Source organism: Besnoitia besnoiti, chromosome IV (genome assembly GCF_002563875.1).
Source record: "Besnoitia besnoiti strain Bb-Ger1 chromosome IV, whole genome shotgun sequence".
In the NCBI taxonomy this organism is placed as follows: Eukaryota; Apicomplexa; class Conoidasida; order Eucoccidiorida; family Sarcocystidae; genus Besnoitia; species Besnoitia besnoiti.
The window spans coordinates 3,163,529-3,230,915 of NC_042359.1; the positions used below are offsets into that span (position 1 = coordinate 3,163,529).

Here is a 67,387-nt window from a genome sequence, read left to right on the forward strand (position 1 = left end):
ACGCCGTGGCGTCGCCGCTGGTGAATCCCGGTGCGGCAACGGTGCGCAGTGACCGCGCGCACGGCCTCCTGTGGACTCGGTGCTTCCGGCGTTCAATTGTTAATTGTCTATGAGGCTTTTCTCAACGGCAGACGAGAGTCGCCGCTCTTCAGCGGGCACGTCGTGGGTCTAGCGGCCCGCCCACGGCTCGACTTGCTTTTTCTGCCTCAGGTCCCTTAGCACTCTTCTTGCCCCCCTCATTCTTGATCCACTGTTGAGCCTCCATAGGGCTCGTTAGACGTATTCTCGAGAATTGCTGGTACTCAGTTGCTTCTTTCCCTCCGTCATGAACCAAGAGTATCACGCCGAACGCGTCCCTTTCCAGGGCGCCATGGGGCACGCCGCCGGCGGGGGCCTGGATGACGCGCGTGAAGCGATTTCTGAACTGCACTCCACCGAAACGTCTCGACGCAGCCAGATGTCCAGCAGCGGCCCCGAAAGGCTTTTTTTCCAGTCTGCTGCCACTCGGGCCGTCTTTTCCGCAGCCGCCGAGCCCGCAGCCCAGTATTCTGAAGCCTCCCCGTCTCTTGCGCAAGACTCCTCTGCATTTTATGCTGTTCAGCGTTGCAGTCTGGGAGGAACGTCGTCGCTGTCTGGTCAGGCGCTGCTGCGAGCCTCAGGAGAGCGTGGCGACGCGGCAGCTGGTGCAAATGCCTCTGCACGGGCTGCCCTCAAGGACGCTTCATCGCTAGAGCGCCACTGCCTCTCAGGGCGTGGGCCGCATGCGTCCCCGTTGAGGCCCGCGAGCGAAGGGCTTGCCTCTGTGGGGACGGCGTCCTCGGGCGCCGCTGCATCCGCTCTCTTGTCTCCCTCCTTTGCGCGTCGCGTGCGCGCTGAACAGCGACGTCAGCAGCAACGCCAGCTGTCTCTGGGTGAAGTCTACGCCCACCTCTACACGCCGGGCGCGTCCCCCAGTTTCGATCGCGGGTCGCCTGCGCCGCGCGCGGCGCCTATCCGTCCGGTTGATCTTCTGTCTCCGGCTTCAGGGCCTTCGTCGGCTGGGCACGGTCAAAACGAGGGATCGTGGAGCGCGCAGTGCATTCGTGGGCGTCGCAGCACCCCGAGCATCGGCCTTGCGTGGGAGGAGGGCGCGGGCCGCCACCTGGGGCCGTCTCTCGGCTCGACAACGAGTTCGCTTCCTTCTGTCGCTTCCCGACGTCTGACGCCGTTGTCGGTCTCTTCAGTGCAGGGAGTGCCTTCCGCCTCTGCCACGGGCGGCGGTCGCCCTCGTCCGTATCGGCGCCTGCTTACGGCTGCGGGTGCTTCGGGGAACGTGGAGGCTGTCGGCGCCCGGGGCGGACGGGAGGGGCAACGCCGCGACGGGTTGACGCTGGTGGCGTCTTCGCTGCGTGCGCAGAGTCGGGCGCCCATCTCTCGGTTCGTGAAGGCGGATCTTCTGCAGGGGGCTGGCGCAGCCTCCCCAGGAATGACTTCGTGGAACGGCACTGAGGCGAGCGCAGGCCACCGCCCGGTGGGGGGGGGCGAGAAGGAGGAGGACGAAGACGGGGCTTCCTTGGGGCCCGCGGGGGCCGGCGGTCAGATTTGGGGCGGCAGAATCTCCGACACGTCGAGCGTTGCGCCTGCTGCCAACAACGAAGTCCGAGACCAACCGGAGGGCGCCTCCTGGGGTGCACGGACGCCTGAGGAGAGCTCAGAGGAAGCCGCCGCCGCAGGCCCGCTTGCGGTCGCCAGTCGGTGGCTGAAGACCTTGGTGCAGGGCAAGAGACGAGAAGACGATTCCTCTGCGATTCGAGGCGGTCACACGGCGGGGTCTTATGCCTACTCTTCAGAAGGCGCTAGCCCGACATCAGGTGAAGTGGCTGAATCCTCTGCGCCACCCTTCCGTCTCGGCTTTTCTTCTAGGAGCGACGGCAGAGGAGATGAACTTGACGACGACCTGAGCGAGCGCAGTGAGCGTGCCGAAGGCCAGCCAGGGGGGGGAAAAAGAGGCTTCTGGCCACCTCAGTCACCCGCTGCGAAGAGGTTCCTCGCTGCGAGTGTAGAGGAAAGGGGCGTGGATGCCAGCTATTCGGCCAACGACGCAGAGCCGCGCGACGCTTGGCTCCTGCAGGGCGCTCCTCTTGCATCCGACCTGGAGGGATTTGTTAAACAAAGGTACATTTCGAGTCTCGTGGACGCGGACTACGGTCTCGATCCGCGAATCAGGAACCCAGGAGTCGGTGACCGCGCCTTGGCTCGCGCTGCAGAGGAGCGTATGGACGCTGCGGGCGCGATGCGCGCTGTGGGAGTCGTTGAAGCCCTGGAGATTCAGCAAAGCGAAGTCCTTTTGTCACCGTTCTTCTTCCGCCGATTCATCCTCGCGGAAGTGACGCGATCTCTCGACGAACTGGTAAAAATCTACGCGGACGAGAGTGAGGTCTCCTCAGAAGCCAAGAGTGAAGGGACAGGCAGAGACAAGGTGGCGCGCGAAGGCGAGGCTAGAGCGAATCCGGGGGACAACAGCACCGGGGCGTCGTCGCCTCCGATGTCTGCGCCTGCCGAGAGGGCTGTCGTTACGCCTCACTCTGGCCTGCTCTCAAACGCCGCCAGCGCCGCGGATTCCGAGTGCCGCGGCGCGTCTGAACCTGAATCCTCGTCGCCGACCGGTTCGGGGGAGGCGCACTCGACGGATTCCCGACCGGTGGCGGACAGGGCTTCCAGTGGAGCCCTGGGCGCCGACATGAGTCTCCGAAAGAGCCAAGAGGAGCTGGCAAACGGAGGCAAGGATCTTGGCGGCGGAAAGCATAGCGGAAGAAGCAACCTTTCTGGAGGTTTTGAAGAGGTGGATGCGGAAGGGGCGAGCGGCGGCGACACTCGTGCGGAGGCGTGCGAGAGACGGACGTCCGCGGGCCTCATGCGGACTGAGCGTGGAGGCCTTCTCTTTGCGTTCAACGCCTGTGTGCTGGATCACCGGGAAAAACTCGAGAGCTTCGCGTTCATGTTAAACACCTTGAGACACCTCCAGTGCGTCATCGCCTCGTCCCGCGCAACAGCGTGGGGCCCGGACTCAGGGCTCCTCTCGTTCGCAGACACACCGGCCTGCGGCTCTTCGCTCGCGGCGCTGCGCTTCTACGTGAAAGGCGGACGCGCGGAAGGAGGCGAAGGAACGCCCGCCCCCGAGACGTGGCGCGAGCGGAGACAGCTGAGTGCAAGTTCTCTGCTGGAAGCGCAGATCGGCGCGGGGTGGCTGGACGCCTGGCGTCTCCTTCCGCAGGAGGCCCGCCTCGCCCTCGGCCGCGCCGTCGAACGGGCGCGGCGTCTAGACAGCAGGACGCGCGAGCTCGTGCGCGCCTGCCTTCGTATCGCGAGCCCGTTTAATTGTTCGCTTCCTCCTGCCGCAGAGAGCCGAGCGCCCCCCGCGAAGGCCGCCGCGGGCGGCGCAGGGGAGGACGAGTCTTTGCTGGAGAGCCGCGAGGAGAGCGGGAAAGCGCCGCGTGTGGAGAGAGAATTCATTCGCGTCAGGACTCTCGGCGACGGAACCGAGCTCTGGAGGGTAGTCGAGCGAACGCCAGTAGACGCCGCGGCCGCGGATCTCGCAGACGCGGCGAACCGCCAGGCGCAGGCCGGTGTTGGCTTCTGGGTCTCGCTTCTGGGCGAGGCAGTCTATGAGGCAGAGGAACTCAAGGGTTGGAAGCTTGCGCTGCAAGCACTGTGTGGTGAGGCAGCCGACTCAGCGGCGAAGGCGCCGCCCCGCCGCGCCAGCGCTGCCGGAGCCGCGAAGCCCAGGACGGTCGAGCTCGTGGAAGAAGTCGAGAGGGAGCTCGGCGGCGCCCTGGTTTCTCGGCGTTCGATGCTCTCTGAAGCGTTTCTGAAGACGCTGGCGTCCCTTTTTCCGGGTCAGACGCCGCGGATCGAGGTGAGCCTCAGGGGAGAAGCGAGCAGGCAGACGGGCAGTGGGGCAAGACATGCGAAGCCAATCGGCAGGTCGCTTCGCGCCCTCGCAGGCTTCTTCTTTCGAGCTCGAGGGCGAGCTCGAGAGAAGCTTTTTGTTTACCGGATCCAGACTCAACGCGACCGCCGTGAAAAGCACAAGAGAACTTGGATCCGGTAAACAAATACCTTCAAGATCTAAACGCACAGGTGGCTGGTGTGAGCCCTGCGAGTCGCGTGGAGGGGGGCGAGACTCCAGGCAGCCTTCGTGGCCTGTCGCACGGTGTCGCGCGACCACACACTCCCACCTCTCCAGACACTCCTCGCCGGTGTGGCGCGGCCGTAGTCTCCGCGTGGAGAGGGCCACTGGAGGCCCGGGTGTTGCGTCGCTGGGCGGGGGGTCGGGGGCCGTTGTGACTTGCAGTTACTGCCTTTGTAAACAATTCACACAGTGCTTGGAATTCCACAGCAAGTTGTCTGGGAACAATTGTGAACGACTTGCGGCACTCTCCCGTTCTGTCGTCTCTGTGTGGTGTGCGGCTGCAGTGTATAGACATGCTGGCGGCGACACTCAACACGATGGATTTTCTCGCGGTCCAGAGTTCAAAGGAGCCCTCTCCGCGCCGCGCCTCGCAGTCTCGCAGGCTTTCGGCGGCGGAGATCGAGGCGGCGCGCCGTCCAGCGATCGGGCAGGTCCGTTAACGTGCGAAGCGTCGTGAGGCATTGCCTCGGGTGATCAGACAGTTCCCGTCAGCAAGCAGATCCAAATGCGGCATTTTGCTTCCTCGTTTCAAGCCAAACACGTCGGAGGTGTGCAGTGTTTTATGCTCGGAATTGTGAGCCGCCAGCTGGGTTTGTCGGAGTCCTTCTTTGCGATGGATTCTTTGCTCTGCAGCCGCTTGTTCACTGCCTGGATGCGGTCAATGTGCCCGACGGAATCGTGGATCCGCAGTCTCCTCGCATGCAGACAGTGGTCCTGCAGCTCGTTCAAGACGTTGTAAGTTTCTTGTGTTTACACCTCGCTGTCTGTCGAGAATGTTCAATTTCGATTTGCAGTCTTCTTTAGCCTGTTTCCACCGGGAGAGCGGGGTCGCAACGCCCTACATGGCGCGCCTTACCCCACGTGTAGACCGGCGACCTTCTTGCGCCGGTCTGTGGGGAGGAAATGTCCTAGTCTCGGGTCGCGTAGAAGGTTATGAGAGACTCAAAGCAAGTAGACCATGAGTTTCTTCCCTTGCGTGAGTGCGTACCGTGCTTCAGACGCGCGCGCTGCGTGTCTTGTTTGCTGGCGTGTTCAGGGGATACATTTTCAGCGCCTGTGGAACCGCCTGACGGCGTCGGCAGTGGAGAGTGCGCCAGGGGATGCGGAGACGGAGGCGCACCTACTGATCCCTCTCTACGGGCCGTTCACTGCGTGAGTCTTCAGCTGAAAGATGTCGACTGATGCGGAGGTTATCGTGGAGGGGTCGGGATGTATTTGCGCACACTGGGCGATCGCTGACGATCTGAGGAGGGTTCAGAAGGCTCATCTCACTCTCTTTCGTTGTGCCACTTTGTCTGCCTCGCTGCAGCTACCTCATCGTCTTCAAGCTGGAAAGGGTCTGCGGGTCACAGCCGTCTGCGAAGCGTCAAAGTGCTTGCAGCGAACGAGGGGGCGACGCCTGCCGATGCACATACCAAGTCCTAGACTGCGTGGCGGCGGCCGCCGGCACAGACGAGGAGACTCGCGGGCGTCGAGCCGCCGACGTCGACGCGCTTGCCTCTATGCTCTCGACGATGCTGTGGACCAAGGGAAGTCTGCGGTTCCTCAAGAAGGTGAGGCCGCGCCCGGGGTTGGGGGGGGAAGGGTGGGGGGGGTGGATGGGCGTGGCTACGGAGATTTGCTTCCTGTGAGGAGCGCCGTTTCCTTGAAAGGGTTGCGCCAGGAGCTGGACCAAAGAGGCGGTGTGCCGGGGTCGGACGGAAGGGGACACAGATCGGTTGGTGAACACGTGTATCTTTGTGTGAGTTCAGACCCCGACGATGGGGGCTCTGGGCGAGAAGGTGATGATGAGTGTCTTGCCCTCGAGGCGGTCGTGGCCCTGTATCCCTGCGCCGCTGACCGGAGGAGGTGGAGCGCAGGATTGCGCGAACGCTGAATTAGGAGACGCTAATCCAGATTCTGTCGCAAAGCTCGCGCTTCTGGCGGAATCTGGCGAGTTCACGCCTGACTGCTGCGGGATTATTCTCATGTTCAGCATCGAGGCGTTCTACAGGTGAGTTGATTTAGAGGAAAAAGTGAATTCCATTCTGGAGCTCGCCCGTCCAACGTTCTCAAATAGTGGCGTCTCACCCGTCTGCATATGGCTGACTCTTCTCTGGTGTAGTGGACGACAACGATTCCGCATGTCAATGCAGGAAGTTAGTTGTGCTCTCCGGTGCTGTCTTTTTGCAGCGGGCATCGTGCGGGTCTCCTAACACCGGCTGCGGTAACGGCTCTTCGCTTTTTGTACGCAAGAAGAATCTTCGAGGTCTTTGTTCTGCGAAAGTCTTTGTTGCATTCTTGTGCTTTACCCATGTTCCGCGCTGTTCAACGGCCATGCGCTGCTGGGGAGTCGCCCACGTATCTGGCGCCCGACTGTCCGTCTGCAACTGGGCAACCCACCCTTTGCTTGGGGGCAAGTGTATGAGTGACATTGTCTGAATCGTCTTTTTGGCACTGCGCTCATCTTGGCGGAACAGAAATGTCAGTGACTGTTTTGATTTGAGATATGTATTTGGCATTTGCTCACCAACTCTAAGCGACCGCACCCGTGCCCTCAAACTCTTTACCGTCAAGGGTGAAATAGTTGAGAAAAATGTATCTCCGGCGGAACTGTGTTTGACAGCGGTACTGTCGTAATCCAGATCCGATGATCGCCTCAGTGGCTGTTGCAAGCCCCATTGAACTGCCGGCTGTGCGGCGGTGTGCAGGAACCAGCAGTTCCGGACCAACGCCAACACTGTCTAGGAAACCACACACGTAGCGCACAAGGGCACCGACCGCTGGCTGGGAGGGACCTGCCTACTAACACAACGGACATTCAGTCTAATGCGCCCCCGGTCTCCCTCGCTGGAGATGCTGTCTGGATTCCAGGACTTGCCGGGGTTTCCCTTCCGCACACCTTGGGAATTATATTTACATCTCGGCTATCAGCGTCACTGCTCTAATGTTAATGTCCACTCGACGTATTCTTAGTTATGATCCTTCGTGATCTAATTCGACGTAGGACAGCACAGGCGAGGGCACGCAACAAAGTCCCCAACAGTCCGCCCCCTTCTGGAAGGGGCAATGTCGCTGTGGAGTAGCCACTCTTGTCGCGGTGCAAGAAGTCGGTTGTACACGAAAGCGTTACAGCAGAAGCGGACAGCAGTGTGGTCACCTGCTGACGTTTTGGTTTGTAGATTTCATCGGCAAATATGGACTGAAGGGCTGACGCGCTACAGTGGAAATTCGAGCGGCATCTGTGACTCATTTGAGCCAGTCTGGCGTTTGCATGGTAACTTGCCTGACCTCTCAAGATTAACACCGGCGCCCGGCGACAAAGGAAATGCAGTCACGGCACTTCTCGCCATCTGTCGCGCCCGGCGCATTCTTTTCCTCTTGTCGGCTTCTCGCAGTCGTGGCAGCTTCATCCTCGACTTCCTCCGTGTGCAGTTTCTGCGCTCTATACTGCGCCGAGATTAACAGCAGCGTAAAAGCGCCCCGAGGGGGGCAGCAGTGCCACCGGTCGCGTGGTCCCGCACGCCCCGCGCGAGAGCAGCCGGCCTTCAGTTGTTGCATTGAACATATCACAAGCTTCTCTGATTTTCGACAAGCAAGAGTTATAGCTAATCTCGCCACTGCATCATACAGCTGTGACTGATGCAGACCACCGCAGGTTGACTGCTGTTAGATCATCCTGCTGTCTTGCGTGTGTCCACTTTGTTTCGTGCTTTCCTCTGTATCCTTCGGCTTCTGCTTCACGATTTTCCGTTGGAACACTAGACGTTTTCGTCGTCTAGTGCTACTGTCACCACGTGGCATACCGAGGAACGAAACAGCTTATCGATGCAAGTAGAGTTGCATAGCTCCATAGCAAGCGTCCTCACAAGGCTAGCTGCCCGTGTCACCGTGTTGCTGCCGCATGCTGTTGGCAAACCTTGGCTTGAAATGGCATCAATGACACGACTGCGGAGAAGCTCGAACTTCCAATCTCAGTCTGGTCAGCGTCTCGGCGTCCGCGCACTTAGAGGCGTGCTTCAGTAATCCTTGAAGTCACGGAAATCATGCGTCCAACTGAAATTGGTGTTCTCGTGCCACAAAGACCGCAGGGTTATTTGGGAACTAAACAAACCTGGAAAATGACAGTGTTCCCTCCGACTACAGATTCAAACTGCTGAGAACGTTACAGAGGGGCCCTTGCCCACAATGGTAAAATTCTGACTCACCCTGTTGAGATACGTGACCATCTTCTGCTTAGTGTAAAACTCTGAGCTTCCGAACCTCGCAGGCTCCCGCAGTAGCTGCTCAATGGAGTTGCCAAGAGGCACAGGCCCCTGGAATGATGACGCAGGAATGACTTCCGGAGCAGTGGGCTCCAGTGGATTCACTTCTGCCGAGTGGAAATATGGAACATGCGCTAATCTTAGCCGGTCCCTAGATGGACCTGGTTACCGGCGGGTCCGAAGTCGTTAGGAAGCACATCTGTCATTACGCAGAAATCTTGTACAACGGCCGAAAGTCCTTGGAAGGGTCTCTCTCACCGACAACCTCCATATGCTGCGGTGTGTACTTTTCGAGTGCTTGCGGAATGGACGCAGTTACCGCAGTAACGCACCAGCCGCAAGAAACGGCTGCAAGAACGGCTTTAAAACCCATCTATAACGGTTGCGAGCACGATGCACTGTCTATAGTTGGAGTCGAAACCTTCTGTGTAGCAGGTGTGAATCCACTGCCGCCGCAAAAAAGAGCGGTACGGTTCTAGCTTGTCTGTACACTCGCCGCAGTCACCCACAAGCGTGCGCCGGCGGTGGCAGTTGACGGTTAGAGGGATCCTTTCGCTGTGCCCCATCTCGTAGAGTATAGTGTGCTGGGCATTAAGTACTATCATAGGGCACGCCGTCTGCAAGCACACATTTCAACGTGTTCTTTGGGCCGAAGCGTGCGCGGGCGTGGCACCATGTGCGCTGAACACACCCCGAACAGGGGATAGCGGCAAATGCGACAGTTGGCGTCTCAACTATCTCCGTCGTTCAATCTCGGGCAGCCTCTCTCTCAGGCCGAAGAGAGATGAGGTCATGAGGAGTGGCATGAAGGCCGTGCCTTCGGGGTAGTGGTTCGTGAGTCAATCATCAGGGGGGTGGCAACAGAGCTTAGCGCGCGGATGCGGCCACGATCGACAAGTTCGGAGTGGTTTGCGTGCTATCTGGGTTTTCGACATTCAACGCCTTTCGATCCGTGTACCAGAACAAGAAGCGGATAAGTCGTCCTCTTCGGATCCAATGTCGTCATCACTGGTCTGCTGTCCCAGACTCACGCATTTGCCCGCCGCACTGGACTGGAGAGTCAAGGGATCAAGGAAGGCATCGCAAAATCCGGCCAACAAAGCGGCAAAATGTCCTCAAAACGTAAACGCATTTTGCCCTCACATCGCACCTAGACTGCGAATTCTTTCCGCTGCTGCTGTGCCAGGCTTCCAGCCCTCTACGCATGCCACTGCTCGCCCCCCTGTCTTGCGGACGACTGAATGCCACACCGGCAAGCGATCACCGCGGAGCTAGCGTGGACATTTGGGGATGTAACACGTTGAGGCTTGCACACCGCTGAATTTTTTCGAGACATGAGCTTTACACAAAGGTTTTCAATTTGCTTAGATGCCGCGTGCACCCCCCACCGCGAGCCATCCGACCTGTACCGCTGTTGCCTTCTGCCGCTGAACAGTTGAACTCGCCCTCCGGCGCGCGCTGCCCGCCAACTGTTCCACATCGTCTCCCTTAGAAGCTGCTGCCGCCTTCCTGGTTCCGTACGTTCATTTCCTGTGCCTCTATAACTGAGGATTCCCCTCAAAGCCATGTATTAATATGTCCTTTTGTCGACCTTAGTTTTCAATTTTCTTCAGTCATGCGTGTGCTCGGGGGCTCTTATGTGGCGGTACCGTGACCCACCGCGCGCGAGTCCGGCGTCGCGGGCAGCTATGAATGCTTGCATGAGTACTCGCTGTTTTTCATTCCTGCGTTGACTCGCTCTCTGCCTCCAGCCCTACTTCGTTCAACTGCCAAATTTCCGTCTTCTCAAGCGACCCTCTGACTTAGATAAGGGACTTAAGGCTGCCGCTAATTACTGCCGTATCTCGTTTCCAGTTTCCTAATTGTTCCTGTCTTGTCGGGTCTCCCCGATTCCCCCTGGCAACCTTGCGCATACTGCTGTCTCCTGTCCTTAAAAAAAAGCCAACATCGAAACAGTTTTTCCCTTCCGTGGCACTCGTGAGACACTGCCACACTCTGCACGGCTATGCTTTTTCTGTTTGCACATCCCCGCCCCCCCCCCCCCCCTTTGGGAATGTCGATGCTGAAAGGGCGTATTCCGTTTCACTCCGTTTTTTTCTCTGTCTTCTTGCCATAGCGTCACCCTTTTGTTTTGAATTTTGGGGAAAACGTTACACGCATGCCGCTTCTCTTGCCTTCGACTAAAAAGCTCCTGCGGTGTCAACCACGGGTCTCACGCGGCCCAGGACTGACGTCTTGTAACTCTGTCCCGCAAGCCCAAGCCCAGGGAGTGTCTTATCAGAAACTGTTCTCATAAGAAGTCACTCCAGTGGTACAGGAACACGGCTAGGATCCTATTCGATCTGCGGCAAGAGAGATATGGGTTTATCTTTGTCGACATTCCTTATAGGCGTCGCCTCTCTGATGTCGCGGCTCAACATCACTGTGGATCTCCTGCCTCTGCGCTGATGCGATAGTGCACAGCTCGGCAGTGAAGAAGTTCTCCCCATCTCTTCTGAATTCTTGTCTTTTCTCGTATCCTCCCAACTTGTATACTCGCTTGCTCATCGCTTTTCTAACTGAAAGCGGCGTTCAAATGCGGCTCGCGTAGCTTCCGCGTTGTAGCCAACGTTGCTGCGCTTCCGCTTCGTGTCGGGCGCTTTACTTGGAGGCAGTGGCCCCGGACGGGGCTCGGAGGCCACCTACAAGGGTCTCAAGATGCAGATGTTTTTTCACGTGCTGCCACGGCAAACCGTCGAATACAGGCCCAGACTGACTCAAGCATTCAATTGTCTCTTCACCTGTCTTACCCTTTCCTCCGATGACGACTGTATTGCCTGCTTATCGGTGAGAAATCTCCGGCGAGGGAAACCTGTACGCCAAGTTGCTGCCGCGATTTGACCCCGGCATGCCTTTGCTGCGCCACTGTCGTGCGTATTGACATTTGCTGGTAACGGCTTGCGAAAACGCGGGGAAGGCAACAAAGTATATACACGCGTAGAAACGACTTTCACGTTGCTCTGTGCGTCTGGAACTATTTTATTCTAGGGGGCTGGGGCGAGTGTTTGCGGATGACCACATCTTGGGTCTCTGTCTCCGATCACCGTCAGATGCCCTGGACTGCCCGCGTTTCTGTTGCGGTGTTGAGCAGACGAGGAGAGAGGGCGGTTTCAGAGTCTCCCATCCCCATGAAGGGGTCAGGCGCTGCGCAGCCCGGGACAGAAGAGCGCCGAGAAAAGCTGCCGCCCGGGAGCAGCTCGGCGTCCTCGGTCCGGGCTTCAGCGTTGTTGATGGACGATGACTTCCGTGCCAAATATCCTGCCCTAGCCAAGGCGCTACAGGAAACTGTCTGTGGCGCTCCAGCCCCCGCTGCTGCCTCTTCCACGGCTGCTGTTCCCTCTTCATTGCCTCTCGCTCCTCTCTCCGCCGTTGCTGCGGGCGATCCCGGCGCGTCACCCGAAGCGCCTCCCTCTCCGCTTCATCGGCTGGACAAGCCGGGCGCGCCATCCGTCTCTCTTGCCGACCCCCCGCCCGTCTCCGCGCCGCCGGTGTCGCCTCCCGGCCCTTGTAGTTCCTATGCGCCCACGCCGAGCGCATCGGCGCCGGCTCTCTCGCCGTCGTCCTGCTTTTCGTTTGCCTCGGGCTCTCTCCAGGTTGACCTCGGCCGCGGTAGAGGGGCGCCGGCCTTCGTGCCGTCGCCGACTGTCGGTACAAATCCGCCGTCTGTTCAGACCACTCACCACGCGGGGCTGGCCTCGCCCCAGTGTCCTGGCTTCCGCGCGCCGTCCGCCGCCTCCTCTGCGGAGCGACCGTCCGCTCCCTCCGCCGTCGCTGGGAGGACTCCCGAGGCGCCCGCGGCTGCCCTCGGCGCGGGTGTGGCGGGCGCCGCGACGCAGTCACCGGCTAGGGCGCGCGAGTTTCCAGCGCCCGTCGCAGAGGGGCGAGGCGCTGCGGCACAGGGCGACACGCAGCCTGGCGGCGCACCTGCCTCGGCGGGGGCGAGGTCACCGTCTTCCGGTCTTCCCCATTCTCTTCAGCGCGGGGCGCTGACCGGCGAATACTTGTCCGCAGAGAAAGAGGCCATGACTGCAGAGAGACGGACGTTCCCCGGGCACGCAGCGGCCGCCTCTGGGGTCGAAGTCCAGCCGCCGGCTTCGAGATATATTCCCGCGGATCTCCGCTACCGGGAAGAACTGTGGTCGCCGCCCTCTGAGCCAGCCACAGAAAAACACAGAGAGCGGGCAGACCAAGACAGGCCCGAAGAAGCTCAGCCCCCTGGTACGGAGGCCGCGCCGTCTCCGCCCTTCGCGGCGGCAGCGGCAGCGGGCCCCCCTTACCACTTTCTGAACAGGTAATTGAAGCACGTCTGTGGCTGCTGAGAGATGGGCTTGAGAGGTGAATCCGTGTTTGGTCCGGTTTTGAGGCGCAACCGTATTCGTCCTTTTCGCGGGTTGCCTCCGCTTTGCTCGTTTTCGCTCCATGCGGCTTTGTTTCCTCGCGTTTGCGGAGTGCCTGTTCGTTTCCTCGTGACCAGGTTAATACCTGTTGCCTCCCCCCCTTCGTTGGGTTGTTTGACCGAAGGGAGCTTGAGGGCAGCCAGCGGCCCAAATTTGTTCTGCCGTCGTGTGGGTGCCTCTCTGCTTAGGCTGGAACAGCTTCAGCGTCAGTACGCAGGCGTGGTGAACGCGCGGAACGCCGTGGAGTATCAGTATCAGCTCTTCCGTTCTCTGGATCGACCGCCGATCCTGCTGTCCCCTCCGCCGCGCCCCGGCTTTGCACCGGCGACCCCGAGTCCGGGCGCCTACGCCAAGCTCCCGGCTCAACTGCCGAAGCCGCTGCAGAATCTCCAACAGCTGTATCAGCACCGTCACGCCATGACGCAGGGGGGGCTGCCTCTGCGACCTGGCGAGCCCGGCGCTGCGATTCCAGGCTTTCCGCCGGCAGCTGGGGCCGTCGCCCCCGGTGGCCCGCTGCTGCCCTGGCAGACGACGGCGCCGCCCCCGTTCTGCCCCGCGGCGTTGGGCTCCAAGGGCCCGGGCACGGTCTGGGGCCCCGTGGGGGGCCGCCCCGCGGCCGCGTACTCGAAAGCCCCGCCGGCGACCGTCGCGGGCGCAGCGGCAGTCCCCCTGCCTCCACGGCTCGCTCAGGGGCAGCGAGTGGCGCAGATGGACTGGAACGGGCTAGGGCCCATTGAGAAGGAGCGAACAGTCAACCCAGCCATCGTTTTCGCTAAGGAGACGATGGACGGGGTCCTGCAGCAGCTTCAGTCCGAGGCGGTCGCTTTGAAGAAGGGTAGTCGGGAGATGGGCAGAAAGCTGATGGAGTCGAAAGAGAAATCCGAAGTCGAGCAGTGGAGAAACATGGGCGTCGACGAGCTTCTCTGCGAACTTACAGCCGAGCAACAGGCGTTCATCAAGGAGCAACTCAGGGCCATCGACGAGGTACGAGGAAGACAGCTGGCGCGCTTGAAAGGCAGAGAAGACACACTCACAGCGGCATTCGACAGAGTTGCAAAGAACAGCCAGAGGCGAGAGAGGCGCGCACGATGGCGTGCGGCGACCCCAAGACCCTTATCGACGCCTGACACTTTCGTTTGCAAGAAGGCGCCATGCACGCGACCCCCGAGCAGCCTCTCAGTTTCCTGTTTCTGCAAGCTGTGTTTCCGTGCTGTGCCCCTCTGTGCGCGTTTCCCAACACCAGGCCAAGGAGAACCTCCAGACGATGAAGAGCGAGGCTGAGCGGATCGGGCATCAGACGCGGGACGCCTTCTATCGGTCCCTCTACACTGCAGGGTAGGGGCAGATTTCCAATTCGGTCGTCGCGTACTCTGATTTTAAGACTCACTTGTGTCAGTTTCAGTACGGGCATGTTCATAATTATACAGTGCCCTTTTTTTCACCAAAATATGTAGTATTGAGCAAAAAATTAGTTGTCTCGGTTGCCCGTCAGCCTTTGATCTCAGGAAACGAGGAAGTCTGCACGTAGCAAGTGTTGGGTCACTCCTCTGTCGTTCACTCTGCCCAGCCACCAGTCCCGGGGAGAACTCCTCCGCCAAGAGTCCTTGCGGCTCGTAGCGTCGCTCTTGCCGTCCCTCCTTAAGTCCGCAACCGGCTCAACTAGCCATCTGCAGCTTCCGCGCCCCTCCGCCGCGCCCTCCACGGCGCCGCGTGTGTCTTCGGCCCCGCCGTTGTGTCTACACTCGCCTCGCGCGTTTCCGCTTTAGTTTTTGGCCATGACGGCAGATGCACTTTCCACTGTGTGTCCGCAGCCAAGAGGACGAACAAGTCCAGGCGCAGCGGGAGCAGGTGAAGAAGCTGGAGGGGCTGCGGCACCAGCTGCCTCCCGAGTCAGCGGCCGACGCCACGGTCGCCAGCTACGTCGCGCAGGCTGGACCCGATCCCCTCGAAAAACTTGAGCAACTCAACCTCGCACACAATTTGGTAAACATGCGCGCGCGTCAGCGCGCCCCTCAAGCTAGCGAAAGTCTTCTCTCTCTGCTGCATGTGTGTATTAATTCTGTACGTGGAGGCTCAAATGAAACATGCGTGTGTGAATATATATATGCATATATATATGCATATTAATACAGATAAGCGAGGGAGCAGCTGAATCTCCAGTCCGCACATACATGCCGAGGCAGCTGCCCTGTTAATAAAGCTAATAAAAAATTGTCTACAGTAGAGTTCAAAACACTTTTCAAATGTCATTTCTTTTGTGTTTACAAAAAACGCTCCATCCCGCTTAATGTCGAATTAATTTCAGATCTAGACTGCACGGAGCTCCTCTCGAGGGTAACTCAGCCCTCGGGAAGCATATGTGTAGACAGCGTCGTTGTCCGTCGACCCAGTCATCCTCCTGCCCCCCCTGCCTGCCCCCATCTGGTCTACTCTGAACTTGCGACTGTTTCTTTCTTCGTCGGCGCTTGCCCTTGGCTCTTCTTCAACACTTCCTTTCTTCTGTCGATTGCGTCGCTTCCGAAGGAGCAGATGCATCCGCAAAAGTGCAAACACGCGGTCGTCTCGCTGCTTCGCCAGATGGGCTACCGGCATTCCTCCAAGCCCGTCCCGGTTCGCCGCAACGGATATCCTGCGCAGTACTACTCAAAGTGAGGCAGACGCGGAGGACGCCGCGAGACTATGCTTATAATGCGCTCAAGAAAGCCTAGAGCACACATGCGCTTGTGGGCAAATGCTTTCATGTCCATGTGTCCTCCTCGAAACCCCCTGATATATCGTATACGTATCTATCTGGTTCTATCCCTCTGCTTATCTATTTGTATACTTGTCAGTGTGTATCTATGGCCTATTCCGGTGTGTAGACACCCGTGCGTGGTGAAGTCGACCGTGTCCAGCGGCGCCACGTCACCCCATGTTTCCAGGAGCTAATCCGCCAATTAAGATATAAGCCGCTTGCGGAGTAGCACTACCAATACTAATCCACCTGCCTCTGCAAGCGCACCCATCTGTCTCTGCATTTCCCAAGGTGACTCAGGCGTCAACGGAGGGGCGGCTGGGTGTGCCCAGCTGCCGTCGCCGAGCGATGCGGTCCCATGCGTCTTACTGCGACTCTTGCACATCTGCCTGTTGCCGTTTAGGTTTCCTGAGCTCTACCCGTATCCTGAATACGGGACTGGGCTTCCTTTGTCTCAGCAGGCGATTCAGGAACGCACGCGGGAGCTTCAAGAAAGTAAGGCGGATCTTCGGGCGAATCGAGGATGCTTCAGCGTGTGTTCAGTGTCTGCGTGTCTCGCGTCTTGATTCTCTCGATGGCTGCGCGTGCCTTTGCGTGCGTGAATTGGCGGAACCTGCACGGTCGCCCGTCTTCTTTTTTTGCGAACCTGGGGCCGTTTTCTCCTCCCTTTCTGTCTTCTTTGCTTCGTTCGACGTGTGGGGGGACTGCTGTTCCGTGACACTGTGTCGTTTTCTTGCTGTCTGTCCATGCACGCCGCATCGCCTTTCCTGGTTTCTCTTCTCGGGTGATGTGCCTCTCCCTCGAATCACGCCCCTGCCCCTTTGCCGCGATTTCCCGTAATAAATATAAAGTGAGATTTTACGAGTTGAGCGCAGTTGCCGCACCAAGGCGCTGAATAATGCCTCCATGGGGCCAGGCCGCAGCATACTCTACCGGTTCAACGGTCGCGCCGCGTGCGCCTCGAAACGTGGAATGGAGCGAGTCGCACGGCTCTCCTTGCGGTTCGTCTCTGTCTGTCTGCAAGCGCCCACGCAGCAGCCCTCTTGGCATGTCTTTTCCACGACTTCTCTCTCGCGTGCGCACCGTTTGGTTGGTGTTTGCAGAGGGCGAGGTTCCTTCGTTTGCGTCTCTGCTGGACCCGGGGCAGGCTGCGGGCGGCGCCGGCGCGGGTCCCGAGATGCTTTCTTTCCTGCTGAAGGAGGAGCGGCAGCTGATGGAGGCGCAGAAGAAGAAGCAGACGGAAGAGATGGACTGGGAAGAGTATTTTCGCTCGAAGCGCGAGGCGCGGGAGCGCGCACTTGAGGAAGAACGCGCGCGGCAGGCGCGGGAAGAGGCGCTTCGCGCCGCGGAGGAAGCCCGCCAGGCAGTCGAGCTTCTGGCGCAGCGCCAGAAGATCGTCGAGGAGGAGACGCGGTGTGCCGAGCGGAAGGCGCGCGCCGAGCGCGAGATGGCGCAGGCCCAAGAGGACAAGGCGCGTGCCCTCCAGGAGGCGCAGCTGAACGCGCTTGCCGCGCGCCACGAGGCGATGAGACTTGAGCAGCGCGAACGTGAGCTGGCCGCGAAGGAGCGCGAAGTGAAGAGCACGCTGGAGGACTTGAAGCGCCAGTTGGAAGGCGGGTTGGACGAGAGCGCGCCTCTGCGGCGTGTGGATGCAGACCTCGACCGCAGCGGCACGAGGGCAGGAGGGGAAGGGGGGGGAGCGGAGGACGCGAAAGCGTCGCAGGAGGGCGCCGCGCGCCTCGGCAGTCGGAAGCCTACTCGGCAGAAGAGCGGCCTTGCACGCGCCTTCTCGCAGCGCGGCAGGCAGACGACCTTGACAGTCGAGGCTGCGGAGACGCTTGCCAACCAGATGAAGAGGGACTCGCTGCTGAAGCGGCGGAGCCTCGCGAGTCCGCGAGAGGCGGCGCGCGGCCGCGGAGATGAGGAGGACAAGACGCTGTTGGTGATGCCCACTGTCGGCGTGCAGCGGACTCTCACCATGTACAAGACGCCCCTGTCTCGCACGCTTTCTTCGTCGCAGCAAGCCGCAGCGGACGGCGCAAAGACTGGAGACGCGCAGCGGCTATACCTGGATAAACCTGAAGCGACGCTAGACGACAAAAGGGAGTTGGAGACTGTCCAACTCCCCGAAAAACTCCTCGCTGCAGGGCTCGTGGTGCAGCCAGTGGAAACTCGAAAGAAGGCCGAACTCACCAACAACAGTAAGCCCCAATACGAGGAACCGAGAAAAACGTGACTGACTATTGGTTTCTCCCAAGTCTGTCTATATATAGGCCCACCTGTTGACCACTGCTCACCGTAGCCCTCCCTGCGCGGGGGTGCGTACGGATACATGTGTGTCAAGATATGAATATGTATATATACGCAGATATGTGTATTACTTGTCGTGGATAGATCTAGGCACGCGAGTCTTCAGTGTGTGTAGACATAGGCGCCGCAGCGAGGCGACCCCCTACGTTTTGTGTCTTGCGTGGCGACGTCAAGAGAGAAGCACCCCGCTTCGCTCCTTTTCTGTTCCATGCATTAAAGTTCACTGGAGACGAGAGCATCTCGGCTGACTGCTTCCAGCCAGACAGCTGCAAGAGAGGCGACGACCTGCTGACAGCCGCGGTCAGCGACTGCGGCTGTCAGCAGGTCTGAACCCTGTCTGGCGGACTGAAATCTTGTGTTTTGGCGCGGGTCTCTGTTTCGATGTCTGCAGCGCTGGCCAAACGGCTGCCGCCGCAGAAATGCGAGACGTTCGTGCATCTGAGTCCGCCGCGCGAGCCGCGAGACGCCACCGAAGTCTACGCGCGCTACAAATGCGTGAAGGAGCTGCTCGCGACAGGCCAGGTACGCTTCAGTCTGCTGCGTGTGCTCCCACGTCGCGTCTCTGCAGTTCTCGTTTCGGTCCTCCTGCCGCGGTTCTCTCTGCTGCTGTTTGTCGTCTTTTCTCTCGTGGGCCTGTGTGCCTTCTTCGTGTTGCGGTAGTCGCTGTGCCTGGGAACTTCCCATTTCTGCGTCGCTAGGCCTTTTACCGCATGTGCCTCCTGGGAGCCGGCTCTGCGAACTAACGGCTCATGGGCCTGTGACTGAACACTTCGACAGCCTCTCAGCGGGAGGGGGTAGGTGGCAGCTGTCGACGCACCGCCTGCTTGTTGTGTCGAGGCAAGTCTCGCGCTGACTCGGAAAGGTTTCGTGCTTGTCTCTCTCTCAGCTCGGCTTGAGAGAAAAGGCGCAGGACGTCTACGACTTCGCCTTTGCGTGCTGCAAGAAGATCGTGCGAGAGGACGCCCACGCTCAGGTAACTCGACGCACTCGACGCCGTGTCTCTCGACACGCCTTCAGCTTTGACAGCTCTTTCGACTGATTGGAGACTGCGCGGCCGTTTTTTACCCCAAGGCCCCTCTGGTGGAACGCTGTTTCATGTCTGTTCCTCTAGACCGAGCAAAGTGTCGCTGCCTTAAGTTCGCAGCGCCTGCCGAGGTCGGCGGCGCCTTCCGGCTGCCCCCTGCGTTCATTTGCGGTGTGGAGCAGTCTCTCTGTCTCTCCCGAGCGCCTCAGTTTTTATCCCTTCTTTCCTGCGTGTCGCATATTGCTCTGTGGCGCCTGGGCGGAGTTTCTTTTCACCGCTTCTCTGCAGAGCCGCAAATGCACTTCAGAGTTTGCGTCTGGAGGTTTGGTCATTCGCGGGCGATTTGGGCGTCCATGCTGCCTCCGGTCGGTCGTCGTGTGTGCGGCCGCGTCTGCGCTCTGCCGTGTGATTCACCCTTTTCGTTTTGCGCCGTCACTTCGCGTGTGCTTTTCTGCTCTCCCTCACTCTTCAGCAATACGCAAATGTACTGGTCGAGGCGGTTCCTTACTATCCGTACCAGATCGACATCCAGCGGGCGGGCGTCATTGCCTTCCTCAACATCTTTGAGCGTAAGTCCTCGAGCCACGTTTTGTCTCTCTCTGCGAGGATCCTAAACTCTTCCTCGGAGCCCTGCTGGCGCCTCTTCGCACCCCTCGCTTCGGGACCGGTGGCCGCGGCGGAGTGTGGCGTCCTGCTGCCTTGCGATAGGCTGAAAACGACTCACCGTTCACTACAGGGATCTACGCGGGGTGGAGATGCCTTTAGGACATATGTGCATGCATGGGGGTGGCCCTGTAAGGAGACGCTTCTCTCTTCACGCCGCCCCCGCCTCGGGTTTCGGGTAGCGAGAAGGTGTGCCATCTACAGTACGAGTTTGTATTTGCGACGTGACAAGCGGTGTGTTTAGGACTAGTCCTCATGCAACTTCTTCCATTACTTAGCTATTGCACGGAATTCGACTGTGCTCGCGGCAGGTTGCTCAGGCGCGCGGTTCCGCTCTCACGAGTCGAATGTGCTTCGCCCCTCTTGTGTGCCTCCATGTGGGCGGCCGTCGCGGTGGCGGTGCGCTGCGTTTTCTCGCGCGTTCGCTGTGTTGAAGGCTCTACGCCGCTGACGGGTGTGAGCTGCCTGCAGACTGCAAGTACCAGGAGCAGCTCTGCGTGCCTCTGTTTGACTGCCTGACGACGTTGATGGCGATTGAGGACGTCGATCTCCGCGGCGACATCGTGGCTGTCATGGCCGCAGTTATTCGCCCGCAGGTGGTGATCAACTCCGATTTAGTTGACCTGCTGCTCACCTTCATCGACCGCGCCACCGACGCCCAGCTCTGTAGCTACGGCCTCCACATTCTTCTCGTCGCCCGCTCGCCTCACAGAAAGGACGCGCAGTACGCGCTCTTCGTGCGGCTCCTCGGCAAGTGGAAATTCGAGTCGACTGTCCCCACCAGGTACACAAGAAGACAAAAACTCCGTCGACGCAGAGACACGCGGAGCTGGCCTCAAGCGGCAAACTGACGCGCCGTCCCGCACTTTCCGTATATCTACTTATATATACATATGTATACATATATATACATATGTACATATATATATGCATATGTATGTGTATGTAGATGCATCAGTCGATCTGTCTAGGTGTGGGTTTTGCGAAGGTGCATTCGAGTGCGCATGCACATGTTGTCTTGCACGAAGCGCATGCATACCATGCAGAGGGGCTGGTGGTGTGCAGGGTTCCAACTTGTCTGTTTTCTGCGTTTTTTCTGCCTAGATTGACACCAGATCGCTGCGGAAAGGGGGGGGGCCGGCACCGCACGTGGGTGTACGCGTCTCGTTCATGGTTTCGCGACCTTTTTGGCATGGCTTCCGGGGTGGTTTGTTCACTTTGGTGTCGCTTTCTGGGCATTTTGCTAACCTCTCCCACGTCGTTGCGACTGGAATGTGCGCAGAGCTTGTCTGGCGATCGACGCGTTCGCCAAGCGCGCGCGGCTCGAGGAGTTGGCGGCGCATGAGCGCCGGAAGCACAAGCAGGAGGGGAGTGCTGAGATTTCCGAGGGCCTCGAGAAATTCCGCAGAGGCCTGTCGTACTCAGAAGTGAACCAGTTGATGGACAACCCGCAGCCGCCTTCCTGGATGGGGCGCGACACAAACGACATCGAGCAGGTGAGCGACTCAACGCACCGTCCGCGCGTTCCACACCCTCATCCATATATATATATATATATATATATATACCTCTATAAATATGTGTATTTAATGATTATATGTTAATATATATAAGTGTATATATCTTTTATATGTTGTTGATAGGCGAGGCTGTCGCATGCACGCGTAGCCTAGGCTCTTGCAAGAGATATCACAGCCCCCCCGCGAGCGGCGATATCTTGAGGTTGACTGAAAGCGCGCAGCCACCGATTTGTGGGTGTTTTATTTCAGATCGTGATGATCATGGATCGCCACTCTCAAGTTCGGCGCCTGCAGGGCGCGGCCTGTCAAGCGCTGTCTTCGCTGTGCGGCGTGTCGCTGCTTCACTGCGAGCGCGTGGGACGCGAGGGCCTCGCGCGCATGTACGCGGCGACGCTGAGCCACAAGGAGAGTCAGACGATTGCTCTGTCGCTCTGCGCGGTGATTTCGCTCCTCGCTTCGGTGCCTAAGTGCCGCAGCTGCCTCCAGCCCAAGATGCGCGAACTCGTGAAGCAGTTCATCGCCCGCCACCGCACAGTCCCCGAGGTGGTCGCCGCGGCCTGTGGGGCGCTCGCGAAGCTCGACGTGTTCTTCCCTCTGACGAACGAGGTGCGGCAGGAACGGGACTGTGTCTGCGGCAACAAACAGAAAAAACAGAAACTAGAGAAGCCTGAGGCACCGCAGAGGCCGGCAGGACGGTGCTGGAGGCGGGGCAGCCGTGGGCGCATGGCGGGTGCACGCTGACGAGGCTTTGCGTGGCCTCGCTGTGAGTGTGCATGCAGGCAGAAAGAGAGATGCATATTTTTGTGGAGCAAGATATATAGACATTTTCCATGCCCGTCTGTGTGAGAGTCGGCGCTGGAGACGTGCAGGTCGGCGCCGACGTCTTCGGGACGAAGCCCCAGCTCTGAACAGGCAATGGCTCTCGACAGCCAGGGCACACTCGAGCTGCATTCGTGGATGTACCTGTGTGTGCGTGCATGCGAATTAGAGCATGGAGAGGCTGACTCTGGCGATTATCGTGAACAATTTGAAGAACTCCTCAGACCAGCCGCAGGTGGTCATTCCCATTGAGGACCTCATTCAGCGCATCGCTGGAAAAGTCAGCGAACTGGTAGGCGTTGCGTGCATTCAACTGGCTCAGGTCAAAGAGAGGGAGTTGATGTTTAGGGTTTACGGTTCAAACGTCGCTTGCGTGAGCCAGTCCCTGCACTCCATGTCCGCTCGCTCTGTTTCACCTACTGAAAAAAACAGAGAGTGGCCGCAGCTGGCGCCGCGGTAGAGTCCAGGGGGCGCCTCGTGAGCTCGCGCGCTTCACTGGTTCGGTCTGGCTGCCTTAACGCAGAATTCCCAGCCGTGGCTGCGTGCTTGTTTGTGGGGGTGGCGTCGTTCCCTCGCTCGCTGCGCATCCTTTAAGGTCGCCCTCTTGTTATTCTTGCTTTTTTTACGTTTCTCCTGGTTTCTTTCGTTGTCAGGGCGAAGTTCGGCAGCGCCTTATCGAGCTCGACGCCGTGGAGGCCCTCATTAAGTCCATCACGGGCTGCAACGCAGACCTGCAGGTACGCTGCGCCGCCCGCTGGTAGGGATCTGTGTTTTTTTAATTTACACAAAATTCTTTTGTAAAAGAATACTCGAAACGAATTGTCCATCGAACGTGCGATTCTGGGGGCTCAGGCGTACTTCTGCGTCTGGAACGTGCGCTCTCATAGGTTCGCTTTCCTTCATCTCGCAGCACATATTAGATGAAATCGAGCTTTGCAGCTTGCATCTTAGCTAAAAAAGTCGTGTTCGCCTCGGTACAGTGATCTGTGCGTGAACTTCTGTATGCGAAGACGCGCTTGGCGGGTGCTGCAGAAAGCCGGGCGCCAACTTGGCTGTTTCGCCAGATAGCCGGCCTGCGGCCCTGAATATCGAGGGGGAAGGGGATCGCTTTTGTCCCCCCAGCACCCGCATAACTGTTTTTCTACGAAAATGCGTTCCTACGCGTCTTTTCGCTTGCCCTCAGGCCTGTCAGCTCGGCTGTCGCGCGGTGTCGCGGCTGCTGTACCAACAGCCGGAGTCCTCCCGGATCTACGCAGATCTTGTGCGCCTGCGCGTAATGACGGCGCTTCTCTTCGTCCTCCTCAAGCACCACAAGAGCGCGGATTACTGCCGTGACGCACTCTGCTGTATTGCGAACTGCGCCTCGTACCAGCCGTGCGCTGAAGCCGTCATGGAGCGAGGCATGAACGTGATTTCCAAGGTAAAAAAGGCGAAAAAAGCAGGAACAAGACACCCTGGAACGCACATCCAGATACAGCGGGCGTCCACACTTATATATATATATATATATATATATATATATGTAATCAGCAATGAGAGGGCGGGGGGGAGGGGGGGTGCGTCCCCTTTCGATATGCGTAGTCGGCATATTCGTGTTGTAGTTGCCAGGCAGGTCTGGCTGAGCTCTCGGCGGCTCTTTGCTCCCTCTTCTTTTTGTCGAAACGCAGCTCGAGTGTCGCTCTCATCCACCCCCCTTCGCCTCCCCCCTCAAATCTCACGTGTTTTTCGTTTCTTGTTCAGGCAATGGACGCGAACATCACCGACATTGAAGTCGTGGCTCAGGGGTGCCGTTGCCTCGGGCTGCTGGCGGCGGAGGCGTCGCTGCGGGCGCCGGCGGACAGCCGCGCCAAGTCGATTATTTCCTACGCGGCTGAGCGGTTCTCGACCAAGGCCGAGACGCGCCGCCTCTTGAGCGAGTTCCTCACCGACATTTTCCAGCAGAAGGGGGTCGCGAAGCAGCTTATCGAGCCGCTGTGGAATCCCTCGCAGCCGTTTCAAACGCCGCGGCACTCTAGCTCCCTCCAGAGCACGCGGAGCCGAGACAGACACGACACAAACGAGGAAGGCTACGCCGCGGCCCGCGGTCGAGACGGCAGCCGCGACCCCCGACAGCGTTCGCCCCGAGATCCCCGCGCGCTGGAGAGGCTCTCCTCGCGCCGCACTGTGCGCTCGCCCTCCCTCTCTCCCCTGCCGTCCTTCAGAGATCTGAATTACTGAGAAAAAGTGGAATACAAACCAAGACCTGGGCGCACACCCGCGAGCAGGCCTCGCGCCATCCGTTTTAGAACCCGAGAGACTCGGGGTCCGGTCAGGATACGGGGGAAAAGTTTTTCAAGAAGAGCGAGATCTCTGTTCAGTTGCTGTGTATGGAGCGCGAATCACCTGCTGCCCGTCCACTGCCGGCGCTTTCAGACCTTCCTTTTTAACTTGTCAAGAACCTTTTCGGGTATCAGTGGGCCTCCGTAATGCCCTAGGCACCCCGGCTCCGGCAGACGCCTGCGCGATCTTGCTTTCCGCGGACCAGAAGCTTGCAGAGAAAGATAACTGCCCATACACATAAATACGCAGACATACGTGACCTCGAGGAGAGGCTAGCCCAGATAACTAGAGACACTCGCCGCGATAAGTTGTGAACCAGTTCATCGGCGGTCACACGTCATAGGTTAGAGGGCAAGCGTAATCAGAAATCCAGCAGAGGGCGGTGTGGCTGCCGGCGAACGAATTAGGTCTGCTCAATCATGCGCAGTACTGTGGCGGCCAACAGAGGTGGATGTGCCCAGCAGTGAGTCTCTTTCAAAGAAATCTCTGCTGAACTCTGCGTAGGATGGTTCCGAAGAGTTCAGTGTTTCTGGGCTCCTCTCCCGAGGAAGCACAACTTTCCTACTAACCGAGGGCATACCCAGCCCCGCTACGATTTCAATCTGTCTGTCGTCTCTTCAACTTCGCAATCACGCGTGTAGATCCAACTTGTGTGCAGCGGGGGTCTTGTGTGCCTAGCTATCGAGGCATATCTACGACATGCTGCCTGAGCGTCCTGTCGGCTCGTTATCGCCTCACTGCAGTGAGGCAGGAAGCGCGACTCTGGGCATGCGCAAGAGACTAGATCTACACATCTCTGAACTCATACTTAAAGACGCATGTATCGGTTGGAGCGGAATCTCGGCCGCTCTGGAGCAGAGGGCAGCTGCTAGGCACTCTTTTTGAGAAAACGCGTTTTTTCGCTTTCAGAAGTAAGTGGAAGAGGGAACGGAGACCGACGCAGTCACCCTGCTTCTCGCTTAGATTTCATGAATTTGGATAATCAGACGAAGCGGCGGGCGAATGCAGCCCCACACATGTGTGTACACATGTTCACAGAGTCCATGCATCATTTCGTGTGTTTGGACCAGAGTCTCCCTCGACGCAACAGCGTCGAACAAACGTGCGCACAGGCGCGAAAGAGGCAACTCTGCGAAGACTTAGCTACGGATCTGAAGAACTTCTCCTCACGCGGGCAGCGGACGGCGAACAGAGGGCCTCTGTGGACAGTAGAGCCACCGCGTCCGTTCTCTCTGCGCTCACAGCTTCTGTGTGCGCTGGCGGTAGAAGACCGGTCCGCCGCGACCGTGAGCTTGGACGGCCGCCGGCGCCACCACGAAGCCGGGGGGAAGCCCCTGAAAACAGCTCAGTTCAGCAGCATCCGCCGGTGTGTGGGGCATAGACTGAAAAGACTCGCTTGCGTATTCCCACACATGAAAGAAAAGATGCATTTATAAGCGATGCAAGCGCGCCTGTCAACCTTTCGACACCGACGCCGAGTGCAGGCTTCTCCACCGGCCGGGACAGACACGCGAGCCTATCTGCATATCTGAACTTCTGCATCCCCGTATGGGCAGAGGCACGTGCGTATCTCCAGCGCGACTGGAAATCGCACTGATTGCAGTGATCCAGATACGTTCGATCTGCCGTAGTCTAGACAGCTGCGGATGCCTGAGTCCGCCTATAGATCTCGCGAGACAAGCAACCGAGTCCTCGCACCACCTTCAGCGCTCCCCCCCCTCGATACCGCCAGTGTGGATCGGTCACTCACTTCGTCCTCGGTGCGTCCTGCTTCCGCCCCAGGGCACCATAAGCCGCTGGCGGCCCCTTCATTCTCGGCTTCGGCTGGGCCCGAGAAGCAGGCTGCCGCCGGCCAGCATCTGGAGCGCGACTCGCCGGTCTCCGCAACCCGCGCGCCGCCTCGCTCTCTGGCCTCTAGCAGCAGGTTCGGAATCTGCATCGCGGAGGGCGAGGCGCAGACCGGCGCGCTCGCGCAGGTCCGCGGGTCACGCCCCGGGGCGGAGGCGCGCCCGTAGCCCCGCGCGGGGGCGTCGTGCCTCACCGGCGCAGGGGCGGGCCTGGGCATCGTGTAGGCGAGAATGTCAACGGGTTTGAAGGCCGAAGACTTGACTGTGTCGGCGGGCGGCATGGGCGGCTGTGGAAAACAGAACGCAGAGGTGACTTGGGGTGCCGCCTGGCTATACAGCTGACACCCGGACAGCAGAGGCCCTTCGGCTCCAGAGGACTTCCCAGCCGGGGGGGGCTGCGGAGTCACAAGCAGTGTGCAGGAAGGCAACTCCGAGGAGGTTGCGGCTGAGACGCCGCCACTCGGCGCCGAGCCGCAGAGCTTTCTGGTTTCATCGACCACTTCCGGGGGTACCTGCAGCTGCAGCGAGACGCCCGCGGGGGGAGTCGCCTCGCGCTGACGGGTCACTAGGGCGGACGGGCCGCTGGGGAAGAGAGGCGGCGGGCGCCTGCTGAAAAGCGCCTCGTTCTGGAGCTCCTGCTGCAGCTGCAGCTGCTGGAGTTGGAGCTGCTGCAGCTCCAACTGCATCTGCTGAGTGCGGATCAGGGCTGCGTCGTCGCCTCCCCCGTCTCGCGTGCGGCCGTCGGCCTTTTCCAAGCCGATCTGCTGTTTATCTTCCTCCCCGAGCTCGGTCAGGAACACCGACGGCTGCTCATCCGCGCCGCCTTTCTTTATGTTGAGGCACACGGGCTTCATGTTCTTCCCCACTAGAATCGCGCGGACGTCTGCCGAGTCCGCCCCCGACGGCTCTTCGTCGCCGCGACTCCGCAGCCGCCGCCCCGGCGACGGAGACGATCTCGGGGAAGTGGGACAGGAAGACCCGCGTCTCGAAAGCCCTCCTTCCGGCGCACCTTCTTCGTCATCTAGGCTAATCGTCACAGTCGTGCCCTTCTTCTTGCCATGCCGCCGCAGCGGCTGTCGCAAACGGGGTTCATCCCCTGAAAAGCAGTGACAAGGACCGGAGAACGAAAGCATGCTGGGCACGGTTAACGCGGTCGTCGCCACTGGCGACACAGCACGCGTCGAACGAAGGAGCTTCCCCAGAAAATATCGCACTTGGGTACAGACTAAACAAGAAAACAAAGTTGCATCAGCATACCTACATCCTCAGGCAATCTCGAAGCGGCATCCGCTATGAGCATGAGGAACCAGAGACACGACACGCACAGCGGTGTCAGTTCCGCAAGCCTCCAGTTAAGAACTCATCCCCCCCGACCCCCCCCCCTTACCCTCCCTCCCTCCCTCAAGCCCGAGCCACATTTCGCCTTTTGCCTCCTTTTCGCCTTTTTTTCCCGGCGATGTTGCCTGAGGCTTCTCCCTAACAGCCCTGAGCTGTGTTCTTCCATTTTCTTCTCGTGGAGCGCGTCCGCTTCCCTGGCGCCCGAGCTCGCGCGCAGCTCCGCTCCTCCTCGAAATCCTCTCGCGCCCCTCGATACGTCCCCGGTTCGCCAGTCTCTCGGCTTTTCTGCTTTTCTCGGCCTGAGCGCCCGACGCACTCCCGCTCACCCGTCGAAGGCCTGCAGTGTCTCCGATACTCTTCCGCAGGTCCTCCCTCCAGGAAGGTCGAATTGTGCGCGCGCGCAGGCAAGCGCCGGAGCGGCGGTCCCTCCAGGATCCCTGAGGTGAACGCAGAATGCTGGGCTACAGAGGCCGAGGGGGGCACCGCGCAGCAGCAGCTGGACTCGCCAGGAGGCGGGGGCAGGGCGTAGGGGGACGGGTTCCCATAAGGGAACAGACAGCAGCCTGCCGGCGCGGAACCCGCTGCAAGAGGCAGAAAGCACGCAGGGTGGCAGCACGCCATGACGCACCGAAGGAGATAGAGCCCACGACGCAAAATGGCTGGCGTGCGTCACGCTGCCTCCGGACAGCGACTCGCCTGGCGCCGGCGCCGGGAGGCTGTCTTCCCCCGCGAGCCGCCCCTCCCCTCCTCTTTCTGCGCTCGCTCGCACGCTTCTCTGTCAGCTCTGGCGTCTGTTTCGCGCCTCCCCCTCGCTCCTCGGCACGAGTAACCCCAGATATCTGCGCGACTCTAGGCATCCCTGGCGTGCCCTTTGCCGTTTCGGTAAGGCAGTCTAGTGGCCTCCTGCTCACGCCCACGCGCCCTCTGGGAAGGTTCTTCTCATTTTCTGACCGTGTTCGCTCGCTGGCCTCTCACCCGGCGGTTTGGAGCGCGCGCGCCGAGGTTGCGGAGGGACGACGCGGGCGAAGGGGCGGAGCGTGAGCGTCGGGGAATGGACCGCGCCGGGCGGCTGCGAAAAGTCCGTCAGCATCAGCGTTCGGTCGCCTGGCGGCAAAAGCGCCGTGTCGTCGTTGTTTCGCGCGGCGCGCGCCTCGTTTCCGCCCTCGGCGCCTTCCTGCTTTTTGTTCCTTCCAAAGAGAAAAGAAAGCCCCGGCAGGGCGAAGCCTGGACTCGCGGCTTCCGCCGGCCCCCCCAGCTGGAGCAGACGGGGACTCTGAGGGCCTGCGCCTGCGGCAGCGAAAGCAGAGCGGCAGCGAAGGAAGCCAGATGCGGAGGCCGGAGGAAGCCGAGCCAGAAGACGCAAGCAGCTACGCAAGAAGCCGCGCCCGGAGCAAAGAGGTGGGCGGAGGACAGGGCAGCGCGGATCTCGTGACGCGCCACTGAGGCAGGAGCTAGAGCAGCCAGGTCGGAGACGACGCACCGCGAAAGGCGGAACAACTCAATACGAGAAACCTCGGTCGCAGGCTATGGCGCATGCAGATCCCCTGAGTGAGGAGAGGACAGCCGCCGGAAGAGAGGCGCAGCATGCCCGTTAGCGGATACGGGAATCTGAACTGGGTTTGCTTTTTACCTAGGTTTCCCGCAGGCGGTCTGCTGGGGTCCACGTTCCACAGTCTGAAGAGATCCGAGGCGCCGTTGTTCGCAGCGGCGAACTGCGAAAGCTCCACGGGCTGCGTGGCCATCCGCCGCCGTCGCATAGCGCGTGTGTAGACGTTGCCTTCGAAGGAAGCGAGCTGGACCAGAAGCTGAACCTGAAGTCGCGGAAACCGAGGGAAAGAACGTCGCCGAAGCACGTCCAGCCTCCAGCAGCTGCCGGGAAGACAGGCAGAACTCCCTTCCAGAAACCACACACGGTCGTGTGAAAGATCGGCAGAACTTCCCGAACTTGGTCACGCGCACTGACGGCGTCATTCTCTACACCAGTGCGTCCACTGCCACACGCGCACGTATGCGTGACTAGACCAGCAGCGCGAGCGTGAACCTAGCTACGTGCAACGCGGCCCACTTTCGGCAGACAAGCATTCGACAGCTGATTGTGTTTTTTGCATATTTGGAAAGCAGATATACGCACTTGGCGAAGACGTTGGATGAGCGCTGGCATCCAGACCTTGACACGGCTCTCGGTGGAAAGCACCCAGCAGGCGGCGACCAGGGAGCTGCAGAAAAAGAAAAACAGAGAAGCTCCTCACCATAAAACGCACGGAAAAATATCGCGCTCGCTGACGAGTCAGGATGACCCTTTGAGGCCGCTCACGCACTAACACATACACATAAATAGAGGGTCGTCTTTATAAGCCCACACACGAACGCCTTGCCCCGGTTCTGTCCAAACAATACATCGGCAAAGATACGCAGATTTAAAAGGACATGTACATGCACCCAACACGCAAAAAACGTCGCGTCTGCGACTCACTAGAACGTGGCGACAAAGACCTCCGTGGTGGGCAAGTCGTTCGAGTCTGTCCTCATCAAGAAGGGCTGCAGCGACATGCCGAGGACCGCGAAAAGGGGAATTGCGGGGCCTTCCATGAACATGTCCAGTTCTTCGTCTGTCCATACAGCTTGGTTTTTCTTCTCAACTCCGCTCTCCTGGAAAAAGTTGCAGATCGAGAGAAACGCACATGCACGGACTCTCCATCACGAGACCAGCGACACCCGTCGAGCACTCGCGGCGGCATCGCAGGAGCCTGTGGTTGTTCTGTCGCAGCAGCATCCAGGTGAGTCTGTCTGCAATTAATTCTCACGCAGATAATTCTCTACATCTGTCTGCGTGTGTGTCAGCGGCGTGCCTCCTCACCCGAGCCAGCACGGCGAAGTAGTCTGCCGCATAAAGGCGAATGAGCTCTTTCCCAGTCGGCGTATCAGAGCGCTGTGTAGGTTGGCGGTTCCTCAGGCACTCTCTGATCCTCGGCAGCAGGTGATCATCTGAGGGCAGCAAAGAATCAGCGCGCCCGAACCTCTGTCACTGCGCGTCCGCATGGCTCACAGACGCAAGTCTCGGTTCTCACGTAGGCACATCCCAGCACTGCAAGCGTTGAGTGGAGAGCGCCATGAGCAGTATGGCTCTCTTCAACGAAGTGCGACACAGCTCGCACCGCAGGAGCGCAACGGCGAGGGGTGGCACCCGAGTTTCCCAGAACGACTTACGTCTGTATCCGAGGTACTCCTGAAGATCTTGCAGCAGCTCGTTGGCGTGCGTGTCTGCCTCCGTCCGGACTCTGCGCCCACAAAGGCGACGCCTCAACGTGCATGCTGAGCAGCTCTCGCCTCTCTCCCGACTCAGACACGCCAGGATATCCTCACAGAAAGCCGACAGCGCCACACGCGGAAGGCTCCGACCCTCAGCCAAACCCTAAACCCTCAAGGGCCGACGGCACGCTAGGCGAAACTCATCACTGCGTCTGGGTCTTGTGCGGGAAAGCGGTACCGCCGCGGCGACGCTGGTACTCCCTTTTCCCCCACCCTCCCCCGCCTCTGCGTGCTCGCCTCAAGGGCGCCGTCTCACCTTTGCACCCAGAAGATGTGTTCGACGAGGACGGGCATCCATTTGTAGAGGTTTTCGGTGTCTGAGCTCTGGCAGGAGTAGCCGATGCAGGACTTCACGTACTTGGAGACCGCCTGGCGCGTGGGCAGCGCCTGCGCAGTCGAGAGGTAGCTCTTCCCAAAGGCATACAGCGCTTGGTGCGCCGTCACACGCTCCACGCGCTTCTGGGACCATAGCAGACGCGGCGCGTCGGCGCCCGCCACCTCTGCAAGCTCGCGGGGCAGATACGGCCGCGAGACAGACGCAAACTGCTCGAAAAAGTGGATCTCTGCAAAGGTATTCAGCGTCTTCCCGCCGAGCACGACCAGCTTCTCAAACAGCCTGCATGCGAGAACGGACAAGAATCGACGAGAAAAGGTGGCGGTGACGCAGTGGGAAGCGAGCCGCTTGCGCTGACCAGGATCCCGTGCCTCCCCTAACAATACAGACATCCTGTGGCTACGTGGAAACCGCATGCAAACAGCACGACGGCCATGTCGCTGACTGTCTGCGCAGACGCAGGCGAACGCAAACGAGACCTGCATGCAGCTCTGCGCGCGGCTGCACGGCAGTCGCGGCGACAGTCCGCAAGAAACCTCTTGGCGCGGGAGTCAACGCAGGCCCTCAATCCCTTGCATATCCACACAGGTATGCTTAGTCGTGATCCCCGGGGTGAGAAGACCTATATGACCCCTCGTGCAGACAGAGGAAGTATCCGCGTAGGCATGAGGCAAGCTAAGAGAGGCGGCCAACGTATGCATGCGCATATATGTAGAGGTTCAGCCACCCTGGCCTCTACAACTGGAGATGAGTCACGAGCTAGGGAGGATTTTGGTCAGCGCAGAACTGCGGTGGGCGCCCAGACACATCTGCAGAGAGACAGGCTGATGTCGGCAGGCGCAGAATGCATGTTTACCCGATGCCTCCGTGAGCGACATCGGTGAAGCAAGCTTTGAAGTCCGGGTTGGGCAGGTCGGATGACAGGAGGCCAAACCAGCTCCTCAGGTCGAACCACGTGGTGCAGCGCCTGTCAGAGCAGCATTCGAAGCCTTTTCGGGCTTCGCGTTTGTCATCGTCTTCCTCGTCTTCGCTGTCAGTGTCTCCAGAGAGAGCATCGGACTCATCCTCATCGTCGTATGGACGATTGGGGCAGGTCTCCTGGTGGCGGTACTCCCGGCCCTCCAGGATGTGATTCGTCATCGTGGGCTTTCAGGACGGAGAAAGCGCGGAAAAGCAGCGAAAAACAGCGGGAAGCAGCAAGAAGACGCGAGTACTACAGGCAAGAACGAGGAAACGTAGCAGGAACAGAAATCGCCTTTGCGCAGCGGGGCCGGAAGGCGACTTCTGAGGCTCGCGATGTCCCGCCTGACCCCCGTTAGGCTGAAAACCCCGAGAGGGCAGTCGGCGTAAGCGGAAAAGAGAAGGAATTCCAGAGAACGGAGTTTGGAAAAGATTAGCTCGTCGCTAGCGGCGCGGCGACCCGTCCGCAGGGGTTGGGCGGCTGCTCGTGCCACGCGGGAGAAAACGACGAAAGAAACTCCACAGCAGAACGGCGGAAGCTCAGTTTCGCGTTTTCCCGCTTCGTGGAGCCTCTCCTCTTTTTTGGGTTTACTTGATACCTCTCCTCCCCTTCGGAATCCCGCTTTTACCGCCGCCCCCTGCGTTGGTTGGCTCTAGCTCGCTTAACGTGCCAAGGCGAATCCAGCGCTGGAGAAAACGCGGGTATTCTTCAACAAAGGAAATTGCGGATGCTCGCGGCTGGGGCGCGACGGTGCTGCTACATGGTTTCTCGCGGGATTTGACGGAAAGCGAGAAAAGCGAAAATATCGTGAGATCCACGTTGCCCGCTCAGAAGACAGCACACACGCCAAGCCACCGCTGCGAGCGAGACTCGCGCCCATCCAGCGTGCGGTCGATGAGATCTTGGTAGACAACAGGCCTCGAGAAACAGCCTGAAAATGCGAAAGTGAGCCAACTAAAAACTATATCAGATTTATCCAGGGTTGAGGCGACAGGGAGTGAATTTGTGTCTTGAGCAAACGGCGACAGCGGGTTCTCTGTCACGGGTCTCGGTCGCGTCCTGCCGGCTGCCTCGAGCCCCGAGAGGGTCGGCGCCTGAGCGTACGCAGAAAAAGGGAAAAAATTGAGAACGAAGGGAAAAGAGGAACATAGGATTGCAAGAACCCAGAAAAACAACAGATGCAGCGAACTCAATGCGAGGAAAGGCGAGGAAAGCACAGAGGGACGTTCAACCCATCGCGTGTGTAGTAGACACGGGCGCATAGCATGTTAGAGGAGTCCCTGCGCATACACACGCGTGTCTAAGCGCAGTCGAGCCAGCAGCGAATGACCGTATCTGCATTGAGCATCTCGTCCTTGCTAGGGCAGAACTCCGTGCTCCGGAAGATGCAAACCGGAAATATGAGGCGCGAAGTTCCGCGTTTCCTCGAAAAACGGAGTTCCTTCGGGGGCGGGCGGTGGATGGGTGAAGACACGCGCTAGAACAAGCAAGGAACTCGGGTGACGGAAAAGGAGAAAAAATGCAGGGGAAATGCAGCCTCTGACACAGAGAGTCGTCTTGTACGTTGCTTCGCTTGAATGCCGCTTGCCCGCCCCTGCTTTTCACTTCTGTGTTCACACCGCGCGTCTTCTGTGGTTCCTCGGTGTCTGGGGGAAACAGTTTCCTCTGCCCTTCTTCTGCGTGTTCGAGCGGAACTCGCTTCGTCCTGCTTCGTTTCTCGCTGTCTCTGTGCTTTTTTCACGGTCTCCGTTGCCGAGCAGTGTCGTGACGCACCCTCGTTTCCCCCCTTTTCCGTCACGCGGTCATTCGTAGGCGCTGGCGTGACGACCCTCACGTCTAAAGGACCTGAAGGGCCGATACACACTCCATACGGGCGCACGCCAGCCACTTACACTACACTCACATTCCTCCAGGGTGCGCATACACGAGCGCCGCAGGTATTTTCAGTGCGTCAGCTGTGGAATTCTTCGGCACACCTCTCAGAGAGTCCCGGTTCCGTGTCGTCTGCGGATACGCGTAAAACACCCTACGCGAAGATTTGCCCGCTACCCTGTCGTCCGCACAGCCTGCAGCTCTATCCAGATGCAGACCGAAACTCCAGAAAGCGGTTTCCGGTTTCTTTCGGCAGCTGAAGGCTAAAGCGGGCAAAGCCCCAACAGGTTGAAGGAAACCGCAGTCCTCTTCAAATGTTCTCGACTGAAAAGTCACGCATAAAGATATATCAATATACATACCGTGTCCAGGAAGCAAATCCACAATCACGTTACAGTACTGCGAGAAATACGAGAGAACACTAAGAAGCCCTGGCTCTTGAGTGATAGACGTGTGTGGCGGTTGAGGGTCTCTACCAGCTGCCTAAACGCTTACAGACGTTAGCGCATATTTTTTCCCTCGCACTGGAGCTGTTCGCGACTTGCGCTTCTGGTTCCAGTGTCGGAGAAATAGAAGACTTCGGCCAAGCGTTAGCCCTGTGGCATTGGACTAAACGACGCCGCGTGCTAGGCATTTTTTGCCACCAGCTGCGGAGGCTGTCCTCTGGCGGGCTCGCTCGTAGCGCACAATCTCAACAGTTTAAGGTATAGGGCGCATAAAACGCACGGGATGCCCTCTGTCGAGGGTGTTAAGTTCAACACCGGGGTGTTCGGAGTTTTCAAGTACTTCCCACCTGCGGTAGCAACTCCACGTCTCGTCTCGATTCCGCTTCTTCAAGGCAGGCTTTGGAGTACTTTTCCGCATCTTTGTTGCATACGATTTCGCACTGTGAGGAGGAGGCACAGCCTCGAGTAAATTTGTGGGAGGACTCACGTCCAGAGGGAGGCTCGAGTTCGACGCAGACGCCTCTGTGGTTGATCGCTGGGGCCCGACCTGCCACTTGTGGGACTTACGTACGCAAGCGTTCGGAAGCCTCATCTACGGTCGTCGTGTAGCGTGGTAAATGTCTCATTCGGCCGTGGAGACTCTCGCGTGCTTTATCAGGTTTTGGCTGGCGCGTGCGACGCATGCAGGCGTTCCTGCATCGTGCTTGGCGCCCAGGGAACAGACCTAGAGACCTTCAATAATTCACTCGCGCTTCAGAAACGCCAGGTTCAGTGCATCGCCAGCGCTGGCGCCGTGGCGGCTAAGAGGTGCACAGAAAGCCCGGCAAGGCGCGAGCGCACAGATCGCAGACGAGAGCAGAAGGAAAACGAAAATCGAAAAAACGCTGAACGCGGAAACGTGACGGCCGGACTAAGGCGATAAAAGAAGGCAAAAGAAACTGCATCAGCGTAGAGCAAGATAAATACAACAGAGAGCAAAGTGAGGCAACAGCCGCTCGCACAGTCAAGGACGAGACGCACGAAAGCGTATTCCCAGAGAACCAGTAGCCCGTCTCCGCAGAAGGATGCGTACACGGAATTGAATCCGTCGTCGTATTTCTGTGCTGTTTCCATGCAAGGGACAGACATGACATGAGCCTGCACGAGGAAAGCTTCACATGTCTTTCTCTTTTCTTCGTTCGCACGTCTCGTCCCCGTCGTCTGTCGCTGACCTCCGGCCGCTGTCTCAGACGCCTTGGACCATCTGAGTTTTCCGTCTGTCTCGGCTCGCACACCTGCCTCGCGAAAACTCGGCGGAAGGCGTCAACTCGCCTTCCGCTGTTCAGACCAGACGCGGCACGTCTTCCTCAGCGGCCGACCGCGGCCAACACTTCGCGGACTTCTTCGGGGTTCATGACTTCCTCCTCCTCTTCGTCGTCTTCTTGCCGTCTGCCCCCAAAGAGCGAGCATGTCGGAGCCGCGAAGCCCGCCTTCTGGACACCTCGTCCCCCTGCGCTGCGCTGCTGCGCCCACCTCTGGGCCGCTGCGTCTGCCGCTCTCTCCCCCGGCGTCGCCTTCTTGCCCTCGAGCGGCCGCCAAGCGGGGGGTCGCACGGACGCTTCGGCTGCCTCAGGTGCAGCCCCGCCGCCAGCGCCGCGCCCGTCGGCGTCCTCCCCCTCGTCGTAGACTTCTTCTTCCTCGTCCCCAGAGCGCCCGCCATCCGCGGCGTCGAGGGACGCGTGGCACCCCTGTCCCCAGGGCTGCGACCCGACGTGGCGCGGCCGGAACAGCGCCCTGCTGACGAGTTCGCGCACTGCCCTGAGAGCTTTGGAGAGGAAGTAAAAGAGGAGGAGAAGAAAGAGCCAGAACTCGGTACGCGGAATCATCTGAGAGAGATACAGCGCCAGTCGGTAGCGCAGATACCACAGCCGCTCGCGCCACGTCCAGCGCGCCGGGTAGCCCGAGCCCGCGTCGTCCGCTGGCGGCGGCGGCTTCGGCGCCGCGCCCAACGCCGAGGCCGCCGGAACTCCTGCAGGCGCAGAGACAAAGCAGAGACAAGAAAAGGGGCGATCTACACGGCCCAGACGCGCGCGGAGAGAACTGGAGGCGCAGAGCCGCGTGAAGCTGCGCGGCGTGCCGCAGAGCCCATTCAGGAAACAGTTAGAGACGAAGAGACTCGCAGGGTCGCGCGGTGAGTGCAGGATATCAAACCGTCTGACGTCTCAAGGTTTATCTCCTTTCACGCCTTATGCACTATGGAGCTGAAAGTCTGCTCACCGTCGTAGCAGGGGGTCGCGTCATCCTCTTCGTTTTCCTCTTCGTCGGTCCCCTCCTCGCCGCTGCTGCCTCCCGCCACCTCGAAACCGAGTTTTCGACAGAAAGACGCTCCGTCGCTTGTCACTGCAAACAGACACGAAAAAGTCGGTCGAAGGAACCTCAGTGCCTCTTTGCCTCACAGCTGCGAGCAAGGAGGAGCGGAGAAGCCAATACGAGGCAGCACCAGGCAGTGCCCCCCCTCGATCCGTGGAACGCGAGAGTGTGCCTCCAAAGATAAATATATATATATATATATATATGTTTAGAGGCTATGTGCATCGAACTAGATGTATCCACACCCGTATAAAGGCTCGCTTCCGGCCGCTGTCCTCTCGCGCGCCATGAACTTTTCAGGCCTCGGCGAGCTCGCGCCCAATCCCACGTGCGTAGGAAGCACCTACAACAGGGCACCAGCTGCCGCGAATCCCTCGCGGAACGAGACTGTGCGTAGACGCCGCAGGTTCGTTAATGACATGCGACACATCTTCTCCCAAACGCCTCGGCGAGAGATCCTGGTGGCGCAGCGTCGCATTCCACACATGGCCTCTGTTGCGGGCCTCTCGCTTTCACCACGCCCTCGGATCCAGCGCGGGAGAAGCGAGAGTGTCTCCGCCGATTTGTCCCCACGAGCAGGCGCCTACCGTCGCGAAGAGGTGAGCAGATCACCGAGTCCGGCGAGCAGACCGTAAGGGCTTGAGGACTGCCGGAGGGCGCCGGCGCAAAGTAATCATCGAAACAGGCGCGGAACCTGAGGACAAGACCGGCGCGAGACGAAAGTGACGGTGATACACGCAAGACGCAACACACGCGCGAGCAGAAGCAGCACGCGAAATGACAAACACGCGGCCAAGGGGGAAGGAAGCCTGACGCAATCGTCTCTGCGAAACGCGGCAGGCCACGCGCGACGTGGACCCAGCCAGCGAGAAAAGGCACACAGGAGCATCAAACGCGCAGTAGACACCTGAATGCAGATCGAGAGAGGTAGAAATGCCTGTGCCACGGCGAACCTTCGAGGCGCCGCAGAAGGGGGAGAAGGATTTCGCCTCTCGATTGCCGCATGCTCGGACGAAAATCGCGGAGATGCGGCCGTAGGGTCATCTGGTCTCTCATATTCGAAGACAGTTTTCAAGGTTTTTCTCAAACGACATCCGAACCCCACTCACCAGGTGTCGCAGAACGAGCGGCAGAGCAGCGGCGCGTTCCTCCGAGTCATCTTCCCCAAGCCGACGCGGGCGTCGCAGCGCGCGCACATCGCCGCCGAAGTGAAGGACTGGAAGAGAAAAAAAAGGCGAAGGGACGGCAGAACTGAGAGACACATGAGGAGCGGCGTAGGCCGGTCGGCCGGGGAGAGCGACGAGGTCAGAGACGCAGGCAGTGAGAGGCCTTCACAAATAGCAAATCCAATCCAGACAGCGGAAGGCTGACTGCAACAGCAAACACGACAAAACGCCTTTCCTCTTCCCGGAGAGGGACGGCCGGCTGCAGGATGCATGTGGGCCTCGCAATGGAAACAGGCGCCACGAACAAGGAGGCGGCATCTCCGGCTGCCTGCGTCTACAAATCGATGCGCGCGAACACACATAGACACATCCCTACATACCTACGTGCATACACATATACATATGAACATACATAACAGACATACAGGCATACATACATATGCGTATACGTGAAACTGTATACATATATATAGGTATTTGATAATGCAGCAGGTTGGGCTATTGGCCTGGCAACGTAGATCCGGCAGATTAGATTCAGCGATCCAACAGGAATTTCTGCATCGTACCGGGCAGTCACGAGGCGGGAAAGAAAAGCCTTTCTTCACTTTCTCCATGCCGTAGTAGAACGACAGCCGGCGGAGGACGTGCTCCGTGTCTCGCCGTTGGCAGCAGGCTGGCGCAAACACACAGCGGGAATCGAGGGGGTCACACTGCCGCGCGGGGTGCACGCGAGCGAAGGAACCCGAACAGAGCAGCGCGAAGCGGCACAGAATCAAAACAAAGGCGACGCAGAGTGCAAAGAAGGCGGATGAAGGGGGAGGAAGGCAAAAGAAGCAGAGCGACGCGAGAGAAAAGCAGAAAACGGGGGAGGGGGGGGAGGACGCGCTCGCAGGCACGAAGAGCTGAGCTCGCATTACCCACCAGAGGCGTGGCTCCGCAGAACTGGAGTCTCACAGAGGCCAAAGGATGCTAAGGTGCCAGACCAGAGACTCAGAAGAGGAACGACAGAAAGAATAGGTATGTGATCCCTCGGGCGAGGAAAGACGGCGACCGCAAGGAGGGCTTCCCCCTTTTTTTCTACGGCCTAGGGAACTCGCGTCCGCGAGACTCGAAAGCGTCAGGTATACAGCGCGAGGGCATCTCTGCAACGATGCGGCGATATTCACGCTGCGGAAAGCAACCAAATTCTGTTTCTTCAGCGCTCACTGTTGCCTTGGTGCTCATGACACGCGAGGAAAACGTCGTCGCGGCGGTCGCGGGGAATGTCCACGGAGAAGCCCATCGAGGGCAAGCAGACACCTGCAGCCAAAGAAGGGAATTTGATATGGCACACAGTCGGGTTTGCCAATGAAGGAAAAAACAGCCATTCATACGAGGAGTTGCACTAGTCAAGACAAGGCCGTAGGCCCCTCGTCGGGATATACACACCTAAAACTGGCATCTACGAAGTAAGTAAACAGAGATTCATAAGAATGTAGAGGCACATTCACAGATCGATTGGAAGCTGTAAAAACAAAAGACACACACACGCTTGCACGAAAGTCTGGAAAGGACGATAGCCACTTATGGCTGAGTCTGAAGAGGAGCGACGTGATTCTCAGTTTCTGTCTTTGCTGCCCCGGAAACATGTTTAGAACGCTCTCAGCCAGCGTGCGCGGCTGTACGCGCATCTCTAAATGTATGCGAGACGACACCTATCCACACATTGGTGGAAGAGAGAGATCCTGTGGAAGTGTCGCGACTGTCAACGTTTTCATACTACGTGCATGTTTTGCTATTCATGCATCCCATGTACAGGACTGCGTCGATACGGGAGACTCGCAAGGAGTCTCTACGTCTTGCTCAGAGAGGTCTCACCCTGTGACGAGTATTTCTTGGATTCTGCCTCGCGCTCGCGCGAGGTTTTGACCTGCGAATACGTTCCATTTGTCTTCTCATTTTCTCTCTCGACCTCTTCCGCGCAGACATGGATGAAAAGTAAGCCGACCAAGAGGAAGACGAGAAGCGACTTGCGCCAGGCCTCGCGGCTGCTGGAGCGCATCCGAAGAAGCAAGGCGCTCGCGTCGCCTCCCTTCATCGCGCCAGAGCCTGCCGGAGTTGTTTTACGGGAGGATTGAGCCGCAGCGTCACCGCGCGCAACGCCAGAAGACAAAACAGCGGTTGAGAGAACGTGAAAGCCAGAGGCTCTTGGAAACCCGGAGATGGAAAAGCCTGTGCAGAACGAAGCGAGGACACCGAAGAGGGACAGACGAGGATGAAGATCTCAGTAGGGCTGCCAAGGAGACTAAAGCGAGAGTTGAGCGCAGCTGGCCTGGCAGAAAGACGTCTACCCTTTTGGAGTTCTCTGGCGTTGACCTAGGCGATATGGGTTTCCTTGTTCATGCGGAATATTCGCTCGGAGTTAGGATCTGGTCGCGTAGATCGGTTCACGCCCAGGTGGCAGGAAAACAGGCTTCTGCTCTTCGCTACATTGAGAAGGGTCAACAGAGGAAGTGAGAAAGAGGCAGATGGAAGAGAAGATACGGTCGAGAGCGAAGAGTCCGAGTAACGGTCGCTTTCACTGGAGACTGTCCAAATGGGTACGACCGCGCCTCCTTGGGCCTTTGGTCTCGCTCGCAACATGGAGAGACGCCCACCGGATACTGTACACGACGCAGCGAGAACGCAACGACACAACGCAAACTGTACGTTAAAACGGTTCAGAAGAGACCTGAAGACGGCGGCGAGCCCGGGCGATAGCTTTAGGCTCGCGCGAGCGTGGCTGAAGCTTCCCAATTACCGCTGACACACCGGCAAGAGGCGACAGATAGACCAGGGGAAAGCACCTGCGTTTCTTCGCTTTGTCGAATGCCCTTAGAAAGTTCGGAAGGGCGCATGCGCCTCGATACCCTGCACAGACTAAAGGGAAGGCCGTCACCATACACACGCTTACGTGTGAAGGCATGTGCACTGGCATGTTTAGCGTCCGCGCGCGAGTGTCCGCTTATGGAGAAGTTCGGACAGTGTCGAAGTATAAAGCACGATCAAATCTCCCAGAGAAACGCTTCGCATGTTCACGTCTCGTACGCCCGGCGCTAGAAACTAGGCGATCCTGTTAGAGTCAGCGGAGAGTATACCCGGCCCAGACAGCGCATGGTCTTGAAATTTTTCTCGGCTCCACAGGCGAGACAACTTTGCGCTCCGCAACTTCATGTCGGCCGCGTAGGCGACCCATTCCACGTGCGCCTCGTGGTTTCCTTTCTTTAGTCCTCTCTCACTAGAATTCACGAACTTCTTCAGGAACGTAGCCGTATAATCTGCTCACACCCAGGCTTGTAGCGAGACAAAATTCCCGTTTCGTCAGTCATACCGCGTCGGCGTTGGCTGCCTCTGGCACGCAGTACTGCATGAGGTTCGTGTCCTGCATACAGCGGACAGAGCGCTGACTCATATGTTCCCTGATTCAGAGAAAAAACTTCGAGGTGCTGCACGAGAACCTCAACGGCAACAAAATCCGGATACGCCTGTGTGTCGTCGTATTTGAGTAGTTGTGAAAGAACGGCAAAGAGCCTGTCTCATCAACGCGCGACGTGCTCGGTTACTCCGGGACCGTGTCTCGCGTGCCCAGCGTGTCGGCGTTTCGCGCAGTGGTTTTTCACTCACGTTGGAACGGAAGTCAACTGTCATGGTGCGACTTCTCTAACTACCTCGGCCTTTCATTTGCCTCGCTAATTTTGCGCATATCCGGTGGCCGTCATATTCACAGCAACAGCACTCGTATCCCAGGCGCCCCCGAGGGTGTATGTACGCCGCGTCTGCAAGCGGTTGCATGTCGCACAGTGTCTGATTTTTCCGGTATTCTCTCGCAAACCGAACTAGTTTAATGTTTCTTTTGAGTGTCATTTTCTCTCAGCCCTCTACATATTCTGAGACGGGCCGGTGGACTTCATTTCAGCCGGAGATACGGGCATGATTAGCCAAACGCTGCGTTGTCGCGCGCCCGGCGGCCGCCAATGCGCGCGGCACAACGGAGCGAGTGCGTGCCTGTCGGATAACCAAACGAACTGGAGGGATTGTGTCGCCTTTTATATCTTCAGCTTTTTTTGGTTTTACGTGTTCTCTCGGTCGTGAGACGATTTTCCACTCAGTGGACCTAGCCGGTCGAAGTTTTTCCGGCTTCCCGGCGGCCGCGACGAGCTGCCAGCGCACTCATCAAAGACTCAGACACAACGGATACGATGTTGCGTTGTGTTCTTTTTCACTGCCCAAGAAGACTATGGACGAACTCTTCATCACCATTTCCCTGGTGCTTCGTGATAAGACAAGCAAGCCTTTGTCGTAAAACGGTCTCGTTAGTAACGCCGCCGTACTTCGCCTCGCGCTCCGGGATGCTGCGGCTTGAGTGATCTTCGTTCAGTCAGAAGGGTTTGCCAGAAAATTGTAAATGGCTCATATGGCTTTTCGCGTTGACTATCTCCGTGTCTGTGCATGTCTAGGAGGTATCTGCGTTTGCGTGGTGGCCGGTCAACTGCTCTGCTCTTATTGGGTCGCCTGGGTCCGGTTTCCATTTTGAATTCTCACGCGCCGGATGGCCCTTCCGAGCATTTTTTTTTTTGCCACTTATTCCTTCCTCTCGCCGTTCCGCTTGCTGTCGCCTGAGTATGGTGCTTGTGTAATGTATTTTCTTTGTCGCGGCAAGTTTCACGCGAATGATGCACAAGGCGAGGGCCGGTCGCCCTGCCTGCAGCGGACAGGACGGCTGTGAAGCTCCATCCTCACAGACACCTGCTTCCACTGTTTCCATGCGGCAGATGTACCGGTCTCTTCCTGCTTCGGCTCGGCCCCCACCTTCGCTCCTCTCCGCCTCGCCCAGCTCTCGAACGCTACACGCCTTCTTTTCCTCCTCGGCACATGCCTCAGTCTCTGGGAGCTTTCTGCCGCCGCTTACCGTCTGCCTCTTCTTCTTTCTTCTTCTGTGTCTCTCTGCAGTGACTGAAAGCCCACTCGCTCCCGTCGGTGCTGCGCAGCGGAGGACGGTAAATCCGGCCGGCGACGAGACCCCGTCGCCTTCCGCGTTGGAAAGCAGGGACAGGGATTCGGCTTCGACAGGAATCCCACAAGAGCGGGACGGGGTCGCTGCCAGCGTTTTCGACGTTGGAAACGCACTTCTTCCACAGCTGGAGGTCCGCCATGATTCGGACGTACCGACGGACCCTGAAGGCGCGACAGAGGGGGAGCTCGCAGAAAAATGGACTTGGGCTGGGGATGCAAAAGAGACGGGAGATCGTGCGGCTTCTCCTCGACGAGAAGGAAGCGATCTACGAGCAGGGCCGGCAAGAATCTCCAGGCTTCCACGCGGAGAAGGCCGCGATCGACCGGCGCGGCGCACAACGGCTCGGGTGCCGGCAGGCGGTAACCATCTGAGACACACAAGAGGACGTGGCGGGCGCGACGGGAGCAGCTCGTTTTTCGAGAGTGAAACGGCGGAACATCCGCGTGCCGAGGCCTCGTCGCATCTTCCTCGTTCAGAGGAAGCTGGGAGCGAAGGTAGACGCGGGGAAGAGGACACCGAGTCTCCTCTGGGTTCTGCGAAGAGCTCTGCAGCCTACGCAGGTCCCGAAGCGAGAACGAGCGGCCGAGAGACAGCGGAGGAAACGCCGCGGCGCCTCCTTGACTCGCTGCCGTGGTCGCCACCTGCCCGCGATCCGCTCCTCTCTTCTGCATCTCCTTCCTCTCGTCCCTCTTCGTCTGCGTCGGGATCTTCTGCAGGCCGGCCGGCGGGCGTGTCTTCTGGCTCTGATTCGCGCACATCCCTCCCCGGCATGTCTGGTCGCGGTGACGCACAGGATGGCGACGTGCAAGCCGAGGGGGCGCAAAAGTCTGTTGAGACATCGCCTGTTTCCTCTCTGGCGGGCGGTTTCCTGCCCGACTCTGGGTCTCAAGCGCCGTCTGAGAAGCAGCATGATTCGCTTCGCTCATTCTCTTCTCTCCCTGCCTCTACGTCGTTTAGCAGCGACCTGTTTGCTCCAAAAGCTCCTTCTCGGCCTCAGAGGGGTTCTTCGGCGCCAGGCGACCCGCCAGTCTTAGAGATCCCGGCCTCCGTGCTTTTCGTCGTGGGCATAATTGTGAGCGTCCTCGGGACGATTCTCTCGGCTCTCGGCGATGTGTGCATTCGATTTTCTTTTGTTCGCCAGGCGGCGTCTGCCCCTGGGAGTTCTCCGCCCGTCTCGCGCGCGCTCTCGCCGGCGACGCCGGAGACCGGCGACGCTGAAGACGGCGAATCAACGCGTCATCCTGTGGGGCGTGGAGCGCCTATGGAGGGGCTGGCGATTCTGCCGCTTCCCCCAACTTCGGGTATCCTGGCGGAGGCGAACTCGAGCCCCTCCCTCGCGGCCAGTCCTCGCCTTTCCTCCTCGTTGTCTTCCTCCTCGGCGTCGGCCAGCTGCCACAGGGGACGCGGCGCCGCCAGCGCGGACGCTCGCGGCATTTTGGACGAGGCGCTCCTCCCTGCTGCATCGTCCGGTGTACGTACACCCGCCGTGGAGGAAGGCGAAGAAATGCTCCCGCCGCGCAGGGGGAGGCAGCTGTCGGAGGCGACGCGTCCCCCCACGTCCTCCTGGAGAGACGGAGAGGACCGATTTCTCGCTTCGGCGTCGTCGTCATTCATCGAATTCGGGGGGAGCGAGGACGGCGACGAACTGCGCATCAGCGGGGAGGTGGAGGTCGCCGCGCCGTGCGAGTGCAGGTGGGATTCTCTCTGGGCCTTCGGCGTCTTCTGCAGCTGCGTCGTCTCGCCTGTCCTCTCTGTCGTGTCTCTTTCGCTCCTGCCCGCCAACATCACCGGCTTCGCAGCGCTCCAGATCTTCTTCGTCGTCATCCTCGCGCGGCTCATGCTCGGCGAAGTCGTTCACAAAGTCAACTTGGCTGGTAAGCTCTCTGCGAACGAGACAACCACAGCGCACTCAGCCTGCGTAAATGGATTCATTCACAACGCGACTTCTCGAGCCATCGCCACGCAAAACGAGGAGTAGGACTCCCGCGCGCGCCTGGCAGAGGCTAGCTAGCGCGCTGAACACGCTGCGTCTTGGTACGATGCTGTGCATTGCCGCCGGGAGGCCGCAGCAGCCGTGCAGTCCCCACCTGCGACTTCGGCGGCGCTCCTGATCTCAGCGTCTGCCGCCCTTCCTTCAGCGTGTGTCGAGCTGCTGAGTCGTCTCCTCTGTGTTTAGGGCCGAGGAATTTCGAGTTGCTGCCGAAGCCTCGGTTGCCGGCAAATTTTGTTCGACACCTGCATGTGAAAGTGCGCCGAGGTATCGGGGTTTTCAACCCGCTTGGCGCCAGGAACTCTCTGTTTCTCGCCTGTCTTTCGCGTTCTTCGCCGGTCAACGCCTCTATACTTTTTTTCTCTCTCTCTGCAGGCGGCGTGTTGGTCGTCGCGGGGCTGGTGACGCTGACGGCCTGCGCAGCGCCGGAGCCGCCTCTGCCGGACACCGCGACGCTCGCGCGCCAGCTCGTCTCGCCGGCGGCGATTATCTTCGAGAGCGTCTGCTCGGTAGTCGTGGTCGTCGGGCTGAGTCTACTGCTGCTGGTGCGGCCTGAGAAGGCCTCGCCCCCCCCAGCCCCAGCGCCGAGTCCTGAAGTTCTCGTCTTTTCGGATCCGCCGGGCCTGCCCCCCGCAGAAGAGAAGCTCCGCGAGGCCCGCGCCGCGCTTGCCGAGAGCCCGCAGGGAGGTGCGCGGGCGGCGGAGGGCGGCGGATTTGACAGGCTTGGCAGAGGATGCCTCAGCTCAGCGGCGGAGTCGGTGGCGTCTGGACGCGATCGTCCCGAGGGCTTGGCGGACCTCTGCGGCGAGGGGGGCGAGCCAGAGGGTTTCGGGGCTTCTGGCGGCTTGGCGGAGGCAGAAAGCAAAGCAGAGGGGTCCTTGGTTCACGCGGCGATTCCTCTACTCCACCACATGTTCCTACCTGCCACGGCGGGCGTCCTTGGCGCCGTTGCGAGTGAGTGCTGGACACGGGGGGAGGGGGTGCTGGGTTTGGAGACTAAATCGCCTCTGGGAGGCGCCGGGAAGGCCTTCGCGGCGAAGACGCGAAGAAGGGAGACTCTGGGGTCATCTTCAATAATCTAGGAACGTTGATGTCTTTGTTCAATTTGAGTTAATTAATTTGTGGTTCGCGGATCGCGGGCGCTTGAGGACAAAACGGGGTTCGAAGGATGGCACAAGCGACGTGCTGGGGGACGAGCATAAGAGCCGTACCGGAGACAGGTAGCGGTGCCGTTGAGGAACCAAAGGACGAAAGCGCGGACAGAAGAAGTAATGACAACGCCTGGGTTACCAGCGCGTATTCAACATGTGTGTGTGTTGCTCCTGCTCGCGTTCAGGCATTTCAATAAAATTAATTCAGGCCTTTTTTCTTTCCTTCTCGTCGGCCTGCCTCCCTCCGTCCAGCTCCGCCGCCGCGCTTCTCCAGGGCTCCGCGTCGTTGTCGCTGGATCCTCTGCCCGCGACGTCGGTTTCGGTGGTCGCGTCTGTGTTTGACATGCTCCTGTGTCTCGTGAACCCCGTGTTTCTGTTTCACCATATTCGCCTTCCTCTCCTGTTTGTTTTGACGGCTGCGGCAGCGCTGTTGGAGCTCCTTTTCCTGTCGCAGATGCTGCGCTACTACCCCGCGTCGGAGAGCGTGCCTCTCATGGATGCGGTGCTCACTGTCTTCACTGGCTTGGGCGGCGTGATCATCTTCAACGAGCCCCCGAAGAATCCCTGGGGCTGGGCGACTGGCCTCGCCTTCCTCGTCCTCGGTGTGGTCGTCCTCGGCTTCGGCGGGAAAATATGGAGCTGCATGCGAAAGGCAGCCAAGGCGTGGCACCGTTTTTGGCTGGTCAGGCTCCGAAGGCCGCGCACTGCGGCGGCTGCGAGTGCAGGGCGGAGTGTGGAGCCCCACCGTGGGCCACTTGGCCCTGGGCTAGACGGGTTGGAACCTGGAGACCCGCGCACGAGGCGGGCCCGCGTCAGCGAAGAGAGCGAGGGCCTCGGGGGGCTCGGGCTTCTGTTTGGGTGGATAGACGCCTCGTCGTGGATCTCTGCAGCCGAGAGAAGGAGGGAAGCTGTGCAGCGAGAGGACAGACCATGCGACGCCCCACTGGAGCAGGACGACGGAGGTGGCGGGGAGAAACGAGGCTTTTTCGCGCACCTCCTCGAGGGCCTGGCTAAACGCACGCACAGCCAACACAGCACAAGTGTACAGACACCGGAGAACTCTCTCGGGACAAGCCGGGAACACCATGGATTGTCAGAATTCCAGGCTCTCACAGACGAGGAAGAATCCCGCAGTGGGAGACGGAGAGACACAGTCGAGTGCAGGCGGCCCTCGATGGAAAATCCTCTTCTGCTACGCTCAGAGTAAGGAGAAACCATCCTGGAGCCGGCTGGCTTCATTGGTGTATGTGTGCTCACTCGTGTTCGCGTATGTACCCTTCCGTTCGGACTTTGTGGTTATGTCCAAATACCTTTCCATGGCGTTTCTCTTCAGATACGACCATTTTTATTGACTGCTGACAAGTAGAGAGCGTCATGGCAGCCAGTGTATCCCTCGCACCCGGCTGAACAGGATTTTTGTCGCCCGCACAGCAGCGTCAAAGTGGTGCGGCTCAATGTGTAAGGTGTATCTGAAATTAATAGTGATTGGCATTTCATGCCTAGGTACTGGGGTGTGTGCTCGCATGTGCTTCTCTCTCAGGCAGGAACTTCGGCGCCTGTAGTCGGAATAACTCTGGCGTTTGACTCGACTCGTGGCATCCAAGATGAATAAGGACGGAGGCCGGATTACAGGCGCCGTCTCTTGCGGCCTTTGATCGAGTCTTCCTCTCGTGCGGGCCCGCGGAAACGTTTTCTGGGTGCTTCACTGGGGTCGCCTCGCTGTCGCTGCAGTGGACGCGAACTCTGAGAATGCTGCGGTTTCGCTGGCCCTTGCAGCCTCATGCGTACGGGGGGGCTGAGTGCAACTCTTTCTCAAGGCATTCCACGTGCACATTTCGATCTTGTGCTTTGCGCTCGCACGTGGTCTTGTGTTTTAACAGCGCGACGGAGTGTGACACATACAGAAAAGAAAGATGCAAGTCTAATTACACAAATAGATACACCGTTACGTTTGAAACGTAGATGCGCCCCGAGCTGCAGAGTGAGAGACCTCGGGACCTGTAAGGCATTCACTTCCACGCGAGTCTCCACAGCGTGCGTCGAGGTATGCGCCGCGGAGTGAGCCCGCAGCCAGTCGTGGGGAGCGCTCACGTCAGAGAGGATAACGTCATTTGAGAAGGGTGCGGTTTCGGGGTGATTAGGCGGACTTTGAACTGGGAGTACGTCGCAAACAGGGATTTCACTTGCGGGCTACTTGCTGCCCTTTGCTATTGGGTGAGTGTTTCACTGCCACTGCGCCAACCTCAGTTTTATTCAAAGGCTTGTCAATGATCGTCCCCCGTGAGCTCGCCGGGAAGCTCCTCGTGCATCGGTGGAAACGACGCGTCGGGCTGCCGGGCATGTTGATTCCCCCTCGGATATTTTGTGTCTTTCTCTTCTGGGGGATCAGCTGGTACGCATGCGTACAGAGGCCGTATATACATGAATGTCGGTTTTTGGAGGACGTAGACGCATACAGCGTGCCCAGTGTGGTCAACGGGGGAGTTAGGGAATCTTCGCACGTCTTTTTGAACTGAAACTTGTGCGAGCGCGTGTCAGCGAAGGACGGGCACTGTCCGCTGCCGTGATTTTTTTCCTTCAGGTGGCTTGAGCAACAATAGGCCTGGACCATAGAGAGTAGCAATTCTTACAACCGGGGCGATAATCATTGAGAAAATCTCCCAGCCGCTTCGTTCTTACCGCCAGATTCCCTCACCGCCGCACCCCCTCTCTCTATAAGCATTATGAGCAAGTCGATATCTAGCGCGTCAAGCGGAAAAGCGCACCGCCTACAAAAAAGCAGACTTCCACATCTATGAAGCGAGACGAAAGATAGCAATGCTTGTTGGGCTGAGGCTTTTTTGGTCTTGCGGCGCATTCTCGATGACGCTGCGCTCTGGGGACCTCACTCGCACACAGATCGTCACTGAAGATAAGCCCCCTGACGCTCACATATGCATGCCGCTTGTGAAGTAGATTTACCACTCCGGCGTATTTCTTCCAACGGGGATTCTCTTCGGTCTCGTGCGACGGGGATCGAGCTGTGTGGCGTCAGTCCCATTCAGCAAATCCCTGAGCGAAAGACCCCGCCCTACTCATGTTACGCGCGTTTGAGGTATGGCAGCGCCCGTCGTCTGCCTGCGTGGTAGCAATAAGAATTACGGCAAAAACACTTCTGTCTCGTGATGAGAGTGCGCAACCCCGGGTGTAGCAAGGCGCGCTCGGTTCAGAGAGGGTAGAGCCATCAAGTGAGAGGCTACACCGCGCTGAACCCCGGCGCGCAGTACAACTGGAAACACCTTGCTCTTGAAATTTTCCGACGGGGGATCTGAATTTGTTCATGTATCCAGGATGGAACGCCAGTGCTGTGAGGCTGCCAGCAAGGTGAGATTTTCTGCCGACGAAAGGAAGATGCTGCCGCAGCCACAGTCAACTCGTACCCGTTATCGATGACGTGACGTGCCTAGCATCAATTGCGCTGTGCAGCAAAAGGAGAACACAGAGCTTTCATTCGAGTACAGCTCCCGCAACGCGTGAACGCGGAGCGTTCGGACCGTTGGAATTTGGATAAGGAAATATTCAGTGCAGAGCATCTGGAACAGGCGTCCGTTTGTCAGCGTTCCGCTATTGGTGACCGATCATGCAGCGTTTCTCATCGTGGTGACTCCGTCTACGCCGTCGCAACGGGGAAGTAGACCTCCGCTGGGATGCGTCCTAGTCATTCTACATTTCTTCAGCGGAAAAGTGGGTGCAGCTCTGCGAGGTTGTTCCTACGAGATGCCAAAATCCCGTCTTCCAGGTTGCACAGCAGAAACCGAGCCGTCGTAAAAAGGAAATGCAACTTAGCTGGGAAGTGGTCAGTTCTTAGTGTAAATGGCATTAGTCCTCTCGTCGAGCGACTTGCACAGGCGGTCGGTAGCAGAAATGGGAGGAGAAATGCAGCGCATATGCTGAATGAAGATCTTTGGCAAGCAGCCGAACGCTCAGACATCATGCGAAGCAACTGAATGTTATGCCCTAGGAGCTACAGCGTTGCATGTATCAAATGTATCACACAGTGGAGTTCATTTGCGAAGCATTCAGATCGCTCGAGCAAGTGCGAGCCAGCAAACAGTATTCGCACGTACCCGCCCCGTGGCTGAAATGACTGACAACCGAATAGAGAACTGACGGATTTCTAAGCCAAGGAACGTAGCCAGCATCAGGCAGCTTTTCTAAACGGCATCCCCTGGACTCCCCAAATGTTTGTTGATTCCGGTCGCCGGTACTGTCAAAACGCCATGCGTGGAGAAGCAGCTCCTTACGCGGAAAGGGATCAGGACGACATCACAGCTCTCAATGACGCGCCGCCGCACAAGCGTGACGCCAACATGCATAGAATGTTAACTACTTTCAGCGATCCGCCTTTGTTCTTTGGAATCCTTCTCCCCAACAACTGCAGCGAACGAAACAGATACATACATGGCGCCACAGCCCGCAAGTGCCGCGCATCTTGATTAACGAGGAAGGGCTTTCACACGAGGGCTGAGGCTTCCATGTTCTACGGCAGCTTGCAGTGTACGACTTCCGGCTGCTACACCGAGTCTTGCCCAGCGTGCGGCTCGCTTCGAGCGATGACACGAGAATCCACTGGTAACCCACTGAAGCTTCTGGTATGTCAGAAAATCTCCGCCTGATACGGCATCGAATAATTGAACATCGACGTTTCAGCGTCATGGCAATCTACGCAGAGCGGCAAGCTGTTGTCTGCATGCTGATATTCGTGGGCGGCGCTTGCATGCGCACGTCCTGCCAGGCTGGTACTGTCAAATTTTGATTCAGCGTTGTCTTGCCAAGGTCGCGGGCTAACACCCGTTTAATCGTTGACAGTATTCCTTCAATCAGCACGTTTGCCCGGCGTGGTTAGGCATTCGCTATTGCCTCGCATCGTCTTTGCTGCCTTCCTCTTCAGGCATCGAGGCTCGAGCCTGACGGCAAGTTGTCCGGACCTGAGCCTTTCAGCGCACGACCCCCCAGCTCGAATCAGATTTTGTCTTACGGCAAAACGTCTTTTTTCCGCCGCTCTCCTGTGTTAAGTCAGCTTTGTTTGCCCCACTGACATGGCCCGACCCACGGGCGACGCAGCGCTGGCGCTGGACGGACTGTTCTGACTTTCTGCCGCAGCCTTGCCTCTCTGAAGCTGAACCCTCCGATCTGATGCGAGGCGCTTGCTCCACAGTTTGTATGTGGATCTGAGTCCGCCGCGGCGTCTGTAGCCTCCGCAGTCCGACGCAGGCAAAGCCCCGTACTGCCGCAAACAGGGCAATATGGGCGGGCGAGGATGAAGAGTTGGGTTCATTTTCTCCGCACACCAGCAGAGCTACCTTCTGCCGTGTGGCTCGTTTCGCATCTCTGTCTGCTTTTGTCTGTTTCGCAGTCTGACGCCCGCCGGAACCCCCGCGTCGCCCCTCATCGCCCGTTTTTTCTCGCACTGCCGGCATGTCGCAGCTGGTCTCCGTGCCGGCTCCGGCCGGCTTCCCTTCCAGGCGTCTCTGAGTCTCCTTTGGCCTGTCTGTTCCCTGTCAATCGATGCGCTACCACTAGTCTCGCCCGCCGCCGCCTTCCGTGTGGATACAGCAGCATGGTATGGCGCCGCGCATCTACGCGAGGCGTGGTTCGTGGCGTGTCGGTCGAGTCGCATCCACCGCAGAACGGCCCCAGCACATTTTTTCTTTCCGGAGTTCAGGCGCATATTAGCGCTCTCCAAAGCGCGGAGTTTCATTTTCTCAGGAGTTCAAGCGGAGGGCACGCTTTGTCTAACGCCGCAGGAGGGTCGCCGCCGCGGGTCTGCGGCTCCACCTGTCGGCGTGGGCAGTCGCAGAGCCCCAGGCAAAGGATCCTGGGTCTTGGCGGTATTTTCGGTTTCCTCGGCTTGGATCTAATCAAGGCAAGTAGCTCGTTCCACTGCTCTCCTATTGCACGGATGCCGAGATTCGTTCTCTTTCATAGCGCGAAAAATATCTATAAGTAGTTCTAAGTTTTTATCTTTTCGGCCGCCGAGTCGCATGCAGGCAGTTCCTTCGCGCAGGCGAGGCCGCCCGACAACGAGGGTGTACTCGATGTCGGGCGCGCGCGACAACTTCTGCGCACTCCCCGTCCGAATCCGTGATGCGGCTGAGACTACAGAAACAGCGAGAAAACCGGCTTTGTGTGTATTATGTGTCTGCGCAGATCTTTGGGAGGCTAGCGGACGTTTCGACTGTCGGCAGCGTCATCGCGTCTCCCGTCGCCTCGCCCGCGGCGGCGGCGCCCATGGTGCTCGACGTCCATGAGCACGTCGTGAGCCTCGTTAGGAGCAGACAGCCCGAGCTGCTTCGCGGCTGCCAGGAGGAGACAGCCCCTGAAAGCCGGCAGCCGCGGCAGGGCTGCGGAGGCGCATCGCCCGTCAGAGACGAATGGGGCTTCCTCGCCCAGCTTCCAGCCGCTTCAGCGGCGGAGGGAGCGCCGCGCATGGCGAACTGGGATTGGGCTGCGTGGCTGGCGGCGGAGAGAGCAAAGTGGGTCGGCGGGACGCACCAGTCCTTGTTGATTCAGAAAAAAGCTTTCATCAAGGGCCGGACGCGGCGACGCGGCACGCACGACAGGAAGAAGTGGGAACTTCTTTTTGAGAGGGCGACTCCCTTCAGAGAAACAGAAGGTGGAGAAGAGGCCCTCGACTCGGGATCGGAGAACCATGCCTCTGAACCTCAAAGACGGAAGGCAGCGCGTTTACTTCGAGACCTTGGCGCAGCCGAGTCCTCGGCGGCATCGGGTGACTCCAAAACGCAGCCGCGGCCGTCCAGTCTGCCGACAGAGACCTCCACTCGAATCGCTTCGCCTCTGGCAGGTCACACCGCTCCTTACCTGAACGGGAACGGCCTCGATTTCCAGGATTTCGTGGAGAGTCTCCTGAAGGCGAAATTCTCGTGGCCGCTCCAACCAAACAGCGGCGCCGCTCAGCGGTCTATCCAGTATATGCCAGGTATGGAGAGGGTGCAGCGAATTTCGAGGCCCTGGCTATCGCGCACCTACTCGACCCCTGCCGGTTACGAAAAGCGAACCTGACCTCGAGCTGGCGGCAGGACGGGCTTCACTCCAGCGTCAGCCAGCAATCCGAGCCGTATAGTGAAGAATTAGACTCAAGAACTGTGTACATTTACAGCCCGCAGATGATTATTCGAGTCGCGCGCGAATGATCATAACTTCACATCGCGTCTCGCATCTGGGGGAAAGGAGTGGATTCATTCCTGTCAGAAGTTTCCATAGAAAAAACCCCTGAACCAAGCAGGAGCTTCCTTCTCTTATAGTTGCGTAGCAGTGGAAAACGGCTGTGCATACGTGCTGAGACGACCGATTATATATTTTTCTAGACGCTAATTCCCGGTTGACACCCCGTATGATGGATGATAAGCTAATTTTTCTAATGATGGGTTTAGAGTAGGATCAATATCTGCGTGTAAACTAGTCTCAAATACACCGCCCTCCATGTAACAAATATAAAATTGTACTGTAGATTCTCTACGTCCACAGCGGATTTACAGAGAGGCCGCCATACACTATCTCTCCTATATGTGTGCGGTAACTATCCCCACTGTGGCATTCAATTCTCACTACGGCCACAGCGTTAGCATCGGAGTGGAACAAGTCCCTCCGTGTCGAGGAAACATGAGTCGGAGCTCGGCGCGCCACTTTGTGTGGCGCGACAGCAGGAAACGGAGTGAGGTTTTCATTGCCTCGGGCGCAGTACCCGAGCGGGCGGGTCGCGTGTTGCGCGTTTGTTTGCAGCCGCGTATGATCTGTTTCTGTCCGCGGCTCGCCGCCTTCCTGAAGGCCGCGAGAAGACGAATGAAGATGAGCCGGGCGAAAGCAAAGACCCTGAAGATCAGCAGAGTGGATCCACTCGACGCCACCGGAGAAAGAAACGATCCACTTACGAGAAAGTGAACTCTCTTCTGCAGGCTGAACCGATCTCCCCTGATGCTATTGGTAAGCACTGTTCGACGAGGAATTGCTTCAGCGGTGCCCCGCGCTCCTTCCGTCTCCCTGCGCCTCAGCTGTGAATGCCCCTGGTCGGCTACGCGCTTATCTATTTTCAGTTTATACCAAGGGGACGCTAGTTGTCGGTAACAAAGAAATCTCGTGTGCGAGACGTTTCGAGGCCTTGTGCAAGGCGCGCCACCTGCGTTCCGGTGCGGTTGCAGGTCAGCATAGGGCGTGTGCAGACGTATTCGCGCGTAACTGGCGGACAGAAATGGGATGTGCATTCTTCGATAGCGTCGGGAGGGTGTGTTTCCGCCGGCGCTTGCCACAAGGCCTCGCGCGAGGTGACAGCGCTCGAGGCTCAGTTAGCACACGTCGCCAGTGTTAGATTCCACGTTTCGTTGTTGTGTGGCACCGTGCAGCCAAGGCGTTTCTGGGGCGCTTTTGTCGTCTCGGTCAGAGCGTGGGTCTCGAGTAGAAGCTTCGATCTTTCGCCTGTGCGATAGGGGGGTCTGTGACGCTCTCTTTGACTACGCGCCTCCCGTTTGCTGTTTGCCTGGTTTTCTCAGAGTGCGTGTGGAGAGCGCTCACGCGCCTGGTCTCAGGGCCATTTGGGGAAGTCCTTCCTTCTAGAGGTTCCCTCCCACACCCAGAACTCGAAGTGCTGCGCAGAGTGAACCGACCTGAGTCTGGTCGCCGGCTCTACCGGGGCGATGTCCTGCGCTCTATCTGGGAATGGGCGCCTGCCGACGGTAAGACGAAAGGAAGGGCACAGCCCAACGCATCAAGTGGTATTCGGGAAGCGTCGCGCTTCGTGTGCGGACTTTGCAAAGAAACGTTCTTTAGCCGTGTTCCCCGATTCGCGATGCGCTCCACACCAGAAGGTCTCTGAGTTATTCGCGTTTCAGCACTCGCTCGTCTCAAACGGGGGTCATGCTGCCAGGGGCGTTTCAGGCAACCTCCGTTTCGTGGAGTCGCCTTTTAGTATGTTCAATGCCGCGCAGGTCTCGTCGACTGGGAGTCGTTCCTCTTTTTTCTAGACGAGGTTCCCGCCGACGGAGTCGAGCCACTCCTCAACTAAACAGACAGAGCAACAGTTTCCTCAGCAGGCCGCATGTCAACCCGCGTCGTCGAGCTCCGATACGTAGACGTTCAGGCAGTCCAGGTCGAGGTCTCACCCGTAGGGAGAAAGCCCGCAATAGCGGGATGCGCGCTGCAAAAGGAGTGCCTCGACTCCAGAGCTGGGATCTAATGGCTGCCGATTTCGGCGCACTGAGAAGCAGGAGCTACATGGTACTAAAGGACGCTGGCGACGCATCGCTTGCGTGCGTTTTCTGGACTACAGAATCAAAGCAATCTCTCCGGAGATTCAGGGTGATTCCGCTACGCTCTTCCAAGGTTTCAGCGGTGCCCGCAGTTTTTTGATCTGGCACACCAGCCTGAACACGTGGGTCCCCCAGCTGTATGCACGCCATTTAGTCGTTTCCATAATACGCGAGAGTCTCCTCTCTTTTCCTCAGTAGCCTTTTCCGATGTCCGGCACGGGCGGTTCGTGGCAAGTGCTCAAGAGATGCAAGAGACGATTTTCTTGTACTGAGGGGAGGGGGGGGTCGTGCCGCCTAGAACGGTCACTGCAAATCTGAGTCGACATCAAACCAAGCAAGCGTCTAACTCGAGTCAACCCGTGTCAGCAAAGAGACAAAAAAACCTTAACACAAGAGGTGCTACTAATGTCAGGCTCCCATGTGGGTGTTTGCGTTTGACGCTAGCCGTACAAGATAGTCTTCACACTGCGAGGAAAACATGGCTGCAGGATGAGGACTAAAGGCATATCGGTGGGAAGGCCCGGTGCGTCAGTGCTGCCACACATCGTACTCGTACAGACTTAGCTCCGTGCTCAACACGCAGGATATGCTGAGGCTAGTGTGGCTGCTGGTGGTCCTGTCGTGAACCTGTCAATAACGGGGCTGCTTCGTTGGGTGATGGTGCTGTGGTGAGGTGGCACCAGTAGTAGTACGGAGTCTGAAGTGACCTCTGTGTTTCATTTTGACTGGAAGTATCGGAGCGTGTTACCGGCTCCATGAACACATTCGGCAAAGCGTTTGAGCCCCGTTGACTACCTGGAGGGCTCTGTGACAACGACCCTCGAGTGTCTCTCCCTCCGCACCTATCAAAAGCCATAGGTGTTGCTTCGATTCCCAAAAACACCTTCACAGGCACATCACGGTCGTGCGCCCGATAAGCGTTGTTCACTGCGAGCTTGCTGAGCGACAGGGGTACTCCTCTGGTAGTCATTCCGCTGCGGAGGGTCGTGATTCGCTGCGAGGGATCCGCGCTCGATTGGGAACTAGAAGATCGGCAATGGTGTGAATGGCTCTTCGCAGTTACGGGTTTAGTCGACAACGATGTTTTGTCGTAATCATGCCTCGAATCCTAGCTGCTCAGTCTTCGCGCAGAGCGAAGCGCACGCGTTGGGGATGGGCTCTTAGATGCAGTTTGCAACTTGCGCGGTTCTGACTGTCGGACGCACGTCGTGGGCGCAAAGCCAGTTTTCCAGTATGCGCACACACTAGAATCGAATCCTCTTGCCCTCCTATTCAAATTGTGCCTTTCATGAAAGCTCTGTCAACGGTTGAGAAATCTAACGCCAACAACTGAAAACCCCCTGTCTGATGTCTGGTGTCTCTTACGCGCATCGCGCCCGCACGGAAATCCTTGTACCGAGTGACCACCTCTCCGTTGTTTTTCCACAGTCTTGCTCGCCGTGTGCTCAGTCTCCTGGTCAGTTATTCCGATCATTTGAGATGTTTTGTCTTTGCTGCGTGCGGTACGAGGCTTCTGAGATCTTCCTTCATGTTGCTGTCAGCGGAACTGCGAGTCTCTGGACTCTGGCGTAAAGTCGGCGCCCTTCCGGTTGAATCCGCGTGCTGAGACAGTCTCTCCCCTCTCTAACAGTCTTTCTTCTCCCTTGAAAACTGCCTTCGCAAGATGTTTCAGAACGCCTTTCAGTCGGGGTTCATCTCCATTCTGTACAGCATTGGGTAAGTGTGCATCTCCATGGCACGCCGCTCGCCTGAACCTTGCACTCCGCGAACGCTGCACAGTGGATAGACGGCCCAGACTGGCGCCTCTTCGCGAGTCGGGAACGATTCCGAGTATCCTCTCTCGGGACTGACTAATTCGGGTCGCGTTCGAAAGGAAGATCCCGCGGCAGGACACCGCCACAAAGAGCAGAGGGGGGCTGCCCACCCGCCACAGAGCTGGTTTCCACGGCAGAAACGGCTGCAACACGTGGCAGACTCGTGACCAAGAGCTCCAGCTCCATTGAGTGCTTCCTTTGTAGTATCGCTTGATTTCCCTTGGTCGGTTTTCTCCTCGGTAGCGGCTTCGGCTCTCAAAAATAGACTGACGAGGCGGGGTAGAGGCGCGGCAAGCCAGGCAAAGACACTTTCCCCGCTCCTCTGTTGAGACACTCCTACCTCGTGTACAGGGATTTTAGGGGCTCGCCGCATTCCCAGCGCCCGCAGCGTTCTCCCCTCAGCTCATGCGGGCCGTATCCTCTGGAGTTTTCTCTGCCGGTACTTTGCCCCTGACGCACTGCGGCCGTCCTCGCTGTTTTATTTCCATCATTCTGTCCTCCAGAGGATTCCGAGCGTCGCGGAGGGCGACTGGGTTGAAGGATGGTGGATTATTTCTGTTGGCGCCAGGACTGTGGCATCACGCCAATCCGCCCCAGTCCTGATTGGATGGCGCGGTTTATGCCAAATTCTTCCAGCGCACCCCTGTGTCGTGCCCATCGTTTCCGGGTTTCTGGATTCTCGGCTCAGTGACCCGCCCGCACATCCCGCCAGATAGCTCCTTTGGTGCTTTGAGAGCTTTATCAGGCTCTGTAGCGGAGGGAGAAGGAGACCTGGGGGCGTCTCTGCGAAGAACAGTCTGGCCTCGTGCGCCTCTGCTTTGTGTTTTCGCCGCCGCTGGCAACGCCGCAGAGCCGTTTGCGCTTCGCAGCCAGGCCTCTGGTTCGATTCTCGAGACGTGCAGGACTCTGGATTGCGCGGACTCTGGCTGAACGAGCCCAGCGGGGCTCCAGCGTTCGCCTGATTTGCGGTCGGGTAACATCAGGCTGCATGCAGCTCGAGATGTCTGGCGTTTCTGTGATGCGCTCAGCTCCAAGCCTTTGCAGGTATGGGATAAGCACGTCCGCAACGGACATATCAAGCGCCTCACAGACAAGGACATTCAAAGCTGCGTGCTGGAGGTGATGGGCACGAATGTGTCCACGACCTACATCGTCTGCCCAGCTGACCCCGAGCAAACCCTCGGCATCAAACTGCCAATCCTCGTTATGATTCTCAAAAACGTAAGCTTGGCTGCGTCTCCGCCCCGCGGGGTGTGTCGCGTGCCAGCAGAAGAGACGGAGCAAGCGTTTTCGTGTCTTCGAGAGAGCGTGTGCGGTCTGCGATACTCCGCCTGCGGGAGAGTCGCCCCACAGCGTGTATCGACGACCTGAGATGCGTGTCCTGCCCGCGCTTCCAGATGAAAAAGTACTTCACTTTCGAGGTTCAGATTCTCGATGACCAAAACATTCGACGCCGCTTTCGAGCCTCCAACTACCAGGTACGCCCCAGAGCCAGAGTCCATGGGCTGACGTGGAGGCGACGCATCCACAGGCGCCGCGCGGCGCTCATCCCGGTGGGGGGGGCGGGGGGGGGGGGGGGGGGATGAGGGGGGGAGGGGCGAGTGTCGGTCAGCTGCTGGCAGGTTTGCGGCTTGGGGTTCGAGAAGGAACGGGTCGTGGTCGCTTGGCCAGCGAGCGAGTCTTCTGGCGAACGGCCTCGGATGCCGAGGAGGGGACGCGCACACCAGGGCTTGTGAGTGTTTCTCAATAACTATCCGAGTGCTTGTCCGATAATTATACCAGTGCAGCACTCATTAAGACGTGTAGCATTCCCGCGCATGCTCACGAGTGCACTCCACTCGGGGGCCGTCGGTGATTTGTGGCGCCGTGTCTCGCTAGAGTCAGGGGAATGCCTTCCAGGGCGTCGGTGCTGAGTGGCTGATGACCAGAAGACTCGCCGGCTTTCAGGGTGGGCTCTAGTCCGCGACAACCGGAGTGGCGCCTCGACGGGTGGCTGTCTTAGAACCGAAATGACTGTGCCCTCGCTGTTGGCTAACTGTCCTTCTTTCTGGGGTCGGCTCCCTCTCTGCGCGTGTGCAGAGTACTACTCGCGTGAAGCCGTTTGTCTGCACCATGCCGATGCGCCTGGACGAAGGCTGGAACCAAATCCAGTTTAACCTCGCGGACTTCACTCGTCGGGCCTACGGGACGAACTACGTGGAGACGCTGCGCGTGCAGATACATGCAAACTGCAGAATTCGCCGAATTTACTTCAGCGACCGCCTGTATGGGGAGGAAGAGCTGCCTGCCGAGTTCAAGCTCTTCATGCCCTCGCAGAAGTCGCAGTAGTTCTCGGCAGGGGTCTGCGGTGGATAGAGGCGTCCACCCACCCTCAGCGCACACCGTTCACGGCGTCTCCGCTCCGCGATCTCCCGATCACAAATAGCCCCTTTTTCAGGCGTTTTCTCTTTTCCCCGCCTGACCCTGCGGGGTGCGAAGAGGCCTGTCTCTAGGAGAGGCAGTTGTTCGTTGGTTCGTCCAAAGAGACATTTCCAAGATACACTAGAATTCAGTGCTGGGTCTCAAGCCGCCGAATGCACCGCGAATAGGGGCCTTACCGGGCTACGTCGTGACGGGGGCACCGCCCATGGACAGCTGCGGCTGTCCTTAGCTCACATATCTTTCAAATGTGGGTCGTGGCTAGTCTGTCGAGTTTGCACCGTGGTCTCTCTCTTGTTTTTTGAATACACTTTTCAATCCGACCGGAGTGAAACGGCTTCGGAAGCTAACCCCGCGCGTCAGTGACCTGTGCGACAGTTTTTTGTGTGGGTCCAATGATGCTTTATGCAGTTGAACGGTCTTTTGTTTTTTCTTGTGAAAATGTTTGCATTGCAACGCCGCCGCGACAGAGTGTGTCCGGCCCTCCGCCGCGTCTGACGATTCCTCGTTTCTGCAGATGGCCACCACAAAAAAAAATGAAGGCTGTCTTCAGTTCGCAGCGTTTTCTGTCCCCGAGCTGTCTGAAATGCGAAAGGCCGTGTCTACACACTAAAACGCATATTTGGACGCGCCCTCGTTGGCGGAGACTCTTGGGAGGTCGCCGAAATAAAATGCACGTCCTCCTCATATCTGAAATAGGAACGAGACACCTGCATTCTCGAGGGCGCGCGAAACGGAGAGACTTCAAACCTCAAGACACTCAGTTGACCAGACGGCACTCGATGGGCTTAGTGTTCAGGGTAGCTGCAGTTCACTGCCAGGCACTGTCTGTTTTTCTGAAGCCGCAGCGGGCCTGCATAAGTGAAAATTCATGTATTTTGCAAGAGGAGACGAAACGCAGTTGACCAGTCGCACGGGTTAGGCACTGCAAGCACGAGTAGGCTGCGTGGGCAGTCGATTGTGGCAGGAGGCGGACGTGCGTAGGTTTGAAGGCGCCGCTCTCCGGATCTCGCACAAAAGGGAAGGGGGGATGTGGTAAGGCCATAAGTGGCCGCGAACCGGCACCTTATGGTATGTGCAGACCACTATTCCTCCACCCGACCCCGCAGAACAGCCACCCAGTTCTGCTACTCGCCTGAAACAGCGAGCGGTTGCTCTGATGTTGAGTTACGGGGGCCAGATCACAACGAGAGCCAAATGCAGCACACAAAGTAAGATACCGTTATGATCTAGGTCTCTTCAGAGGGAGGCGCCAGCTCTCCTGCTTGCTCCTACCAAGGTGGGATCTTCCACGTGAAACATCAAGCAGGAGGCGCGCCACAGTTGGGTTTCTTTGAATCGGGGGAGGGGGATAGGACACCGCATGTTGCTGACTACCACACCCCACTGGACTGACAGCTACAGGAGTTGGATTTCAATACCACGGTAATCATGTTTGCTTGGAAGCTGTAGTCAGTAGAACTGTTGATTTAGCATAAGCACCGAACTACTTTCGCGCGGCAGTGTGCACACATCCGCTTGCGGTCTCGGCGCTGCCGCACGAGTGACTTGCCGGAGCGCCAGCTGGTGTAAGAGGCAAAATCTGCTATCGTGAGGCACGGAGTGGAACGCCGTAGCAAACGACGCTGTCGCATGAACTGCCGGTAGAGGAACCAAAATGTGAGGTTGTGAGAAACGGACTGGGACTGTGTGGCGAATGACGTTGTGGCATGCACATCGCGCAGACTGCGAACGAGGTAGTTTATCCGGCGCAGTCACTTGGCTGCAAGACACCCCATCCACTCGCGGCTCGCGCACCCCTGTTTTCCCGTCCATGATTCTGCGAGTTCCAACGCTCGAGATTCCGGCAGGTCACCCGAAAAACGCATCAACACCGCCCTTCGTTTCTTACGATGACGTCCACACGCTTGTGGTCATACACCTGTAGCGAGGACCCGCGCCCCTCCTCGTACGCAGCGGGAAACGAAGACCCTGTGGCAATAAGGAAGAACGCGTGTCGCGTCGGCGTCAGCTCCCTAATAAAGCGCTGTAATTTAGCCGCGCTTTCAGACTCGCCGCTCTCCACACTTGACCACGCGGACAAACAGCCTCGGTCGAAGGTGCAATCCTCGTCTCCGCCGTCGCCTTGGCGCAGCTACCTGCCTTCCCGCCTGCCACTGCGCCCGCTAGTTACGACGCTCAGTCAAGAGAGGGAGAAAGAGGCTGGCACTGGGTCAGGCCTCTCTCAACCGGTTGGTGCGCACGGCGATCTCCCCGAGAAATGAGCGGGAGGGGGTTTTTCAGAGGGAGAAAGAGGAAGTCGCTCGCCCTGTTTCCTTTCTTTCCCGTCATCTCCAGCCTCAGTTCTTCCCAGGCAGAGCGCTCGCGGACCCCGCTCGAATTTCGCTTCACCTTTTCACTTCCTTGTCGGGCGACGCGTCCCTGCATTTTTCGCGGAAGGCACCAGCCGGCTTTTTCCCTTTTCGCGGCGACCTCGCGTACTGGGACTGAGAGGCAGCCCTCTCACACTGTGGAGAGTATCGACTAGGTGTCCCGTTAAACTCGCGCGGTTCGTTCCAGCCTACCGAGTTCTGCAGGCTGAGCGTCCTCTCTTCTTTGCAAGGGGGTGGGGATTCTTGTTGCAAAGAGAAAAAAGATAACGCGGCGACCCGCGGAGGGACGCTGTGTCGATTATCCGCACTCAACAGAGGCGCAGTGCGCCCCTCAGGTTGGGCGGACTCTTCGCAGGTTGAGCATTACGCGCAAACCGCTAGTGCTGCTGGCCTTTCCTCGTCCACGTCAAAGGGCGGAGAGGTGATTTGTTTCCTTCGTGCTAACTCATTTTCCTCTCTTGTGATTGGCAAACTTTTACTTCCCTCTATGCGAGACGCGCACCTCGCTTTTTCCCGCTGATCGCTTCCCCGTGGCTGTGCTCAACGCAACAGGCAACGTGTAGTAGGGTCACCAACCTCGCACCAGAGGGCGCGGCGAGTCCGCGTTATGGCTTTTACGTCCACCGCGACACTCTCGAGGGTTCGCGAAGGTGAACGAGGCGCCGGAGAAGTCCGTTCGTGGTCATTTGCGTCTTCTAAACCCTAAACTTCTAGTGCGCGGCCTAGTTTAAGTCCACCGCTGCGCTGCGCTATTCGGGACTGGCGCGGCGACCCGCGCCCCAGAGTGAAGAGACCCATGGAGGCAGAGAAGACCGGTGTGTGCCGTTCAGCTTGGCGAGCACGCTGCGTGTGAGTGAGCTGGTGTGCGTTCTCCCTGCGAGGCAGCTGGAGTGGCGCCGCCGCGACGGCCCCTGAGGCTCGGCTTGCTGGACCGACCGCATCGCGTCGTCCGTGCCTTGCGTGCGTAGGATGCGTGCCTGGATGTCGCGTGAATGAAGCGCCTCCATTTCTCATGTAGCTAGTTCTTCCCTCGCCTTGTTCGTAGCTCTATCTGCTTTCGGCTTCAAAATGAGCCAACCGCCGTTCCGCGCTGCCCGCCAGGCTTTCGCCGCGCGAGGAGCGCCGTCGCTCGCAGCAGACGCCTCGCCTCGTCGCGCCGTTCGGCACCCCGTGGGCGACTGTCTGCCCTCTCTGCCGCGCACTGGCCTGACCGCCGCAGCATCCGCGGCCTGCTCTTCAGACTTCTTGTCTGCGCCCTCGGCCGCATGCGCAGGCGCGCCGCAGTGGCCTTTTATCCAGAGAGACACAGCGTCAACCCCGGCTGCCGCCTTTCCGCAGCCTGCTTCGTGGGCGGCTGCTTCCGCCGCCGCGCCCTCATCCACCCCCTCACCTTCTTCACCTTCCTACAGCTCCGCGCTCCCTCGTGCGGACCAGGATGCTGACCCTCTGCGGCGCTGCGGCGAGCCGCGCGCGAACACGCCACTCTGCGTTCGCAGCCTGGTGCTTGGCATGGAAGTCGCCCTTCTGAGTGAACGTGTCAGTCGCCGCCCAGATGGCAGTCTCGAGTCGGCCTGCGACCGCGCCTGGCTCTGCTTGCTGCAGGCCTACGGCCTGTACCAGCCAGAAGCCGTCGATTTCCTCAACGGGCTCCTCGTAGAGGTAAGCCTGCAATGGAGACAAGCTAAAGACATGTCTTCCCGGGCGTGTTGGCTGGGGAAAAGGGGGTGGACGGGAGAAGGGGCGTGCAACGCGTCGGGCCTGCCAAACTCTGCGCCGCCGTCGCGCAGAAGAAGCATTCCTGGCGCACCGGCCTGTGCGCAAACCGCGTCATAGCCTCATACACTGTACCAGTCTACGCGGCAGCACACTGACCGGCATGCGTCACTCTCGCGGAGGGGGGAGGGGCGGGGGAGTCTCGCAGGGGGGGGTGGCTGGTGACTGTATGACCCCTAGCTCATCCATGCATGTCGAGGAATGGTTTGAAGGGGATTGAACCCGGGTGGCGCCAGCACTCACCTCCCCTCCCCCCCCTCCCCGCCCCCTAGGGCGGCGCATTTCACAGACTCTCAGCTGGTTGTTCACGTGAGAGCGAATCTCTCGCGTTGCGTGTGCCTGTTGCCGCTCTGCTCCAGTCGCAGGATCGCATGAGCCGAATCCTCGAATTCTTCCAGCACGTTGCCTCCACTTCGTCGTGCTCAAATCCTTCTTCTGGCGGGCAGCGATGCGCGTCGTCCGCGTCTGCGTTGTCGTGCCCGATGGAGTTCGCGCCGCGAAGGGGTCGAGCGTCGTCCGCGTGGGAAGAGGCTGGACTGCCCTTGCGCACGTCTTCCGCCTTTCACGCGGAGAGTGCCTTGGGGGAGACAGCAAGCGAACCAGGCAGTCGTGTGTCGTCCGCCACACTGTCAGCCGCAGAGGGGCTGCACGAGACAACCAAGGTAGGCCTCGACTGCGCTGCGGAAGGCTCGGGCTTCTTGGAAGCTCAGGACGCCCAGGCGAGAGAGCAGTCCACGAATGTGTTGCGGGCCTCGCCCCGGCGGGAGGCCTTCTCCTCGTCCTGCTCAGTTGACATGCAGGAGCATTCGTCGCCGTATTGCTGCGCGGAGTCCACCCCAGTCTTTTCGTTCGCGTCATCGGCGGAGGGCTCGAGTCCCTCCTCTGGGTGCCGCAGCCGAGAAGAGCTCCGCGCGGGTTCGCTCCCTTCTCTTCTGCAACAGGTCTCAGGCGTTTCCGCGGCGCCTGCGGACAGCAGGCGGGCGGGCGTCTTCGCCCTGCGCGCCGCCGCGCGGCTGCCATTGATGCTCGTTCTCAGCGAAGGCGAGAGGAAGCGGAAGGGGCTCCGCGGCGCCGAGAGGCCGTACGCCAGCAGCAGCGGAGGCTCGCCGTCGTCTTCCACGTCCTACGGAGGGAGCACGCGGGCCGCGGCCTCTCCAGGCGGCTCAATTGGGTCGTCGATCGAATGCCTCTCTGAGGCCCTGGCGTCAGTTGATGAGGAGAGGAGAGAGGACAGTCGCCCGCGGATGCTAGGCTTCGGCCGGGCGGCGGAAGGCTGTGAAGCCGCCAGCGGCGACGAGCTCTCAGAGGCGGACCTGCCCTCGCCAGACCCCGAGGCGTATCCGCTAGACGGCCAACAGACACTGCCTCGCCCCCGCGTCCACCGGTCTCTTGCGTGCGCCGCCACTGAACAGTTTGTTGAGGAGACGTCTCAGGACGAAGAGGAAACAGAGCAGCCAGCACGCGGCGCCAGGACGGCTGCAGTGGGTCCGCTGGCGGCAGACTGTGTAGGGGAGCGGCCGCCAGAGATCGACGCGGAGGAAGAAGGCGCGGAGATGCCGGCGCATGCGTCTGCAGGGCTAGACGCGGAGGGGCAGAAGCCGCGGGCTTCTCTTCCGGCGTTCGCACGCGACTGTAGACACAGTGAGGCGCTCACGCCGGTGTGCGCCGGCGCGCAGCAGGCGGTGCAGTCCTCTTCTGTCGCCGACGACAGCATGCGGAGAAAGACTGTCTCCTCCTCGCGGCCGGTGCACAGGCGCCGCAGCGAGCACGCGTGGAGGGGCGCGCGACGCCCGCCGCGTCTCTCGCGGTCATGCGCCTGCGTCTACCCGCGTCGCGCCGCCGGCAGCGGTGCGGCCTCGCCCGCGACCCTGACTGAGACGCTGCGGCGTCACTCTGTGGATGTCGTACTGCTGCCGGCTGCGTGGAGTCGCCAGTCTGGCTCGGTCTCTCGCTCTTCGCAGGACTTTCCAGCTGCATTCTCTGATGCGTTTGCGGTGCCCCTGTCGGTCACGAGTGCGTCCCGCGCCGGCACTTTCGACGACTCTCCCACCTCTCCGTCGTCGCCGCAGGCACACTTTTTGGACGCGAACTCCACAGGCTCGACGCTGAAACAGTTCGCTCTCGCCTTGCTGCTGCAGATGAAGGAGAACGCGCTGAAGCTCGAGCTCTTCCAGCGCCGGCAGCGCGCTCTTGTTCGGCGTCAAGAGACTCTGCGGCGCCACCGTCAAGCCAATCTGCAGCGGCTGCACCATGCGCACAAGCGAGCGTGGGCAGCGGCTCGCGCGGCGCGCCCCACGACTCCATCCGGGCTGGCGGCGAGGCGGGGGCAGCGGGGGTGTGGAGTCTTTGCGGGCGTTATGCCTCTGTCGCCCGAGTACCTATCCCTCGCGCGGACTGAGGGAGACAGCGGCGAGCCTGACCGCGACCGCGGCCGCCCCCCCGCAGCTATTCCGGAGGACGAGAGTCTTATCGCCCCTTTTCTGGCTTCGGATACTACGCCGGCGTCCGCGTCTGCGCCGGCGGGCGGCGCCGTTCCTCAACCGGCGGCGGCGCAGCGTCCGCTCGCCCAGCACATTCGGCCCTTCTCAGTGGGCGATGGAGGCATGCTGCTGCTGTCGCTCAGTCCGATGGATGGGAGCGGCGTCAGCAGCCGGGAGCGCCAAGACAGCGGCGGGCGAATCCCCGCCACGACCGTGCCGTCTCTTGGGGCTCCATTTGAGGCGGACAGCGGTCGCGCGGGTAGTCCCTTCTCACCGGTTGCGACAGAGGTGCCGCCGGCGTCCGCTGCCAGCGCGGCCCCCTCTCGCCGGGCGTGGGGGGAGCCCCTCCGCCGCTGCCCTGCAGCTCCTCCGCAGTCTACGGAGCGTCAGACGCCTGCCGCCTTTGCGCCTCAGAATCTCCCATTTGCGTTCTTCTCCAACGAGGCGTATCCAGCCTCGCCCTACCCCCCGTCTCCCGCTGCCCTGAGTGCTGACGGCGAGCCTCACAGCGATGCTCGCGGAGCCTCGCCAGCCACGTGGAATGACGCCGCCGAAACTCCCGTGCAGTTTCCGGTGGACACGACCTCACGGGCGACCGATGGCCTCTTGCGGCGGAGTTTAGGATTTAGCAGCGCCGCCGCAACCGCTGTGTCTGCAGAGCCGCGGGCGGATGGCGCGGAAGCAATGCAGGCAGAGGGCGAAGGAATCCAGCTGATGACGCAGTGCGGGGCCAGCGGGATGGTGACAACACCGCTGTCGTCTGTCTCCGCCGCGTCGGGCGCAGGCACAGAGATGACGGCTTTCGATATTCAACTCTCGGCGCGAGAGTCTGAACGTTCTCCCGTCGAGCCTGCCGGCGCGTCGTCGGCTCCGCAGCGCTGGGAGACGTCGCAGGCCTCCGATTCGTCTTCGTTTGCAGCGCCGGCAGAGAGTAGCCGCTCGCGGTACATGGTCGCGCACCAGCCGCTGCCATGTTCACGGAGTGACGGCGGAGGAAGCGAGGCGGAGGCCGAAGCTTCGCAGGACGTTGTGCCTCACGGCAGGCGAGAGCGGACCCTGTCGTCTCCTGCGTTGGCGCTTATCGAGGTGCCGAATCACCTGTATCGGTCAGGTCAGCTCTCCCGGGAGAGGCACAGATCAAGCGAGACAGACGACTCTGTAGCAGGCGAAGGGTTTGGGGTGTTTTCTCCTGC

General features: G+C 59.1%; 9 protein-coding genes across 9 annotated transcripts in view; 6 read left to right on the plus strand and 3 right to left on the minus strand.

Moving 5' to 3' along the window:
* Window positions 1-325: 325 nt before the first annotated feature.
* On the plus strand, window positions 326-6,578 carry BESB_055650 (uncharacterized protein; the record flags this gene model as incomplete). Its single annotated transcript, XM_029364000.1, has 7 exons — window positions 326-3,895; window positions 4,456-4,602; window positions 4,805-4,906; window positions 5,208-5,323; window positions 5,481-5,724; window positions 5,923-6,164; window positions 6,344-6,578. The coding sequence occupies 7 exons, from the start codon at window positions 326-328 to the stop codon at window positions 6,576-6,578; spliced, it is 4,656 nt and encodes a 1,551-aa protein (XP_029219923.1).
* Window positions 6,579-7,450: 872 nt separating this feature from the next.
* BESB_055660 (uncharacterized protein) lies at window positions 7,451-8,788 on the minus strand (the record flags this gene model as incomplete). Its single annotated transcript, XM_029364001.1, has 4 exons — window positions 7,451-7,600; window positions 8,359-8,522; window positions 8,585-8,614; window positions 8,785-8,788. The coding sequence occupies 4 exons, from the start codon at window positions 8,786-8,788 to the stop codon at window positions 7,451-7,453; spliced, it is 348 nt and encodes a 115-aa protein (XP_029219924.1).
* Window positions 8,789-11,504: 2,716 nt separating this feature from the next.
* Window positions 11,505-24,138, plus strand: BESB_055670 (uncharacterized protein; the record flags this gene model as incomplete). The annotated part of the gene is made up of 17 exons (XM_029364002.1): window positions 11,505-12,745; window positions 13,040-13,835; window positions 14,095-14,186; window positions 14,663-14,834; window positions 15,375-15,499; window positions 15,989-16,080; window positions 16,689-17,786; window positions 18,287-18,417; window positions 18,782-18,868; window positions 19,392-19,488; window positions 20,054-20,366; window positions 20,865-21,078; window positions 21,352-21,708; window positions 22,091-22,213; window positions 22,575-22,658; window positions 23,105-23,341; window positions 23,662-24,138. The coding sequence occupies 17 exons, from the start codon at window positions 11,505-11,507 to the stop codon at window positions 24,136-24,138; spliced, it is 5,736 nt and encodes a 1,911-aa protein (XP_029219925.1).
* A 1,340-nt stretch (window positions 24,139-25,478) lies between these two features.
* On the minus strand, window positions 25,479-32,208 carry BESB_055680 (uncharacterized protein; the record flags this gene model as incomplete). The annotated part of the gene is made up of 11 exons (XM_029364003.1): window positions 25,479-25,574; window positions 25,991-27,183; window positions 27,752-28,006; window positions 28,401-28,712; window positions 29,056-29,236; window positions 29,557-29,641; window positions 29,899-30,074; window positions 30,283-30,410; window positions 30,633-30,703; window positions 30,991-31,350; window positions 31,925-32,208. 11 exons carry the CDS (start codon window positions 32,206-32,208, stop codon window positions 25,479-25,481), a joined length of 3,141 nt encoding a protein of 1,046 aa, XP_029219926.1.
* A 3,485-nt stretch (window positions 32,209-35,693) lies between these two features.
* Window positions 35,694-39,939, minus strand: BESB_055690 (uncharacterized protein; the record flags this gene model as incomplete). The annotated part of the gene is made up of 7 exons (XM_029364004.1): window positions 35,694-36,355; window positions 36,604-36,726; window positions 37,284-37,390; window positions 37,806-37,912; window positions 38,429-38,535; window positions 39,069-39,161; window positions 39,720-39,939. The coding sequence occupies 7 exons, from the start codon at window positions 39,937-39,939 to the stop codon at window positions 35,694-35,696; spliced, it is 1,419 nt and encodes a 472-aa protein (XP_029219927.1).
* Window positions 39,940-42,550: 2,611 nt separating this feature from the next.
* BESB_055700 (uncharacterized protein) lies at window positions 42,551-47,597 on the plus strand (the record flags this gene model as incomplete). Its single annotated transcript, XM_029364005.1, has 4 exons — window positions 42,551-44,768; window positions 45,260-45,838; window positions 46,221-47,238; window positions 47,576-47,597. The coding sequence occupies 4 exons, from the start codon at window positions 42,551-42,553 to the stop codon at window positions 47,595-47,597; spliced, it is 3,837 nt and encodes a 1,278-aa protein (XP_029219928.1).
* Window positions 47,598-52,161: 4,564 nt separating this feature from the next.
* On the plus strand, window positions 52,162-55,093 carry BESB_055710 (uncharacterized protein; the record flags this gene model as incomplete). Its single annotated transcript, XM_029364006.1, has 4 exons — window positions 52,162-53,014; window positions 53,818-54,018; window positions 54,582-54,764; window positions 55,017-55,093. 4 exons carry the CDS (start codon window positions 52,162-52,164, stop codon window positions 55,091-55,093), a joined length of 1,314 nt encoding a protein of 437 aa, XP_029219929.1.
* Window positions 55,094-57,000: 1,907 nt separating this feature from the next.
* On the plus strand, window positions 57,001-59,479 carry BESB_055720 (putative transcription factor IIB; the record flags this gene model as incomplete). The annotated part of the gene is made up of 4 exons (XM_029364007.1): window positions 57,001-57,053; window positions 58,180-58,372; window positions 58,549-58,629; window positions 59,231-59,479. The coding sequence occupies 4 exons, from the start codon at window positions 57,001-57,003 to the stop codon at window positions 59,477-59,479; spliced, it is 576 nt and encodes a 191-aa protein (XP_029219930.1).
* A 3,530-nt stretch (window positions 59,480-63,009) lies between these two features.
* The window catches only part of BESB_055730 (uncharacterized protein), a gene marked incomplete at both ends in the record, with an annotated part of 4,904 nt that continues 526 nt past the window's right edge, over window positions 63,010-67,387 (plus strand). Inside the window, 2 exons of the mRNA XM_029364008.1 lie at window positions 63,010-63,600; window positions 64,080-67,387. The exon at window positions 64,080-67,387 is cut by the window's right edge and continues 526 nt beyond it. Of these exons, the coding sequence (XP_029219931.1) occupies window positions 63,010-63,600; window positions 64,080-67,387 (3,899 nt within the window). The remainder of the gene's footprint in view (window positions 63,601-64,079) is intronic.